At 43.9% G+C, this 72089-nt stretch overlaps 2 protein-coding genes across 4 annotated transcripts; one reads left to right on the top strand and one right to left on the bottom strand.

Moving 5' to 3' along the window:
* Positions 1 to 48060: 48060 nt before the first annotated feature.
* Positions 48061 to 59922, top strand: plin2 (perilipin 2). Of its 3 annotated transcripts, XM_079491097.1 has the most exons (9): positions 48061 to 48190; positions 48420 to 48467; positions 48911 to 49106; positions 49502 to 49584; positions 50275 to 50325; positions 50392 to 50614; positions 52158 to 52336; positions 57986 to 58081; positions 58587 to 59922. In XM_079491097.1, exons 2-9 carry the CDS (start codon positions 48438 to 48440, stop codon positions 59184 to 59186), a joined length of 1458 nt encoding a protein of 485 aa, XP_079347223.1. In that variant the 5' UTR covers positions 48061 to 48190; positions 48420 to 48437; the 3' UTR covers positions 59187 to 59922. The 3 variants fall into 3 exon arrangements, with proteins under 3 accessions (XP_079347223.1, XP_079347221.1, XP_079347222.1); XM_079491095.1 differs by having other exon boundaries at positions 50275 to 50614; positions 58587 to 59921; XM_079491096.1 differs by having other exon boundaries at positions 48084 to 48194; positions 50275 to 50614.
* A 104-nt stretch (positions 59923 to 60026) lies between these two features.
* Positions 60027 to 71528, bottom strand: LOC306914316 (sodium- and chloride-dependent neutral and basic amino acid transporter B(0+)-like). The gene is made up of 15 exons (XM_079491313.1): positions 71454 to 71528; positions 70421 to 70568; positions 69367 to 69498; positions 68887 to 69033; positions 68062 to 68176; positions 67133 to 67265; positions 66348 to 66488; positions 65712 to 65847; positions 65350 to 65442; positions 65108 to 65233; positions 64346 to 64464; positions 63674 to 63773; positions 62285 to 62394; positions 61563 to 61730; positions 60027 to 60785 (listed from the first exon to the last, which is right to left on the bottom strand). Exons 1-15 carry the CDS (start codon positions 71517 to 71519, stop codon positions 60666 to 60668), a joined length of 1854 nt encoding a protein of 617 aa, XP_079347439.1. The 5' UTR covers positions 71520 to 71528; the 3' UTR covers positions 60027 to 60665.
* Between the last annotated feature and the right edge of the window lie 561 nt (positions 71529 to 72089).

Genomic DNA, 72089 nt, shown 5'->3' with positions numbered 1-72089 from the left:
TTATGTTGCTGCTAACAACTTTCCAAAGCATACTGGAGTTTATATGTTGGAATTTGTACCCTATTTTGTTTAATTCAAACGACTTTTGCTTCTCTGGTGCTTCTGTGCATGACATGATCTGTCAGCAAGTTCCCTGCAAGTGGATTGCCAGCATTTAAAGTATACAGTGACTCATAGTGGGCTAAACAAACCTTTAAAAACAGCTTTAATGATCTGAAACTTCTGTCAGATTAAAGCGAGAGCTATGGATGGAGCAAGGTCATGACCTCGAGTGAATTGACTTCAATGGCAGCTAGGGTTACGTTACGTGTAACGTTTGGGATAACATCAGAGGGGTACCAGGTGGCTCAGCCAGTTGGTGCACACAGGCCGCTCCTTAAAGCCACATGGACACGAGGTTGAATCCCATGTCTCTAGTCTACACTATCCTACTGTATCTCAAGACAAAAACTGGGCCGTGGCTCAGCGGTCCAGGCACCTTGGCTGGTAATCCAGTCTGGCAGTGTGCCGCGGGTTCGACTCCCGATCCTGACGGCCTTTACTGCATGTCATCCCCCCATTTCTCTCCCCATTTCCTGTCAGCCTACTGTCTGTCCCTCCATAATAAAATAAAGGCGAAAGCCACAAAAAAAAAACATTAAATAAAAATAAATAAAAAAAAGACAAGAATACATATATACCTGAAGACAGATGTACATTGTGAAGGCCACTATTTTTGAGGGGCAGTAGCTAACAATTAGTGTAGATGTTTGTCTTACACAAACATTAAATTCCCATCGACAATGAATGGAGGATTTACGTCATATGTGGACGAGCAAATCGGCTATTTTCGTCCTATACACAAAGATTAAATTCCCATTGACAATGAATGGAGAATTTAAGTCATATGTTTCTGAGCAAATCGGTATTTTTGTCTTACACAAACATTAAATTCCGATTGACAATGAATGGAGGATTTACGTCATATGTGGACGAGCAAATCGGTTATTTCTGTCCTACATTAAGTTCTTTACCTCATGATGTACGAGCACCCCTCACTTCTCACGGGTGTGATTCATGGTGGCGCTATAACCGGCAGATGTGGCATTTCTTCCCCGGGCCTAGTAGTGGAAATGCGTGTGCATAATTTCACGGAAATCGCACGGCGTGTTAATGATTTGAGGCATTTTTTTTGTAGGAAATGGACAAATGTGAGGTGAGGTGAGCCCTGGTGCCATGTCAATGTGATGCCTCTAACAGGTGGACAGCGCTCCATTAATCTTTAAGAGTAAGGTGGGCAGGAAGCAGGGGATTATGGGTCAACAAAAGGACAGAGAGGACAAAGGCACTGTGTCAAACAGGTGGGACGTTCTGTGAGTGTGAGGTGCAGCTGTCCACAGGATGGGGAATGTCATGTCCCACACCTACAGTGTACCTGAAGCACTGATGGAACTAGTTATTTACAGCAGAATGTCATGTCCCACACCTACAGTGTACCTGAAGCACTGATGGAACTACTTCTTTACAGCAGTGCTTCCCAAACTTTTTCATGTCAAGTACCCCAAAATTGACACTAATTAGCTCTGCGGACCCCCATTTGAAAATACATGCCAGTGACCCCCATAAGAGAAGATTTTTACGGCTCTAGCAGTGATTCTCAACCTGTTCAATTTCAAGGACCCTCAGTTTGACATGCATTAGTCTACGGACCCCCCATTTAATGGCATTTCTATCTCTGGGACCCCCAATTTATATTGTAAAATCAATGTTATTTTAACTCTGAGAGTGTACAAATGGAACCAAATGGACCCATTTGGTTCCATTTGTACACTCTGAGTTACAGACCCATAATGGTCCATTTGATTCCAAAATATAATTTAGCTGGGGACCCCCTTGAACTCCCTCAGGGACCCCTGGGGGTCCCCGGACCCCACTTTGGGAACCCCTGCTCTACAGTGGCTGGTTCTAAGGATGCTATGCTATAATCAATTAGTCCATCCGTCCAACGCTTTTGTTCCAAACAAGATTGAACACTCCTGTCCTGGCAGGAGTTTTGTGAAATTAGCTGTGCACATAACCCTACTGATGTTAGCCATCCCATAACCTTTCCTAATAGAACCTTAGAACAAACCTTCCAACATACAGTATCTCAAAATCGAATAGGTGGCCCGCTATTAAACTTGTGACGCCCCAGATATTTCCTTACCATTTTGGTATTAACAGCAGGTCACCATACAATGTGGGGCTCCGGTCTGACGCACGGAAGTGCGCAGCCATCCATCATGCTTCAATAAGTGTTTTTAAAACAACCTAACTGAGAATATATATGATTACGTTCATGTGATGGTAACACACATGTGTTTGACTTTGTATTATTATTATAATAATTATTATTAATAATAATAATGCATGCTGCATGATGATGATGCATCTGACCTTTGCGACCTGTTACTGTAAGCATTATCATTAAGTGTCGAGGTTCATTGTAGGATCGCTGAAGGCATTTCAACCGAGCGGAACGACTTCAACGACACCTACAAAATAGATCCCATATAGTAGTGCCATTTTTCATAGACGAACATTCAAACTATGGCAGTGGAACCAAAATAGAAAGAACCACCCAAGCACACTTGTCCACTGGCGGCATGGGCAAGGAGGGGCCAAGCATCACATATCACCATATCACCGCTTTTTAAAGTTGATGCAAGGAAAAGGACAGGAAAAGGTGTGAGAGAGAGAGAGGGGGAGACGGGAGAGGCCAATTGGCCATGATGGAAATCCCCCACCCAACTTCGACATCTTTCTCTCTCTGCACAGCGCTCTCACACAGAGACACTGTAGCGTGCTCCCACGCTGGGTGGGTTTCTGCGGGCCAGGCCAGGGCAGGGACAGGGGAAAAGGAAAGCAGGGATTGTGCTGTACCCGCCTAGGGATGCGGAAGGATTGGAACCCAGCCCTGGACTTACCCAAAAAACACATTCCTGAGAAGTGAGGAAACCCAAATATATGCCGACCTGTACTTTGATGCACAGTAACACTATATCCTTATATTCATCCAAACATGTGAAGTCCATATTAACCCCCTATACTTGGTAAAAAACGACCTTAGTGGGCTCTGTACGTTGTTACTCTTAAGTCTTAGTAAGTAATCTTTATTCTTATAGTACCTCTCCGAATGCCCTCGAAAGTGTGCATCACAATAAGAACAAAACATAACAAAAATACAGTAAAATAATACAATAAAAGCTACAGAGTGCACGAACAGATTAAAATCACACTCGTGTGAAGTGGCCAATCACAATTGGCGTCTTCAATTCACAGCACCTCACGTATTATCCTCAATGTACAATGTAATGCTCATGGGCATAGGAGGGGCTAGAGCATATAGCGAGCGCCCCTCAAAAAAACAGACCGATAGAGAAAAAAATCACACCCATGTGAACTGAGTGGTGTAAGGTCTTATATAGACTGATCAGCTGTGGTCTGACGTAATGTCTGACGTAATGAAATCACACCCGTGTGAACTGGGTGACCATAGCAACTATGCTCATTTTTTGGTACGAACAGACAGACAGACAAACTAACAAAGCCAGTCGTAGGAGTGGTTTACACCACTCAAAAACTGGCACAGTATAAATCACAGATGAGCTCAAAAAGGCCGTGCAAACAGCAGCGCTGTGACAAGCAGGGTGCGACCGATGTTAATGAGACACAAGTGGCTGCTCTTCCCAGCTCCACTTGCGTCATCCAGATAACAGGGGCATGCAAGTTCAGTGAGGGTCCCGGTGCCAAAATGGCCTGCATTGGGGCTCCCATACGCTAACCCTCAGCCAGTAAGCGACAAACGCACAAATAGAAAGTTGCTGAGAAAAGAGGGGGCAGATATGAGCTGCCAGCCAGCGTCATTGACACTGACGAAGGCCTGCGCGCCGAAACGCGTTTGTCTGTCTGGTATGACTGCTGCTGCGGAGCACTTTGATCATTAAACAAAGACTCTTACTCGACTGGATGTGCGGATTTTATTCATTTTCTGCCATTTTCTCTCCATTCTTGGGCATATCATAATAGCATTTGGTGAAAATGGGTCAACATTGAACATTCGCAGAAATCAACCAATCCACAAGCCACAACACAACGCATTGTGAGCTTTTACAGTGATGTACGTAAATATGCTTTCAATGAAAGGTGGTCTTTTAGATGGGTCCCAGGAACATTTTATGAGTCCTACTTCAACGACGTTAAGAGTACAGTACTGAGTACAGGATTGCATCCCAGGACTCCTGGAGGGTGACATGATTGCGTCCTTCCTCACTTTAGTGAGTCTAGTAAAGGATGCAGGCTAATTTGCATCATCACTGCTTGTAGAGTTGTTAGTAGAGTTGGTGTAGCGGGGAAAAGGGGGGGGGGGGGGGACCAAGTATAGAGAAACCTGGGGTACGGCACACTTGTCAACAAAGCTTATACTGGGCCAGCCCCTACAACAGTTTATGTACGGTATTGTTATAGGATAGTTATATGATCACAGGCTGAGCCCGCGAACAAGAGAGCCTGTGTAAGAGGTGCGAAGGCCTGGGACTAGAACTACATATGGATTGTGTGCTGTGGAAAGAAAAAACAACACATGCTCCTGTGTTTCAGCGCACAAAAACATGAGACTCAACTAGCCGCAAGCGACGCAAAGGGTATGTATAATCTCTAGTCACCATTCCTTCCATTGACAGCCCTCCAGGTTCCCATAGCTCCTTTGATTGACTCAGCGGCAGATATTTGAACCATGAATGTGAAGGTGTTTCAAGTTTAAATTGGAGCCAGCTGAGCACGTTATGCTACTATAAACTATTACGAGTCTGGGAGCACAATTAGACAATTGGAAACACCTTCCGATCAATCAATCTACTTAACCTTAACTAATAATTTTAGTAGTGGGTACAAAAAGTGAGGGCAGAAAAGTGAAGGCAGAAAAGTGAAGATGCAAATTGTGATTGGCTGGACGGTGTGTGTCATCCTGCACTGTGATTGGCTGGAAAAATCAATCACCTTAATGATGCTAATAGTTGCTACAATAGAGCACCGAAGTCGGACGTCAATATCGGTAGAGGGTGCCGAGTCCACGGGTTCATGTACTTTTTCTTTGCATTGTAATCCCCAAAGGGGGATTTTAGATCGCCTCGTATAAGAACTGTTTGAGAAATAAGCAAATCATCCCGGCCGTTTCACACATATGGATATGAATGAAGAATCAACTGACTGAGAGAAAACGCTAATGTTTACTGAATTAGTTACATTTTCACTCCATCAAATATGAGGGACCTCCCCGACAATATCGCCGAGGCAGTTTGTTTATGTTTGGACCACAATGCTTTGACGATTTTAAGATGAGCCCATGTTATTCTCCATAGAGAAAAACTTGAGCGAGGATGAGCTCTATACTACTTTAGGATGTTGAGCAATAGTATACTGTACAAATGCAATGCATGTTACAGTTTTGAACACCCCACACAACCCAACCTCTGCACATACTTTGGGTATAATGTCACATCTCTGAACGGGTTTGGATTATCCAACCGACTAAAACACTTCAAGAGATTGCGTCTAGAGATGCTCCAGCGATCGGCCATATCGGCCGATATTCACTCTGATCGGTAATCGGCATTTACCCTACCTGTGATCGGCAATTTACCTGGAGAAACTGATCTTTTACACCATTTAAGTGGTATAAATGTCAATCAGATATATAGTATAACATCATTTAGCATTTTTGTGACAGACCTAAACATGCTCCCCTTCCTCCCCACACACAGGATCAGTTTATGTGGGTTTTGACATATGATCATTTTGGAAATATTGATCAGTATCGGTATCGGACCTATCGGTATCGGCCGATCAAGAGAAAAACAATCGGTGATCGGTATCGGTCCCAAAAAACCTGATCGGAGCATCCCTAATTGTGTCCTCAGAATGCGATTGAGATGGAGGACGACAGCATATAAGGGAGGGGTCGTTGTAAGGTCTGCCATAAGGGGTGTGCCACGTGAGCCAGTGTAAATGGCAGAGGGAGAGAGATGTCATCCAGTGTTGTTTTTGGCAGCAACTTTCTATTTTAGTTTAGTCATAGTCTTTGGAATGAAACTTCATTTAGTTTTAGTCACATGTTTTGGGTCACCTGGAATGTTTTAGTGTTAGTCTAGTTTTAGTCGACTAAATGTCATAAGATTTTTAGTCGACAAAATCTACAGTTGATTTAGTCAACTAAAATATATTTTGGCGGGCCTTGATGCCGTCGTAATGGCTGATTTTACACTTGCTGAAAATAGCCGATCTACAAGCTCACAACGCGTCGCAGCGCGACGCGTTGTGAGCTTGTAGATGTGCTTGTAGATGTGCTATTTTCAGCATGCACCCAAGTGTAAAATTAGTTACACTGGATCCACTAGTCCCTTCCTAACATTTTAGTGTAGTTTAGTTTAGTCATCATAGCTTAGTTTTCATTTAGTTTTCGTCAGTGGAAAAAGGTAGTCGATGAATATTTCTCGCCATAGTTTTAGTCGTCAAAATCAACACTGGTTCAGATGGATTGGACAACGCACTGAGGAGAACGTGGATGGGGACAGGACAGACAAAACAACCACCCTGAACCAAAACTGACGTGAGGACTACTCTAACTTCTAGGAAAACTATACTGTACCCATACTGTACTATTTATTCTTTCTCAAGTCTTTCTCTCCCTCCCCAGGAAATCATCCTGCCCTGGCGTGGCTTTACTCCAGCTGTGAAAGAAGTCCACACCTTCACTCCGCACGACATCGCCGGAGAAGGGGCAAAATCATGACCACGCTCACTTCAAAAGGCACACAATGTGCATGTGTGCACGCACGCACGCACGCACGCACGCACGCACGCACGCACGCACGCACGCACGCACGCACAGACGATGACCTGCAAGGAGCAGGAAGCCTGTGGGAGCTGAAGAATGATGGATCCAGGAAAAGGGAGAGGCTACAGATGGCCCTATGGGGCTCAGTGGGATGTTAGCCAGTTAGCTGGTTAGCATGCAAGCGGAGGAGATGACAATGAAGGAGGTGTCATCCATTGTGCATAAGTGTATAAATACAGAGCAACAATGAGTCGTGTGCGTGCGTGCGTGCGTGCGTGCGTGCGTGCGTGCGTGCGTGCGTGCGTGCGTGCGTGTGTGCGTGCGTGCAATGTTGGGAAGGGAATAAAATGATCAGAAAATATGAAAAGTTGTTGTCATGTTACTGTAGTACGACTAGCTGACCGGAGAGTGCATTGTCATTTTATAGTAATTGCCAAAATAATTATCTTTAAATTTAAAGAATAAAATACAAATAAAGTTGCATCTTTAAAAAAGTGCAAAAAAACACATACATGCAAAAAGCAAATGCATAGAGATCATGACAAATTAGAGTCTAATTTGTCATGATCTCTATGCATTTGCTTTTTCAAAAAGCAAATTAGACAGTATGTGTATAAACACACACACACACACACACACACACACACACACATTCACACACAAACACAGACGAAAGTAAGGACACACTTTGTCGGAGCAGTCCAAAGGATGGTGGCGTGTCAGTGCATGAATCTCCCTGGGTTGCATTACAGACACGCATGGTTGCACAGGTGAGAGAGGGTAGTTTTGGCACACATTTCTGAACATGAACCCACATCCTCCACTGTACCTTAAGGCAAGGTATCTGCCCGTCGCACCTGCATGCAACAGCTCCAGCTGAATCCTAAAAGGCTGGTGTACGCGGTACAGTACGTGACCCCAAAATCCATCCAGACCTGGGCGTGTGATGATGGTTATTAGATCAGGTGCGGTTCCACATAGTTTGACACACTATGTCAGAACTGTGTGGGTGCATCCCGGAGAAGACAACAAGATAATGATGAACACTCTCGGGTTATTATGGACTACTTCCAACACTTTGCCACGTTGAAACAGATGAAAGCAACGTCAAAGCTGTAACACAAGAGATCTTGAGAGGCGTTCGGGAATGTTATGTACTGTAGTAACCCGAGCAAACGTGAGCGCGATGTCTTATTCTGCAGGAGATGTGACCAGTTTTTTTGTGTTTGTTTTTTTGACATTTCTTGCAATTTGAGCCTGGGACATACCTTGGCAATACTTTATTAAATTCACTTTAATGTCAAAGATAAAATGATTAAGGCTTAAACTCGCATTGTATAGTTTGTTATTACTGTATATGCATTAGTTATTGGGAGAGAGTATGTTTTGCACTCACGTCTGTCTGTCCGTTAACCCGGTCGATGCCAAATTTTGCACACACACTCCCTGGATGCCAACGATAAACCTCTGCCCCAAAATGTCCAGAACGGCCTGTTATAGCGCCACCAGGAGGCCGACTTTTGAAAAACAATTTTTTTTACATTACTCCTCCAGATTCTGTCCAAAAATCCCGCAAATCGTTACACACTATCTCTATAGTCATGTGTTCACGACGGATCTGTCCGATATTTCAGATTCCATCCTAATTGGCTAACGTTGGCTTTCAAAGTTTGCAGGATTGGCCCTTTTGAAACAAAAAGCCTCAAATCATGAACGCGGCGTGCAATTTACGTGAAATCTTTCACAGACTTTCCTACTAGGCTGAGGAATATATCCCACCCTTTTCATATTGGCCTGTTATAGCGCAGGTGGATTTTTGCAAAACACATTTTTGGAACAAAATGCCTCAAATCATCCAATTGCCATCAAAGGCGTAAGAACAAATGGCACCCCTTTTCACATTGGCCTATTATAGCGCCACCAGGAGGCCACAACCTGACCTGGCCTGGTGGAGACCTGTGCCCTGAGGGGCACTTTTTCTAGTTAGTTATGAATTAGCGAGTGTACAGTTGGAGGCCATCGATATTGTCCTTTTCTTTTTGCTGAGGTTTGCGTGATCTGCGCAAAAGGACAGTTAACCCATTTTGGGCGGGAACCCCTTTTGGTGTTTTAAACATTACTTTATAATTTAGCTATTGAAAAATAGCAGATCTACAAGCTCATAGCGCGCCACCGAGTGGCGCGCTACGAGCTTGTAGGTCTGCTATTTTTGAAAAATCGTGAAAATATTTATTATTATGAGGATTTAGAAGGGTTTTTAAAAATGTTGAGGTCAGGCCTAAATGGGTCAAATGATAAGGGACAATATCGGTGGCACCCAACTGTATCGTTCGTTCATTGCCACGGCACGCACAGAATTCCTCTTCTGTGGATTGTCGGCCTCCTTATTTAAGCATGTGGTTACTAGTTACTCTGCGTGACGATGCAACACATTGTGAGCTTGTAGATCGGCTAATTTTCAAAAGATTTGTATACATTTGAAAACTCGAAATGGGACATTCTGCATAGTGAGTATACCATTTACTTTTGTTACTTTAAGTACATTTCGATGCCAATACTTTTACTCAAGTAGCTGTACATTTTGAATTCGGGACTTTCACTTGTAACGAAGTATAGTTCTACGTTGCAGTATTGATATAGTATTGATGCTTTTACTTAAGTAAAACAATCTAGTACTTTTTTCCCCACCTCTGCCCGCCCCTCCCCCTTCAGGGCTGTACTATTTGGCATGGTCTCTTGCTCGCTGTGATCATGTAATGATTTGCCCGTAACGATTACTTTTCCGTGCAATGACTGAGGGGTTTGTGCCTGTCCCGTGGGGAGCTGCAGCCAGGCGCATTCCTGCTGCGCCCTCGTGCCAATCACTGTCAGTTTACGCACATCTCTCACACTAAAACGGCGTTCTTTCAACGACAACCTCCTCTCTCTCTCTAGCTGAGTGCACACACACACACACACACACACACACACACACACACACACACACACACACACACACACACACACACACACACACACACACACACACACACACACACACACACACACACACACACACACACACACACACACACACACACACACACACACACACACACACACACACACACACACACACACACACGGTCAGTAAACATGTCCCTCTTTCTCTCCATCAATCAAACAAGTCTCGGAAGCTTATCTCTCATTCCTTCCCCATGATTCCTCCATTCTTCCCTCTTTCTTCATAAAGACAAATATCAGGCTGCCTTCTCTATCGTAGATGAGGCTCTAATGGCCTGGAATGTTAGCCAGTTATCAGATAGGAGGCAACCAGGGAGGAGGCCATGTTAAGTGGCAGTGTTTTCTTTTCTTTTTTTGTACCAGGGGACAGCTTGGTTTTGGGGGATCTCCGTAGTGCTGCCAGAATTGGCCAAAAATGATATTCGAATATTCCTTTTAAAACACCACATGTATTCGAATGTATATGATTTGAATATGAATATGATATGAATATTGCAGAATAATATGCTGTAAAACTCTCTCTTTCATTATCTATATGGCCCGGTTCTGTATGGGCCGCGGTTGGTGCTGAGAAATGCACTCTTGAGTCTTGCGAGATCAAATGAATGATTCATAATGATCTTAATACCCTAATTTTTGTATAATGTTTTAGTTTATGTGTCTCGCCAGAACTCACAGCAATTCTTTTTTTTTTTTAAATTCGAATCTTAATTTATTTTTTTACATTCGAATATTCATTCGAACATGGAATATTCGTTGGCAGCACTACTCCCGAGTCCTGAGATCCCGTTTGGGGTCAAGTAAATTACAGGTTGCAGCGAATTATTTTGCTGCAGTGCTTTGATTTCTGAAAATGATTCCAGACCCGAACAACTTCGTCTTTACCCTGAATGACATGAATCTGAGATATAATTTGTAGAAAAGTCCCCCAAAATAGTGTGAAGCAAGTAACGTGCATTCCTATTGCTTCTTTGGCACTATCAAGGCTCTTGAGTTTTCCAAGCATGGGAACCAGAGCTACACATACTGTATAGCTCCATGCTGAGGCGTACTACAGGGCTCCTCTGCTTTGAGTGACGAGCCAGGTGCACCACCATGGACCATTAGAACCAGTCTCCAACAGGCAGGTGCACCACCATGGACCATTAGAACCAGTCTCCAACAGGCAGGTGCACCACCATGGACCATTAGAACCAGTCTCCAACAGGCAGGTGCACCACCATGGACCATTAGAACCAGTCTCCAACAGGCAGGTGCACCACCATGGACCATTAGAACCAGTCTCCAACAGGCAGGTGCACCACCATGGACCATTAGAACCAGTCTCCAACAGGCAGGTGCACCACCATGGACCATTAGAACCAGTCTCCAACAGGCAGGTGCACCACCATGGACCATTAGAACCAGTCTCCAACAGCCAGGTGCACCACCATGGACCATTAGAACCAGTCTCCAACAGGCAGGTGCACCACCATGGACCATTAGAACCAGTCTCCAACAGGCAGGTGCACCACCATGGACCATTAGAACCAGTCTCCAACAGGCAGGTGCACCACCATGGACCATAAGAACCAGTCTCCAACAGGCAGGTGCACCACCATGGACCATTAGAACCAGTCTCCAACAGGCAGGTGCACCACCATGGACCATAAGAACCAGTCTCCAACAGGCAGGTGCACCACCATGGACCATTAGAACCAGTCTCCAACAGGCAGGTGCACCACCATGGACCATTAGAACCAGTCTCCAACAGGCAGGTGCACCACCATGGACCATTAGAACCAGTCTCCAACAGGCAGGTGCACCACCATGGACCATTAGAACCAGTCTCCAACAGGCAGGTGCACCACCATGGACCATTAGAACCAGTCTCCAACAGGCAGGTGCACCACCATGGACCATTAGAACCAGTCTCCAACAGGCAGGTGCACCACCATGGACCATTAGAACCAGTCTCCAACAGGCAGGTGCACCACCATGGACCATTAGAACCAGTCTCCAACAGGCAGGTGCACCACCATGGACCATTAGAACCAGTCTCCGACAGGCAGGTGCACCACCATGGACCATTAGAACCAGTCTCCGACAGGCAGGTGCACCACCATGGACCATTAGAACCAGTCTCCGACAGGCAGGTGCACCACCATGGACCATTAGAACCAGTCTCCAACAGGCAGGTGCACCACCATGGACCATTAGAACCAGTCTCCAACAGCCAGGTGCACCACCATGGACCATTAGAACCAGTCTCCAACAGGCAGGTGCACCACCATGGACCATTAGAACCAGTCTCCAACAGGCAGGTGCACCACCATGGACCATTAGAACCAGTCTCCAACAGGCAGGTGCACCACCATGGACCATTAGAACCAGTCTCCAACAGGCAGGTGCACCACCATGGACCATTAGAACCAGTCTCCAACAGCCAGATGCACCACCATGGACCATTAGAACCAGTCTCCAACAGGCAGGTGCACCACCATGGACCATTAGAACCAGTCTCCAACAGGCAGGTGCACCACCATGGACCATTAGAACCAGTCTCCAACAGGCAGGTGCACCACCATGGACCATTAGAACCAGTCTCCAACAGGCAGGTGCACCACCATGGACCATTAGAACCAGTCTCCAACAGCCAGGTGCACCACCATGGACCATTAGAACCAGTCTCCAACAGGCAGGTGCACCACCATGGACCATTAGAACCAGTCTCCAACAGCCAGGTGCACCACCATGGACCATTAGAACCAGTCTCCAACAGGCAGGTGCACCACCATGGACCATTAGAACCAGTCTCCAACAGGCAGGTGCACCACCATGGACCATTAGAACCAGTCTCCAACAGGCAGGTGCACCACCATGGACCATTAGAACCAGTCTCCAACAGGCAGGTGCACCACCATGGACCATTAGAACCAGTCTCCAACAGCCAGGTGCACCACCATGGACCATTAGAACCAGTCTCCAACAGGCAGGTGCACCACCATGGACCATTAGAACCAGTCTCCAACAGGCAGGTGCACCACCATGGACCATTAGAACCAGTCTCCAACAGGCAGGTGACTCAAAATGTTGAGCAGCATGTTCAGGCTCACTATTACTAAATGTCTTGATGCCGTCGTAATGGTTGATTTTACACTTGCTGAAAATAGCTGATCTACAAGCTCACAACGCGTCGCGCTGCGACGCGTTGTGAGCTTGTAGAACGCCTATTCTCAGCATGCAACCAAGCATAAAATGACTTGCCTTTGAGTTCTACTGGATCTCTTGTCCACTCTCCTTCCTAACATTTTAGTTTTTATTTGTTGACAAAATTGTCAATATATTTAGTATTAGTTTTAGTCACCATCGTAGCTTGGTTTTCATTTAGTTTCGTCAGAGAAAAAAAGGCAGTCGACAAACATTTTTCGTCATAGTTTCGGTCGACGAAATCAAACACTGGTAATATGTTTTGACATGTGTCACTTCTCAGACCACTCAGTGGATTCAGGGGCCGTTGAAGCACCCTGTCAGGCACTGCAATATGTAAAGCTGATAAGGGTGCATGGAATACTGCCGTTGGTCTCACCTGTGACTGCACTACGCTGCATGCATGGGGCTTGTCTCTGCCAGTTTTCTCTCATCATTGAGCTCAAATGATTCTAGGTCAGAGGTTCCCAAAACTTTTTCCATGTCATTGTGTCTGACCCCTCCCATGTACTATAGCCTGAGTATCGGCTAATGCCATCAGGTAGGAGGTACGAGGTCCATGCGTGGAAATATAATAGGTACAAGCATTCCTTTGTCCCTCTGTCAATCACACTCCTTAACAGAGTCCTTGCAGAGGGCAGACAGGGTACTGGTAGGGGTCGAAGGTTTTGAGGTGATGTTCTTCCCCTCTTTTGCACTAGGTATGGTGGTGTGTGGTATTTTAATGTTGTACGGGTCACTGTGTGCCTTTGTTGTCTTGTTGTGTATTGTATTGTATTGTATTGTATCTGTATGCTGCAAATTTCTCCCTCGGGAGACAAAATAAAGAAACCTTGAACCTTGACACTAATTAGGCCCATTTGAAAAGATATTCCAGGGACCCCAATAAGAGAAGAGTTTTATGACTCTAACAGAGATTCTCAACCCGTTTCATTTCAAGGACCCCCAGTTTGACATGCATTAGTCTACAGACCCCCATTTAATGGCATTTCTATCTCTGGAACCCCCAATTCATTTCGTTTCAATGTTAATTTAACTCAACAAATTGAACCTTGGTTCCATTTGTACACTCTCAGAGTTACAGACCCATAAGGGTACATTTGGTTCCAAACTATCATTTAGCTGGTGACCCCCTGGAACTCTCTCAAGTACCCCTGGGGGTCCCCGGACCCCACTTTGGGAACCACTGTGGTCACCGTTTCCCAAACAGTGGGGTCGGACTCGGGACCCATTTGTGGGTCGCGGACCATTTTGTGTGGGTCCAGACTACTAGTAAATATTCCCATTTGTTATTATAATTACATCAATTAATTGTCCCAACAAATATTTCATTAATAATAAGACAAAATAATTCCCATGAATAAATGAAACACGTTTTAAGAAATACAGGGATAATAAGCAGGTCCACAAGCTCATAACGTGGCGCAAAGTGTGAGCTTGTAGATCTGCTATTTTCACTAATTTTGAGTCCAGGGCAAACGTAAACTAATGTATCTTTTGGGTCACAAGCTAAAAAGTTTATGAACCACTGAGTCTAGGTTCCTGGAGCAGAGATCTCCAAAAAAATCTGAGGTTTGATCCGAAGCTAACTCCGATATCTTGCCAAACATCTAGGACAATTTTGCACGGGCCACCTGGTCTACCGACAATCCCAGCTATTCCAGCTATGGCCGCCAGTCACGTTGAGGTGGGAGACGAAACCACGAGGGAGGGAACAAAAGGCCTTGTTGTGGAGGGAATTATGTCCCAGTGAGGTGAAGGAGAAGGCGAGGAGGGGATGAAGGGTGGGTGACAAGCTAAAATGTCAAATGTAAAGTTCCAGGTCATGGTTGCCAAATATTTTTCAGGTTACGTATACCTGTCAACAGTGAGACAGAAGGAGAGGTGAGGAGTGATGATAGGAACTGGGCCCCGATGATGGCTATTCTATTAAACTAAAGCAAGCAAGTGTGTACAGTGGGTGTATACACTGTACAGTGCGTGCATGTGCACGTGCGTGCTGCTATGCATTTCTCACATCGAAAACAGACTGAGGTGCCAGTGAGGATGATGTCACCGCGGCGAGGTATGCCAGGACAGAATTCCACGGTGGCACTTCAAAAATGACACCAAACAGCGACAAAGGCTTTCGGCGGCAGCAGTGACCGTAATCATTTTCAAAAGGTCAAAACCGCAGAAGCTCTTAAACAACATGCACGCTGTGAGACGAGTCACAGTAAAAAAGGGACATCTTTTGCAAATGTCCAAGTTCACTTTCGTATCAGCGCCGTGTCTCGTCGACTGGAACGCTTAATCTATGCTCCGTCGTACCGGGCTGTGTCACGTGCCAGAAATGGCAGATCTACAAGCTCGCAATGCATTCGTGGATGCGACATGAGAGCTTGTAGATTGGCTAGTTTGGGCGCACGGTACCGACATAGGATGAAATATAAATCGGGCTTAACGCACTTCAGGAAAGACATCCTCACTCTGGCTGAACAGGAGAAACAAAAACAACGGACAGTGTCTTGGATATGTTGTTAAAGACCTAGTGAAATGAAAAATACGTTTTTCACACTTTTAGACCATATCCGTGGTCATCATCATATGGGCATATAACAATGGATGCCTGCAGAACAATGGGACATTTTCAATTTTTGTGTATTTTTATATCAAAAGTCCATAAAAATCCAATTTGAAATACTTCCTTTGAACGAAAACGTCATGCGTGATGACGTGTCGAGTCCTGCATGAATACGAATGAATCTTGATTTCATTCACCCGTTTGATTCCCATTGCTGCGCGTCCATCCATACACCGCTGCTTCTGATTACTCTTGTTTTTAATATTCAAGATGACATCCAGACAGTGTATTACTCATTAAACTTAATCATCACGCTACAAATATGTCTCTAACACATGGCTTCAGTGTGACAGATGTCCCGAGATCATCACTGCTTATCCCATTTTGGGCGGGAACCCCTTTTGGCGTTAGCATTATGTTATGCTTTAGCTATTGAAAAATAGCAGATCTACAAGCTCATAGCGCGCCACCGAGTGGCGCGCTACGAGCTTCTAGGTCTGCTATTTTTGAAAAATCGAAGAACGACTAACATAGAAACATAGCTTTTTCAGAAAACTGTCAGGATGTAGAAGACATTTTTAGAATCTGATCTCAGGTCAAAATGGCTGATAGTGGGCTTCATAAAGCTGCATGTCTGCTTCCCACAGCTTGCTACCTGGGCCGTTCACACGCATGGTCAAAGTAATGCGCACTCACGCACACGCACACGCACACGCACACACACACACACACACACACACACAGGAGCATACTGTATGTGTGTACTGTACATGCACATTATGTACATATGAAGCCACACAAATTTCCCAGGCAGCGGCTTCCTCTGAGGAGAGGCCTCAGTCTCTTTACAGGGCCAGTTCGCCGGCCGCTACATCTGTACTCTGTCAGTGCTCACCCCCGTGTGTGTGTGTGTGTGTGTGTGTGTGTGTGTGTGTGTGTGTGTGTGTGTGTGTGTGTGTGTGTGTGTGTGTGTGTGTGTGTGTGTGTGTGTGTGTGTGTGTGTGTGTAGGTAATCCCTGTGAGCTGCCTGGGAATGAGAAAGCAGAGGAGACCTCTGCTCCCATGGTCACTCACACACACAGTCACACACGCACAGCGGTCACAAGATGCAGACACATGCTAACACACACACCTCAGTCAAAGTCCCGTTCAATGGTATTTAGCCATTTTCGGAATGGCAAAATTGGTGCATTTATATACCACGTTTATCCAAAATGCTTCACGATGTGCTCACACAAACACTGATGGTGGAGGAAACCATGCAAGATACCAACATGCTCATCAGGAGGCAGCAGAAGTGTCTTGCTCAAGAACACTTTGACAGTAGTAACACAGGGGGAGATCGAACTGGGGATTAAACCTTCCAAATACCACGCGACCGCTCTACCTCCCGAGCCACGGCCGCCATTATGTTATGCTTCAATTGTGGAGTTGAAATTCCAATGCCGACAATCAAAGAGAGATGAACTACTGTAGATAGGTATCCTAATAAGGAACAAAAACGGGCATAAAGTTGTGCCCAAGCTTTCATACTACATATCCCAACAAACATCTAATGAATTACCACAGGTTTGGTTTAGTACTTTAGTTGATAAACCCGAGGTTAGCTGTGTACAGTGGGCCTAAATAGGGCTTTAAGCAACTAGTCAACAATTCAACTAGTCGACTAGTAAATCCACTAGTCGACCTTGTTGGTACTAGTTGACTAGTTGATAAGAAAAAGTTTTTGTAGGCCTCAAGATCAGCTAGTTTATAGTTATAGTCACCAATGTACATAGTTTTTAAATGTACAACTATTATTTAAAACAAAAAGATTTATTTTTATTTTTTACATAATAGGTAGGCCTAGTTAAACAACTAGTCGACTAGTAATCTAGGCAACTAGTCAACTAGTAAAAATCACTAGAAGTGAAGCCCTGGGGCCTAAACAGTCCTCGATGAGGCCTAGAATGGCAGCCCATTCACCGACTCTGCCAGCACATACACTGGATGGAAACGTTTCCACCTTAAACATATTAACCTCCTCCCAGGGTGCAATGCAAGCCAAGGCACATGCCTAGGGCTGGTCTTGCAGCCCCGTGCCAAGTGTAGAATGTACACCACACACCTGAGTGGGAGCATCTGTCTGTTTATGCCAACTTTCTACTTTCCACTGTATGTTCTTTAAGAAAATCTACATGTATAATGGGATCCACTTGACAATGACATTGCATTCATCCATGTGTGTAATGTGTTGTGTATGTCGGCTACACACATTCAACGGTGTACACTGGAAATACCCTTTCAAATAAGCACGCATAATGTAGGCACGCAAATAACAGACGGTTGTATAGCAATAGTCTGTATAGTGCTTGGCTGAGGCAGTGCGGGACAGGACTGTTTACCCAGAGCACATGTGGGCCAAGGGCAGTGGAGGATTCGTGCAGTCGTCAGAGGAACCACAGGATGTATCATTAGCGACGCAAACATTGACCGCGGCCAGGCGTGGAGACCCTGTCGGGGGAGCAGCACCGCAGACACGCTCCCTGCTAAAGCTCCATCACTTTCTGCCTGTACATCTGTCTCTCTCTCTCTCTCTCTCTCTCTCTCTCACACGCTTGCCAGCCTCCTCTCTGAGACTCTGACAGATACCTTCCGAGACCTTAAAGGGCCACTTCACCCCTTTTGCAACCAGATGTTATCTTAATGATGCTTGGGAGACAAGAAACACTTTCCTGGGATTTTTATGTGGGTAATGTGTGTTTTTAGATATTGTATTTATTATGGGAATTGTAGTCCAGGAAGGAAGTGAGACCAGTGTCCAAGATATCACTGGCACTTTGAAATACTAAAATATCTAAAAACACATATTACCCACATTAAAAACCCCAGGAAAGTGTTTGTCTCCCAAACATCAGATCTGGTTGCAAAAGGGGTGAAATGGCCCTTTAAAGACGTAGTGAAATTGGAGCAAATCCGTGGTGTCATCATATGGGCATACCCAACAATAGATGCCAAAACAATGGGGAAATTTGTGTATTTTTATTTCAAAAATCCATAAAAAGCCAATTTTAATTACTTCCTTTGAATGAAAACGTGCTGCATGATGACAAAACGCGGCCCGAAAGAATCATGATTTCATTCACCTGTTTGATTCCCATTGCTGCACGTTCTTCCAAACACAGCTGATTTTGATTACAGAACTACTCTGTTTTTTGAGTGATGCAACCACTCCATTACGGAGCCATGCTTTTTTTTAAATCTCATTCAAGATGACATCCAGACAGTGTATTACTCATTTTAAACACAATTAGTGCCAGGATTCCTTCAAAATAGAAGCTTGGGGTGCCTGGAAGATATGGCCGCTTTTACTCTGTAAGCTTGCCACCATTGGTGTGTGAATGTGGGAAGTGAGGACGCTGGCGTCGACTGTTCGCCGCTTCACCTCCCAATGTATGAATGAATGAACCATTTTAAAGCGCTTTGAGCACTTGAAAAAGGGCTATAAAAATGCAATTCTCTATTAGTATATCCATCTGATCAAAACCACGGAGAGCGCCCTAGATTAGGAGATACGAGGCATTCTTTCTGCAGCGGTAAACTAGGAAGTGACCGGGACCGCGGATGAACGAAGAGTATGGTGGCCTTGGAGGCAAACAAAAAAAAACAAAAAAAAATGAATATTCTTCTCTCGTTTGATATCATTGAAAATGTGCTAGAAACCCGTCGGTTGGATTGCTTATGACGTGCCCACACGTCGTACGGTCTGAGGTTAGTTAAATGTAAATCAGCATGCTAAAATATGCATCTGAAAACATTATAGGTTAGAAATAAGCCACGTAGTAGCAAACATGCTTTGCTGGCCGACTGTCTCTCACTTAGCGGAGCTATACGTCCCATAGCCTGAAGGGATGCGATGCTCGCATCCCTTCAGGCTATGGGACGTATAGCTCCGCTGACGGTTCAGAAACACAGCCTTCCGTTTCAGCCTTCCCCTGTTCTTTCCTCCAGAAATGCTGGACCTCCACGTTGCTGCTATAACGCATGCACATTTCCGTTTGATCATTCACGGTGGTAACCTCACTCACAATGACATCTGCTCAGCCTCTATTTTCTGTGCATGTCCCATACAACTCTCATCTCCTCTCACTCCATCAATTTCCTTCTCCCTTTGGCACATCCTATGTGTGTGTGCGTGTGTGTGTGTGTGTGCATGCGTTGTTTTGCTGCCTTTGTCAGGACCAATGAGGATAGCTGTTGTTGGTCCCCAAGGACGTCTCACCCACAAGGATAGTAAAACCAAAGACATAGGCCTTGTTTTGGTCATCAAGTAGTAGGTAAGTTAGGGTGGCGGCCAACTCAGGCTTCATTTATATTGACCATGCGTGCACTGCAAACGTTACACAAAGCTCACATTTCATTCTGCTAACTGTACAGTGACCTTTTCTGAACTTCTCTTCTAATGGAACGGCTGTCTAAAATATGAACTAGTATGTAAATATCAGAAGTTGCCCTACTTCTAAGTAAAACTTACTTAATCTTAAAAAGATTGCTTAATGGCCCAGATGTCTGGTGTAGACGTCCGGACTGCTAATCCAGCCTACAGTAACAGCATGTTGCCGGTTCGAATCCCGATCCCAACGACCTTTGGCTGCGTGTCACTCTCCATCTCTCTCCCCCCATTTCCTGTTAGCTTACTGTACAGTACACTATCAAATAAAGGCAGAAAAAGCACAAAAGATATTTAAAATTAAAAGATTACTTAATGCATTGCAACACGATGCGTTGTGAGCTGGTAGATCGTCTAGGGTCGCTATTCGGCAGTAGAGATTAAGTGGTTATGTCCAAATCCAAATAGCCCTCTTCCTTTATGTCCATGGCCTACTAAATCGCTCTAATGTGGTGTGAGTGATCACTTCCTTCCGTTTGTGTCTCTCTGCTTCTACTGTATATGACGCAGTTTTCTGTGCTTATGGATAAGTAGACTATGTCATACCCCCGGGGAGCAATAAAGAGTTCCCATTGTATTCAAGTTTATTCTACTCCAAACTACCATTGTACCACATGTGGTGCAGGGCTGGACTTTCCTGCTCATAAGTTTACTTTGACTCGTGCTTCTTTTTCTAGAGGCAGACCGATATCTCTGCCAGACTGATATATTGGCAAAAAGGAGATCATTTGACAAAATGGGTATCGGCAATTATGTAGCCAATGTAACCTGTTTTGTAATGCTGTTATAGGTGAAATCTTTCAAAAGTTTTCAAAGATAGATCTTCAAGCTCGCAACGTGACATTTTGTGAGCTTGTTGTGATATAACGAATAAAGTTCAGAATTTGTGTTTCTTTTCTACTATTTTTTATCAAAAATGATTTGTTAGTTAATATTGTTTTGATGCCCAGGCGGTGGCGTAACCGTCTGGGCACCCGACTGGTAATCCAGTCGCAGTGTGCCGCGGGTTCGACTCCCGAGCCCGACACGGCCTTTACTGCATGTCTTCCCCCATCTCTCTCCCGTTTCCTGTCAGCCTACTGTCTGTCCCTTCAAAAACCAATAAAAGGCGTAAGCCGCGAAAAAAATATCTTTAAAAAATATATATATATATTGTTTTGATTATAAATTAGATGTTCTCAAAGAGAAACGATCTAATCTACGATTTTTAAATGTAATATTTAAAACTTTTGGACAAAGTATTGGTCAAAGCAATGGTAATCGGTGTTCTAGGATTCTCCCGAAATCAGACCCAAAAATCTGGCATCGGCCACATTGCTCCTCCGAATGCCTTGTCATTGTCACCTCACGTTTCCCAACACACCTTCATCTCTCTTAGTCCTGTAACTTCACTCAACTCTAGTCCTGTAACTTGACTCAACAATTACCAAAAAAGGATTGCGAATAACTATCTTCGTGAGAGGCATTTCGTCAGATGCCCCACTTCCCTCCCTTCCCTCCCTTGTTTCAAGCTCTGTATCCTTCCCCCCCCCAAAGCCTCTTCCTGATGACCTTCCTCCTGCCCCCGTGTCTCCCTTCTTTCATCCCTCGCTGCCTCTCTCTTAAGTGCCTGTCTGACTTGGCTCCTACTACAGTACCTCCCTCCCGACGAACCTCACTGATAACGTTTCACAAAGACACTCACATTCTACCTGCTCTCCCCTCTAATTAGGCTTCAGGAGTCGGCCTAGTTGCTGCCGTGGTCCCTCTCGTTAGTTATACTACTCCCCATGGTTGCTGTAATCCTGCCCTGGCTGGGACGGACCCGAAAGGTCAGCTAAAAAGCATACGTGGGCAACTGGCGGCCTGGGGGGGGGCCACATGCGGCCCCCTGCACCTTCACTTCATGTGGGCCGCAGGTTAATAATCAGAATACTGATGATATTATTGATTTCAGCTGTTACAATTCCAAGCATGCAAACATGACCCACTTTAATTACCTCAGTCTAAATGAGTATAGCTTAATGACTAGTATTAAAATGTTATTTTTTTCATGTCCAATGTATTTGTATTTAGTTCATAAAATTGAAAATAAATAAAGATTTTACTTTTCAGGATTCCATTCAGAAATAGCAAAAACTTATTCAAGATTAAATTAATAGCAAAAAAATAGCTGATTTACAAGCTCAAAACGTGTCGCACTGCGGCGCATTTTGAGCTTGTAGATCGGCTATTTTTGCTACGACAGTAATATGCAATGTGGCCCTCTGGGAGTGAGTGTGGAACTATATAGTGGCCCTCTCTCTCAAAGTTGCCCATCCCTGAGCTAAAGCAGACAGAACTCCGTTTTACACGACTACACTGTCAGAGCCAGAGCCAGATCTATGGCTTTGAGGTGGAGCTGTGTGCACAAAAAAAACAATAAATGTGGAAGCCAGATGATGCACCAAGAGGCCACCGCCGCATATAAAAAAGAATTAAAAACAATACGGAATGGAGTCCAGGAACACACAACGGGATAAAACAACAACACTCAATCATGCTGATGGGGGGTGGTGGGGACGCGCGGGGGCTCTCTCGCAACACAAACGACGGCCCCAAGATGTTTTCATCAGAGGAACTGGATGCCAGGAGGCTCGGCTTTCAAGCTCGGCCGGCCCAGGGACCAACAAATAAACCTCATGATGAAGGGGAGCAAGTACATTGAAAGGGAGGAACTAAGAGGGCCAGCCACCTGCAACATCACAATGGGGAGAGAGCCCTCAGTGACGGGGGGTGTGAGAGAGCCACAGTCAGTGACTGTCTGTCCAGGGGGCAGGAAGCAAGCAAGGGTGGCGGCACCCCCCTCTGTTGTTGCAGTGCCCTCTGCTGGTTTTACCTTGCAGTGTTGATTTTGACACCAGATTTTGATTTTAGTTTTAATAGTCACAGTCTCTTGAATAGTTTTAATTTAGTTTTAAGTCACATTTTAGTCACCTGGAATGTTTTAGTGTTAGCCTAGTTTTAGTCGACTAAATCTAGTTTGTATTTTGGCGGGCCTTGATGCCGTCGTAATGACTGATTTTACACTTGCTGAAAACAGCAGATCTACAAGCTCGTTGTGAGCTTGTAGATGTGCTATTTTCAGTAAGCAACCAAGTGTAAAATGACTTATACTGGATCATTAGCATTTTAGTCTAGTTTGTATTTGTTGACGAAATTGTCAGTATATATTTAGTCTCAGTGAAAAAAATAGTCGACGAACATTCTTTTGTCATAGTATTAGTTTTTTTTAAATAATTTTTATCCCATATTTTGTAACCCATTTTTCACCCCTGTGTCAATTATCTAATGTGATCCTGGGCTCTACACACCCTCCGCCAACCTAGTCCCCATATATGGGGTCATAGTATTAGTTGACGAAATCAACACTGGTAACATATCAATGTCATGTGTGTTGGCAACTTGGCAACCCTAAATGCCAGAGTAACTCAGATCAAGTAGGGGGGAGGGGGGGTCGTTCTAAACAGTGTGGCACTATGAAACACACCCGTTTGTATTTCAATCACACATAAAAGCTCATTATGGGCTTGCTCTGAACAACATGCCCCTTTGCTTACAGTTTGGCGCAGTGCCGGCGCATGATTCCACTGAGCAGCGCAGCAGTGCCATTTACTGGCATGGAGTCATTTTGGGCACTCTGTCACGCCATGTTATTAGCACTCAGCATCAAACTGTGGCAAGGCAAACAACGCTATCGGGTTCCACGGCATTTGGGAGGAGGAGGACGGTGAGGCTTGGTCCGTCCAGCCCCATTTCTGCATCCTTCCGATTTTCACGTGGCTCAGCTGGATTCATCGGTTCCTGATGTGAGCTGAAAATGTGAGGTAATGACAAAAGCATTTGAGTCTGTCAGCTTCCATTTGTCTGCCGCCCTGTACTAGGGAAAAAGTGTCAGTCATCACTGGGTTTGCAGACAATGTGGAAATGCCCATCGAACTCAAGAATGTTCCATCTATAACACCAAGCACCACTTGCAGAATATTAAGATAGCAGAAAGGCAATTGACCCCGCCATGATACTATCCCGGGCAGGGGCATTTGCAGCTCTGCCATCTTGGGATTTGCAAATGGTGGCTATGCCCACATTTACGTATTAATTGATTCAAGCTAATAATTTATCAGGTGATAGCGAGAGTGAAATTATCACCACAGAGTATCCTGGGTAAATCGTTACGATTATCTGCCGTGTATTCGGATATGGGCGTCAGGTTAGAGTCAAACACGGGCGTCGGGGTTCGATCCTCGGCCGGGTCATACCAAAGAACTCCAAAAAAATGGGACCCAGTGCCTCCCTGCTTGGCACTCAGCATCTAGGGTTGGATTGGTGACGACATACTAGCGTCATGTCCAGGGGGTGTACTTGTACATCAAGCTGCCTCACGCTACAGAAACAGGAGAGGAGGCTCCTGCCCTATGGGCCTCATGGCTCGGCAAGCCTTACTTAGAGGATGACCGATAGCATTACTTTATGAAAACACATAGAAAGATCAAATATGGAGAGACGATTTATTCCCAACAGCAACAATATATCGCTTGATCGATCAATATACTATGCACATGACACAGACAAATGCAGCATTGTAATATATCACACACACACACACACACACACACACACACACACACACACACACACACACACACACACACACACACACACACACACACACACACACACACACACACACACACACACACACACACACACACACACACACACACACACACACACACACACACACACACACACACACACACACACACACACACACACACACACACACACACACACACGATCAGCGCCAGATGGGAACAATGAGACGAGTATGAGAGTTGTAGCAGTGTAACTGAAAACACTCGCTCTTGTTAACGCACTCCAAGAACTGGCTCCATCCATCCATCACTGGCCAGATGTTCTCTGAAGACCCTTCTCTTTCGCCCCCTCTCGACTCGAGTGGGACCGACTTTCCCTCTCAAAGTTAATTCACTTCCCATTCCACTTGTGTCCACAACAAAGACGCCCGTGGAAGCTAATTGGGTCGTCTGAGGTCTTTCCGATCAAACAAGCGGAGTGGGGGTGTGTGTGGGGGGGTCTGAGTATCCGAACGTGGGGGAAGTCGCTGGCGAAAAAACGCTCATTTGGGGACTATTTGCGTACCGCGACCCTACTTGACCCCTCGCCCACTCACCCCTTCTCCATCCATCCTGATTATACCTCAGTGTACTCAAAGCTCATACAATTCTAGTAACCTAATTTAACATCAAATCACAGTTGGGGAAATAAACAGCGAGGGCTGTACTGTGCACTGTCACAAGTGAGACCGTCATCACTCAAAACTGTCCATAATCAAAGCTGATGGACAAAACAAAGCACATATTTTGATCTAAATGCCTTTTGAGGGTGCAGCCTCCTCTGCTGGAGAGCTGCGCACAGCCTCTCTAAAACATCAACTGGTTCAAAAGGAGCACCAAGGACCAGGCATCCCGTCCCACTCACACAGAAAGTGAACAGTCCCCCGGAGCAAGAGCAAACAGATGTTAAGCAGTGGCTCTAAAACCTTTTCATGTCAAGGACCCCCAAAATGATACTAATTAGCCCGCGGACCCCCATTTGAAAATATATGCCAAGGACCCCCATAAGAGAAGTTTTTTACAGCTCTAGCAGTGATTTTCAACCATTTTCATTTCAAGTGCCAGTTTGACATGCATTAGTCTACGGAGTACGGACACCCATTTAATGGCATTTCTATCTCTGGGACCCCAATGTGTATTGCAAAATCATTGTTAATTTAACTCAGAGAGTACTACAAATGGAACCAAATGGACAAACGGGTCCATTTGGTTCCATTTGTACACTCTCTGGTAATACAGACCCATAAGGGTCCATTTGGTTCCCAACTAGCTGGGGACGCCCTGGAACTCCCTCAAGGACCCCGGACCCCACTTTGAGAACCACTCTTATAAAGAACAACGATGGATAACAATGGACAGAAGTCAGAGAAATGCTCTTGCGTCGCAAAGATCCAAGGAGCCTGCAGATTTTGTTCCCCGGCTATCTGAAGCATAGCTCCTCTAGCTGGGTCAATTTTGTCTGTGTGTGCGTGCGTGTGAGTGCCTGCATGCTTGTGTGCGTGCGTGCTGTGCGCGCGTGCATGCATTTTGTGTTTGTGTCCAAGAAAGACAGACGGTAAATGTCCAGTGCCGACTCAAGGGGCCCATTTGTTGCACAGCCGGGGGGGAAAGTGGTTCTCTGTCCTCTGTGTCAATCATGTGCTGCTGGTCACTTATTTGAGCTAAGCCAAGAAAGAGAGATCTGATTCAATCATTCAATTTTACAGAGAGGAGGAAGCAATCGAACCATTAGAAATTGTAGAAAGGGGCGCCCGCTGGCCAAGTGGTCCAGGCACATGCCACATAATAGGCTTTGGCCTGACAACGCGTTGCGTGTTCGAGTCCCGTTCATGACGACCTTTGCTGAATGTCTCTCTCCCTCTCTTTCCTGTCCATCTTCACTTGATACTATCAATAAAAGGCAGAAAGGCCAAAAACAAATCTTTAAAAAATGTTTTTTTTTTTAAAGTAGAAAACCAGAAGCCTTGTGTGTGCGTGCGTGTGTGCGACTGCGTGTGAACGCGCGTGCGAGAGAGAGAGCATGCCAGTGGGCTAGAAAGAGAGAGTGAAAAACTGAGCATGTGCATGTGTAACTGACTGTGTGCTCTGTACACATGCCTGTCTTTTGAAAAGAAAAGTAGGAGAAAAAAAAATCTTGGAAATGAAACGGGATAATCAAGATAAGTACAGTCATTTACGAGGCACTTTCATCAGACACAACTTTCAGTTAACATATTGGCCTGTGCGGGAATTAAAGCCACACACCGCTGTGGGTGCCAGCGGCATGTTCCAAACATCTGAACCATGGGACTGACTCACTGACCATATGACTGCTCTCTCTAATACTCTTCAGAAGAATTGTGACTGTTTTACAGTGTTTCACAGGAGGGGGGTGATGACCTGGGGTAATTTTTACCTCACATAGAAAATCAAGGTTTGGGGTAAAAGTCATATATCAACGGGAAAGTGGTCGTCACGGGTTCACACTGCTATGGGATAAAGTCCTATACAGAATGCTTCCTCTTTACTTGTGTCTTCTGTTACTGTGCGCATCTCCCTCTCAGTAACACACACACACACACACACACACACACACACACACACACACACACACACACACACACACACACACACACACACACACACACACACACACACACACACACACGGAAGGTTTCCGCTAAAACCCGTCTCAGGTATTAATATTTGCACCGTCCGGTGCTTAATCTTTCGTATTCCTTCCTCGCACGGCTGAACCGTGGGTGTAAACAAACTACAAGTGGCAGCCAGAGCTACAAAACCTAGGGAGCATGTCTCTGCGACTGACAAACACGGTCTGATTAGAGCGTTGATGACAAGTTCACCTTGAAGTTCCATTAGCACCTGTCCTGGTCATTTAAAAACTCTGGCAGTGTCCCTGTCTCACTGTTACAGCCCAGTACTTGCGAATACCAAATGCTTTGCGTGTGCATGCGTGTGCGTGCGTGCGTCGTGCGTGTGGACTGGTTGTTCGAGGGGGTTTTGACAACTTGGGAAGGTAACAGGAATTACAGGATAGGTCGACATCTGCGCACCTCAATGTAAAATTGGCTATTTTGTCGCAAAATAAAACATTTGAAAAATGGCCTTATAAGTTAAAGAAAGTACACATGATCATTATACATTCGACAATTAAGGACTAATTTCTACAATTGCTACAAAACCTCTACATCAAGTCATTTTGGGGCATAAACAAGAAGTTGAAGGATAGGCCCTACATTTAAGTCTCATAATGACCAGTGCATGTTCACAACTTACTTCATTGTTTTTGTTTTTTTTACACATTTTGGAAAAGATAACCAATTTATAACCAATAAATACCCGGCCATGACCTCTGAAAGGGTGACCCACAGCCACAACACAACAAGTCTTTTATTTCCCAGTATCACGATTAAGTTGGGGAATATGAGAGTATCCAATGCAAGCCAGACAGAAACAGAAAACTCCAGAAATAGCCTAACCCCGTTTCTGTGACACACACACACTGTTAATTAACTAAATCAACAGCCTCTCTAAGCCACTTCAGGTTCATTTCCCCCCCCCCCCCCTCCCCCCCCCCCCCCTGCACAATCCTCCGCCTCTTGTCCATCATCATCCTGCCTGCATGGGACCTGCTCCAACTCTGTTGCTCTATTGACCACATAATCCTCACAGACTCAGTCTGTGCAATAATCTTCTTGAACTGCATGCGATACATCTGATAGGCTACTGTTGATTACACTTTCCAATATTTATTGATAGAGTCAGAGTCAGACCAAGTGCAAAATGTAGTGTCAGACTTTTTCTTTTTAATCCCTCACGCTTACTGCGGTTGGTGTAGACACCTGCATTGTACACACTACTGTATCAATAAAGGGTTATCTTATCCATCGTATACTGTACGTGTGTGTTGGGCTGGCCTACAATAAAGAGCAAACAATCGTCAATCATTGTGTCATGTCAAAACAAGGTGTCACTCACTGTACAGACAAAGGATAATAACCTAATTTGAGAGCAACAGGTGGTAGGAATCTTTCCACCTAAACCGGCGCTGAACAGAATTAAACAGAATAGAACAGTGGTTGGGTATTGTATAAGTCTCGCAACCTGAATGAATGACAGCACTTCTGCTGTGTCCTTGGGTTATAGGTGTAGTAGAGTGGAGAGTGTGTGAGTGTGAGATATAATAGCCACAGGCTGCTGACAATAAGGGATAATTGCGACGTTTACTGTATATAGAAGAAAACGCGCCTACCTTCACACAGACAGCGAGAAGAAGAGCAAGTCCAGCCGCGGTCCAGAAGAAGAACAAAGGTCGTGTCATCTCCGGTAGTTGTCACCACACCGTCCTCCCGATGCTACGGAACGGAACAAATCTTCCAGTCCCAGTCAGTCACACACACACGGGGGGACGACAAGAAGTCAAGAAGCAAAGCAGGTTCTGCTATTCTGGCTGTGCCGCCGCGCGTCTCAACCCCTTATTGCAAGAAACGAGGGAGGGAGGGGGTGGGGGGGTGTATAACTATAAAAGAATGCCTCCTGAGACGACATGACATGACACTTCACGGTCGCTTCCAGATATTTTGTTGCCCCCGCCGCAAACACGTTGCTAAATTTATGTTTGGCATACCAGGCAGCCGCCGCGCGTCAGTCCGGGGGGAAATAGGGCTCACCCACCTTACATTCTTAAAGGAACACTCCGCAGCACGGCGCAGTGGGCGCACAGTGCTTTAGCAGTCAGAGTCAGATATATGCGACTCACTGGAAGTTGTAGCCTATTTCCCTCTCGACATATATAAATATCTGTATTCATTCTTTGTTGTGCAGATAAGACATTTACCGTGTTTAATTATTTACTATGAAAACCTGCATCTCCCGTGACGGGTTCATTCATATAATGGTCACGCCTCGTGGCATCACACCTCCATATATGGTCACGCCTCGTGACATCACGCCTCCATATATGGTCACGCCTCGTGACATCACGCCTCCATATATGGTCACGCCTCGTGACATCACGCCTCCATATATGGTCACGCCTCATGACATCACACCTCGTGACACTTGACGTCACGCCACCATATATGGCCATCTCCATATATGAAGATCACAACACTGACCCATCTAACCCTGGATAGCCATACATGGAGAAGACTGGATCATCACCTAGATCTGCATATATGGAGCCGGCCAGCAACTCTACATCTGACCTCAAACCTCAAACCCTTAGATCTCTATATTATATGAGATCAATTCAATTAGAATATATATTATATTATATGAGATCAATATATGGAGCTTACCTGTTCTGACATTCCATATGTTGATCCATCCCCACCCGTCCTTTCCTGTTCTGACATTCCATATGTTGATCTGACCTCATCAAACCCTATACACTCAAGACACGCTCCATATATGGCCAGTACAGAATTCATTCCATATGTTGATCTGACCCCCCATGCCAAAGCGCCAGCACTCGCCCAGCAGTCTGCCGTCACCCAGGCGGATGCGTGCTTCTAGCCCTCAGGGCGTCTTACTGGTTAAAAATCATGAAAATGTGGTGCAAATTTGGAATATATATTCTTTCAGAGCGTGCATTTTTAACTCAAATCTTTGCTTCCAGAGTCCCTGGAACAACATATTTTGAGATGGGGGGTCGGAGGCCAAATACATATGATTCTAGGGGTCCTTGACATGAAATAGGTTGAGCACCACTCATATAGAAACATAGGGTTTTTCAGAAAACTGTCAGGATTTAGAAGACATGTTGTAGAATCGAGCTCAGGTCTAAATGGGTTAAAGGGTCAAGTGCCTGGCCTTGAGTATAGCTAATAGAGGGGTTTTCTGAGTGCAAGCAGCTTCTTTTCTTCTTCTTTTTGATAAAGGGTTTAGGAACCTGCTCTCAAATGAGTAGCATATATAGGGCAGGCTACCATTCAATGTAATCTGTCGGTGGTTAAACGGACAGGCTATATTTCATCATTAAGACATTACATTACATACATTCTAATAAAGCTTGCAAATTATGTTCTTTTTTGAACCCATGACTTAAGAGACGTTCTCCTTGAAGCTTACTTACTTGGGTATTCCCCCGCATGCCTGTTGCTTTGAAGCTGTCCAGGCCACCATAATAACAACGTTCCTCGAAAATGTCATCCTGCTCAGCCAGGCTCAAAGAGGGTTGAGCGAGGTGCCCTTTTAGAGCCACACAATAGGACAGGTATGCATGGTATGAGCTACCTGAATTGCCACCTGACACGCAGGCTTGAATTCAGCTTAATCTCCATTAGCACGCTAAGCACAGGAATGTAAATGTTATTTTCCCCCTTGAGAGGGGGGAAAAAATATCTTCACCTGAAGAATGGGGAGTTGAGGAATGGGGGGGGGGCTGGAATTGTTTCCCTTTCACCTCAAGGGTTAAATTATGAGGCTTATAGCTCTTTTAAAAAACAGCCTATATATCTGTTCATGCCACTCGTCATAAAAAGGTCCAGTGTCTTTGTAAGGGCAAAGAATCTTGGTGCCTTTCAGTGAACTTTGAACCCACACCCCAGCACCTATGAGCATAGGCACGTACCCCACAAAGGCAGCGAAAACAGCAGATAATGCTCCAAGACATAAATAGCTCACATTCACAGTGGCTGGTAGTGCATGGCTAAGCCGCGTCTTCACGTTACAAATTGTGTTTTTCTTATCGATAGACAGCTTACACAGAGTGGCCCACCCATTCAGAGGAATTGCTAAATAATTAACTATAAGTAACTAAGTACATTTACTTTGTACTTATAGGCTTATTCTTTTTAAGCTTATGACTTTGACTTACACTTCAAAGACAAATACTGTACTTTTGACTCCACTACATTTGTATATAAGGAAGGGACCCCCGACACACAAAATGAAACAACACAAAATATTATCAACAATCTATTCAGCCACAAAATATATTTAAAAATCTACTTTGTAATTTGAACTTTTGAATACGTAATTAGTAACGCATCTAGGGCCTAGTTTTGAGCAACTTTCACAGGTCGTTGAGTAATATTTGACCATGGGGGTATCTATACTTTGACTCAAGGGTTTGAGTACCTTGCCCACCACTGCCCGAGAGCAGATGTATTTTTAGGGACTCTCAGCGTGCTTAAATAGCATCTGTCAGGTGTTTTCTCAACAGAGCTCACGGGGACATTTCTGTAGAGGAAAACAAAAGTGGTTGAACTTGAGGCCATAGCAAATTACTGTCTTATTGATTGAGATTAACTTAATTTGTTCGAGTGTGATGAATGATAGGCTGGATTCTTTAATATCATTGTTGTACGGAGGCAATTCTGTTGTTGCCATCTCACTCTACGGGCTCATTTGTGTGTGTGTGTGTGTGTGTGTGTGTGGGGAGGGGGGTTTGTGGGTGTTTGGGTGAGCGTATGCGCGCGCATACAGATACACTTCGATGCGTGTCTATTTCAGATAAGTTTATGGGACTAGGTACTGTTTCTTATGTAAGCACCCCTCTACAGTATATGAGTGCACGAGCCTGGTTTATATTTTCAAAAATAATAGATTTTTAAGCGAAACATGCCTCTTCTTTTCGGCGAAGCATACATTAGGCTTTTACCCTCCCTTTAGTTCACACCAAACACAGTTGTTTGATCAGTGATATTTGACCTGTGACTCAAGGCACTGCTCGCCATGTGTTCAAAGAGAGGGTAGGAATTTGACGGGTACCAGTTAGAGAAAATGCCCTTGATGGTGCGTTTCACCAGCCAGCTTGTTTTCACATTTACATTTACTTTGCAAGTGTTTGAAGAAGAGACTTGTACAGATGCTTATTTACCCTTTGTAAAAAAAAAAAAACATTGAGGTAATTTCCTGGAAAAGCTAGCAACATCGGAGGCTGAAAACATCATGATTCTGGTAAAGCAAACACTGCATTGTGTTGTCAAGTCCAGTAGTTTACTATGAATTATGTAGTTCCGATCTGTCTCTGATGACACAGACTGCCTCCCCTTGCCACCTGTTAAGTGGCAAATTCATACATTGGGAGGTGAAGTGGCGAACAGTCGACGCCGGCGTCCTCACTTCCCATATTCACACACCAATGGTGTCAAGCTTCCATGCGAGGCACCGACCGACTCATTGGAGGGCAATGTGGAGTTCAGTGTCTTGCCCAAGGACAATGAACTTCGACATGTAGACAGGAGGAGCCGGGATTCAAACCGCCGACCCACGGATCATTGGACAACCTGCTCTACCTCCTGAGCCACAGCCGCCCCCCATTTGATCACACATAATCAAAATGGATGTTTGCATTGTGTTCATTTCTCAAGGTATTGTGTACACTATACACAAGTTGTGTGTGTGTGTGTGTGTGTGCACACGTGTGTGTGTGTGCGTGCGTGCGTGCGTGCGTGCGTGCGTGCGTGCGTGCGTGCGCGCGTATGTGTGACAGTTCATCACAGAGGCAAGTTCGGGGAAAAAAGGAAGCTCTGGGCTGCCTGCTGCTAGGCCATGGTGTCTGGAGAATGCCAAGCTTGCAGGGGTCTATGGTAACCTGTCTGTCTGTCAGGGGTCTATGGTAACCTGTCTGTCTGTCAGGGGCACAGATCTGTTTCAGCTGCGTGGCTGCATTCCGTCAGGCATGTCCTCCTGTCTGTCGCATGCTGTCCTGCAGCCAATTGCACCGTGCTACGCGTCCACCGGTCATGTCCACCGGTCATGTCCTCCTGTCTGTCGCATGCTGTCCTGCAGCCAATTGCACCGTGCTACGCGTCCACCGGTCAAAAGAGTAAAATGCTCTAACCTCTCTATTGCCAAAAGGTCAGTTGGACTCTACACAACATTTCTGAGCACTTGCATCTTCATCTCTTACGGCAATGGTTCTCAAAGTGGGGTCCTTGAGGGAGGGAGTTTCAGGGGGTCCCCAGCTAAATGATTGATAGGACGACGGTGACGGTGACAGGCTCAGGGGTAGAGTGGCTGGATGGTAACCGCAAGGTTGCCAGTTCGAACCCGGGCTCCCCCAGAGTTAGTGTCGAAGTGTCCTTAAGCAAGACACTGAACCCCTAATTGCTCCTGATGTGCTGCATGGTTGGTTCCTTGCATGGTTTCCGCTACCATCGGTGTATGTGTGTGTGAATGGGTGAATGTAATGCACAGTCTATGTAAAGCGCCTTGGATAAAGGTAGCCTGGTTAATAAACCAGACCGAATCAGCCGTTGGCAAAAAAAAGTTGCCTACCAGCGGATTACGGTCTGGCGAGGCTCAGTAGCACGCCTCTTTCCTACAGCAGAGAACAGGTCGGACCAATCGGGACACGGTATGCAATATAGGCGGGCTTTGGTACAGTGACGTTCAATGCTTGAGACTTTTGACTGACAGTAGCTCTGACCAATTGCGTCAAAGAGAAAATGTTCCCCGGGAAATGAAATCCAAGTGGAGCCAGCCCAGACTGATATACCGCGACAGTGTTGTGTGATATTAGTCTGGCTTATTAGCCAGGCTAGGATAAAGGCACTATATAAATGTACCATTTAGGAACCAAATGAACCCTTATGGTTCTGTAACTCAGTGAGTGCATTTCTACACACTCAGAGTTAAATCAATACAATATAAATTGGGGTCCCAGAGATAGAAATGCCATTAACTGGGGGCCCGTAGACTAATGCATGTCAAACTGGGGGTCCTAAAATGGTTGAGAATCACTGCTAGAGCCATACAATTATTCTCTTATGGGGGTCGCTGGCATATCATTTTCAAGTGGGGCGGTCCGCAGGCTGATAAATGTCAATTTGGGGGTCCTTGACATGAAAAAGGTTTGAGAACCACTGTCTTACAGTATGGGTACTGTATGTATAGGGAAACGGAAGGTAGCCGATTCGACCCCCGACTCAACCCCAGTGTACAGGTCAAAGTGTACAAGAGCAAGACACTAACAGCTCTCCCTGTGCATGCATCAAAGCGGGGGGGGGGGGGGGGACGACATAGCTGAGTGGTTAGGGAGCTCGCCTGGGGAGCCAGAGCCTGTCCCAGGTATGATTCCAGGCCAGCAATGTGTCGATGTGTGTCCCTGAGGCTGAGCAAGACTCTCCTTAACTCTCCCCGAGTGCCATAGAATGGCTGCTCACTGCGCCTAGTTGCCATAGGATGGATGGGTAAATGCAGAGGACGAATTTCATCGATACCAGTATCGGTATCGGTACATTGCCCGACTATATGACTATATGACGATATGACCCTTATTTGGTCATATCGGGTCATATCGGTATCGGCGATGACGGCGAATATGCCAGTCTAACCACCGATCCGACACAGGGGTAAGGGGTTGACACTATGCCAGGTAAAGAAAATGTTTGGGCATGTGGAGTTTGCAGATTTTTGTCACATGATGTTCCGCACTAGTCCAATCCAATGCAGCTGAACAGGCAAAGCTTAGCATAGCATATGTGTCAAGTCTAACTTGACAAGTTATACGAATGTCAACCCTTGACTTACGGACGGTGGACTTATAAATATTATTCTCTGGTATCGGCTAACACAGAAATTGTGGTATCGGGATCGGATCAGGACATCCCTAATACAGTATATACTGCACATAATACATATATAGTGACAATTAAAAAACACCTTAGTGGGGACTATTTTATACTAAAGCCCTCTGAGCAGCCATCAGCTAGGTGAAGCCGTAAAGACAATTTCCCCTCCCCTAGGTATCAGAAAATACTCTTTCTATTCCAGTGACAAAACTTTCTCATCAAATTACATCTATGACAAGAATACAATTTACAATTTAGGCATTTAACAGACGCTCTTAATCCAGAGAGACTTACAGTAAGCAAGAACAAAAACATGGGAATACATCATATACATAACAATGGTTTGTGGCAAAGAAGTGTTTGAGCATTAACTCAGAACTCGGATTGCATTTACATCGCTAAATACTGTTTGTGTTCAATATTCAAAATTCAGGCAGTAGCAATCAATTACTTTTGGTACAGTGTTCCAATACAAACCAGAAGCAAATTAATCATACCCAACTCCCTGTCATGTTCTCATTCATTAAAGCCATTAAAAATGCAAGCATTGTTTGTAATTCTGTCCTGTCTGTTTGTTTCTATTTTCATTAAACTTGTTGGTGAATGATTACTAGGCTGCCCTGAAGAGATGGAAGGTCAAGGTCACAAAAACGAGGGGCACAGGAAACGTTCATGTGGGCAGGGTTTTCAACCCCAGATAAGGCTCTTAATTTGACCTGAGATACCTGACAAAAAGGATTTTCATAAATACTATATCAAAACAAAATTCTGAGGCAGGAAAGTGATCATGAAGAGGGCTTGAAAAGGAGACACACCGTCCAGGGATTGGGGGGAATAACATTTTAGAAATTCCCTGGCTGAAAAACAGTATTAGTCCGAGGACTGAACGTCCCCCGGGATCGGTCACATGTGCAAGGATCGGTAAACAGGCTCCCAAGACAGTGGTTCTCAAACGTTTTCACGTCAAGGACCCCCAAATTGAACTAGAGCAGAAAAGAACAGTAGCGTCGTTCCAGCTCTATTTCTCTCTACTCTTCATTCTCCACCTCCCATCTTCTCCACTGGGAGAGAACCAGAAATATAAATCACAGCTCTCAATGCTCTATATATCATCTCCTCATGTTATCCAGATTCTCAGACTCCACTTCCTCTCAAGTAGATCATATTCTAACTGGTCGATGAAACTACCGCATACACTGTTATTCGTTAAGAGGTTTCGTGATGGCATGCCGTTGTGTTTGCATGCGTGGTTGAGAGGGTTTCGTCAGTACAACGTCGCAACTGACTTATTCTCTGTGTATTCCATTCAAGTGCTAAGATATTAATGGCTGAAACATGCAATATGAAGCTTCCCAGGCCCAGACCTCACAGTGAATGCTGCTCCAGCCAATGTGGTTGCATCTTGTACTGGGCTACAGACCACAAGCCACCCACAGAGACCACCTGGGCAGAGGTTTATCTCGGTGTGTGTCTTCCATCCAATGCACATGCTTGCTTGTGTGTGTGTGTGTGTGTGTGTGTGTGTGTGTGTGTGTGTGTGTGTGTGTGTGTGTGTGTGTGTGTGTGTGTGTGTGTGTGTGTGTGTGTTGGGGGGGTGGTGGCGGGGGGGTATGAATGCATACTGTGCATGTGTGTGTCTGCATTGATGTGTCTGTGTGCACACACAAATGCTGCAATGCATGCAGGTAGATGCCTATGTGTTTGTCTGAAAGAGAGACAGACAGACAGACAGACAGACAGAGAGCAAGAGAGAACGTATGAAGATTAGATGACAACGATTTGTGAATTGGTGAAAAACCTGTCATTTTTCGGCGAGCGACATGATTCTGATCCCTTCATAACCTCTCTGCTGTCCAAGCCCCATGCAGCCTGCAGTCTCCCGGACCGGTTCTCTCTGCAATTCTGCAACTGCCCCGTGCAGGGCTCTCAGGTACTGTCATTGAGGCCAGCGGACTGTCCATCTGCCAAAGAGAAAAGCCCAGAGAGAAAGCAGAACTGAAGCAAAGGCCCGTTTCCCACGTTGTTCTTGGCTCCCATCTGCCCCTGAAGACTTAAAACCTGCATTTATATTTCGTTGTACAATAGTGTAGTGCACCGAAAATAGCCAATGCATAAGCTCACAACACATTACAGATGTGACATGTTGTGAGCTTGTAGATCTGCTACTTTCAGCGCACGACATCGACACCGTTGTACGGCGAGTGCACGAATTGGACATTAAGCGAAAACACATCGAAAACAAAGATTGTCTATGTATGTGCCAAAATGGCTAACCCAAGCATACACGCACACTTACACACGGACAGAGGTGCACTCTCACTGGGACACACAAAAAAACTGTTTTTCTAATTCTTTCTAAGTGCCTATTTAAGCAGCTGTTTTCTGTAAACACTGGCTCGGATGGCCGAGCCTGGACATTCGGTTTTAGATCACTCTCAATTATATCATAATTACTTGGGACTCGGGTATGGTTGTCAGCAACAGCACCCCTGAAAATATAGCTGCGAATAGCAGCTCGCTTGCCAGCACAAACAGCCGGCTTGCTAATCCCAGCACGACTCTGTGAAAATGGCTTGCCACCTCCAGAGGGGTCTGCCGTTGTGATGGAATAAAGTCCAAACATGGTGGGATCATGTACAACGGAGCTCTAACCACACAGCGAGAGCCATCAATGGTCTGAGCTATTGTTAAGATGGCACAGTTTCACACCCCAAAATATCTGCCCACTGATCGGCCTTGGGAATCATATCTGTGATTCGCCCGTCAGAGGTCAATGTTCAGTGCAAAGCTGTTGCACTCTTTATGTTGGTTGATGTCAGTGTCAACAGGAACAGAACTAACTAGAAAGGGTCGCTCGGTGGAGCTCATATCTATTTTTATTATTATTATTATTTTGTTTCGTCAAATAGGCCCCTTCCACAAACTTTGGAAGGAAATTATTATTTCCGCTACAGAGAGCGGAAATAATCAATCACCAAGGCAGATGACTACTTGTGAGAAAGTCTTCTTTCAACCTTGCGTCCCTATTTTCTGCATATTATTATAGGCCAATCTTTTTTGGCCTAAAAACAATTATTTGGGGGGTCCCTGGTCCCGTCTTAATTTTGGTGGTGGTTGTTCCCTGTACTACAATACCTGACCATATGAGACAGAAAAAAAACATAAAAATGTAACACTGTATACGTTTCATCTCACAATCCCAATGATGATAGCTGTGGTATTATTTGCACCTGCAAAGCAATGGCAGATTTGGCATGCATGTGCCAGTATTTGTGTCTTAAAGAATAGCCAATGAGAATGGAACAAACTTTTGTTCTCCTTCTTTGTAATAAAGATTTACCCAAATTGACCCGTATGGCTAACCTGACTCCGCCCAGTGTACTCTCTGCTGCCCCATCTGGCGGAGTCAGGTTACCGTATGGCACCATTACAATGAATGAATGAATGAATGAATGAATGAATGATTTTATTTATTTAAGTTTCATGCCACCTTGTGGCCCATCCCTCAGTTACAATAAACAGTTATACACTTAGTTCTTTACTTATACTACTGATCGCATACTACTGATCGCATACAACATAAATACAAAGTTCAAGTTCAAGTTTATTTGAAAACATCATTGCATAACAGTATGAATTATGATGTTTCTTACAAGAGGGACAAGAGACACAAGAGGACCGCTCTATTAAAAAACAACAAAAGAACTAATACAAATACAACACTAAAAAGTTTCTATTAGGCTACTTCTGATAAAGCTTGTACACTCTTGGGAGGAACGACATCTGGTGCCTTTTTGTGTGACTCACAGGTTGTGTGAGTGTCCTCCCATTCCGTAGTGAGTAGCGACTTGTATGTGTAGACAGGCCCTGGATCATTGGACTGGTCCCTTCTCTCAGTAGTCTATTGAATTCCCTTAGAGTGGCCTCCTCTCTCCTCGCCTCCAGAGTGGGGAAGGAGTTAGTTGGTATCCCAATGATGCGGCAGCACCTTCTCTGCAGACATTCCAGTTCCTGTATCAAGTGTTTTGGGAGGCCGGCCCAGACAGGTGAAGCATATTCCAGCACTGGTCTGATAAAGGTCACATATACCTGGGTCAACACATCTGGGGGGAGCTGTGCTCGTTTGGCCACACTCCGATAATGAACCCTTGGCTGAGCCTTCTTCAGCATGAACTGAACTTGTGCATCCCATTTCAACAAATCAAAACAAAACAAAACATAAAACAAAACACTGTAACTCGCATACATAGCTCTTACTGGCTGTACATGGCCTTTTTCCTCAGGTCCCAGGCTTTCTCTAGATAATTTGCCAATTTAAATTAAAAAAGTATTTTTCAAATAAAGTTGTGCATCATTCATATCCATCATATTAACATAGTTTATATTTTTAAACAACGCTTCTCTAACCGCACCATAAAAAGGACAGTACAACACAAAATGATACTCATTCTCTATTTCATTGAGATCACACATTTGGCATTACATGCCTCACTCCTACATTCTCTTCCAGTACAACCACCAGCACAAAGATGATCAGATAAGTGTATGAGTGTTCAAGAAAGTGCATAAAAACTTATTTTTTTTTCTTTCTTTTTTTACAAATAACTAACCATCGACAGCTGTTGATTCATGCCGTTTTAATCTTCCCTGTGAGAATTGTGGACAATCAACCAGTGTTGTTTTTGTCGACTAAAACTAAGACGAAGAATGTTCGTCGACTACCTTTTTCCACTGATGAAAACTAAATGGAAACTAAATGAAAACTAAGCTATGATGACTAAAACTGAGACTAAATGTATTGACAATTTCGTCAACAGATAAAAACTAGACTATACTACTTGGCCAAAAGCGACACTGCAATCAACTTGGATGCCATGTCTACTGAGCCTGAGGATTACACAGAACAGGTGCATATAGTCCAGCTACACAATAAGCCCTAGCCTTTGCCTAGTATATTGTTGTGACTCTTAACCACTTTTAACCTGGTATACTGTACCTATCAGTGGTGGAAAGTAACTAAGTACTTTTACTTAAGTACTGTACTTGAGTACAATTTTGAGGTATTTGTATTTGTACTATTTCCAATTTCCAATACATTTACTTCTACTCCACTACATCTCATGAGCCAAAATTTTTACTTTTACTTCACTACAATTATTTGAAAACTTTAGTTACTTTGGAGATTCTAATTTTGATTAGAACACATACATTAACCACTTCAACCCTATACATTTTGGCCATTTGAAAATAGCCGGTCTACAAGCTCACAATGTGTCGTGTTGCGACGCATTGTGAGCTTGTAGATCTGCTATTTTCAATAGACTGTGTAGACATTTTGAACTTGTGAAGTGGGACATTCTGCAATATGAGTACTTTTACATTTAGTACTTTAAGTACATTTTGATGCCGTTCAATTCCGTACTTTTACTTGTAACGGAGTAGTTCTAAATTGCAGTATTGGTACTTTTACTTAAGTAAAACAAGTACTTTTTCCACCACTGGTACCTATATCATATATGGAGTTGTATTTTGGTGTCATCTTTAAATTGCAATCCTATGTCTGGTAATGTTATATTTCAAGAACCCCAAATCCTGTCCACTTAAAAAGGTCATTGGCTTTGTGGTAAGGTCCGACTGAACCACAAACCCACAGTGGTTTGTGGTGTCTTCAGACATGTTGAGTGGTTTCACATTATCCTGACTATAGTTATATACTTAAAGTTCCAGTAGAGTTCAGTTCAGTCGTTTGACAGTTGTATTGACTCTGTTGAACCTAAAATGACTGCATGTTTCTCTGTTCTTTTCTGAAGTCATGGCTCTTGTTCTCTAAAGCAGTGGTTCCCAAAGTGGGGTCCAGGGACCCCCAGGGGTCCTTGAGGGAGTTCCAGGTGGGTCCCCCAGCTAAATGATAGTTTGGAACCAAATGGACCCTTATGGGTCTGTAACTCTGAGAGTGTAAAATGGTTCCATTTGTACACTCTCAGAGTAAAATTTGCTTTGATTTTACAATGTAAATTGGGGTCCCAGAGATATAAATCCCTGTCACGTATCCCAACGCATGTCAAACAAAGTCCTTGAAATGAAAATGGTTGAAAATCACCATCAGAAACATAAAACTCGTCTCTATATGGGGGTCCCTGGCATATCTTTTCAAATGGGGGTCCGTGCAGGGCAGATAAGTGTTCATTTGGGGGTCCTTTGCGTTACAAAGTTGGGGAACCACTGCTCTAAAAAGGGCCAGTATAACTCCCTCTACTCAGCTCCGTCTCTCTTTCTGTTTCCTGCCTGTCTTTCTTCACGCAGCGCCTCTGACTGTGTGTGATCCCGAGGTGTGACACTTTCCCAGAAGCCCACAGGTATCCGTTACCCCAGCAGGGAACCTTGGCACACTGCCCGCAACCCTGCCCATCTATCTCTCAGGACACAATAGAAGCAACCCCCCCCCCCCCCCCCTCAGCCCAATTCTATACCCCCCCACTGCCACCTGCGCGCCAGCCTTGCTCTCAGGAGAGCGGGGACAGATCGTGACAGATCTCTCTTTTCATCTATATAGCTTGGCCTCTTACTCTTTAGTGACCAGTACTGTCACTGCCACCTCAAATCCAGAACCCCATTTACTGTCTGTTATACTCATATACTGCTCATACACACCCCTGTTTTAATGTGAATGTTGAGTCTACTGTGCATGCATGCGCTTTGCACTTCATGAGAGGTCCCATACATAAATCCCATGTGCCTTGTGTGACTGATCTCCCTAAGCATAACACTGTAACTGTATCCCAGACCAGAACAGGAGCAGTTCACATTCTTTGTTGGATGTCACATAGTTTCAAACTCAAGGAGATTCTACACTGTGGACATCGTTTCATTGGATGTGGACTTTTGTTTTAATGCAGGTTTTTAATTGTCGTTTCACAAATTTGGTACAATAAAAGGACCTTATTAAAACATAGTTGTCGGCCTAATTAAAGCAGCTATACTGTCAATCTTGGTTAAAATTACTTTGTAAAAGTATACATGCATTTACTATAATATGTAAGTATTATATTTCAACTGCACATAAACACAACTTTGGTTTTACATTATTGATTTTACATTTTGTACATTGTTGATTTTACATTATTGGACACAATCAATAATGTAAAAGGCAGGCATGATAGAGAGTATCAGGGGCACATCATCATTAATGTAATTACAGTAAGTAATTAAGGCCCTGAAGCCATATAGTCCAGGTCAGAAAAAACATTAAATCTGTTGTTACCTGAATATTGAACAGACACATATTTTGTCTTTGTTAAATTAACTGATTAAAACAAATTTCAAATGTGAATATAACAGTATAGAAGACGTTTATATGACTTTAATTCTGGAAACCAGAGAGATGGTTCTTTGGATTTAAATACAAGGGCTCCACCTTGTGGTCAGAATCAGCAGGACATCAGAACAGAAGTTGCTACAGTAGGCAGGCTACTAAGCACAAACTCACTATGACTTGAGGGGCGCTCTTATTACATCACATTCCGTACTCAGCCAATCAAATCATCGCTATGGGGTACACACATTGCTCAGCCAATCAAATCATCGCTATGGGGTACACACATTGCTCAGCCAATCAAATAATCTATGGGGTACACACAAACACACAATGAAATATGACACAGACCTAATTCCCCTAACATCTGTTCATGTACTTGCCGTTAGTGTCAAGGTGTAGTAGTAGCATTTATTCCACCAATGACAAATCACCTTGCATTTGGTTTGAAGAAAATGACAGTTTTTGCATTAACTGAATACACAGTAAAGTGATTTCCAGGGCCGGATTAACACCTCTGAGGGCCCCTGGGCACTGAAGCTCGAAGGGCCCCCCCTTCACGCGCGCGCAACATTTTTGCGGTTTTGGAGCCGTTTTGGGGCAGTTTTATGCCGTTATATTAGCCTATTTCCGGTCGCCTACCCCCCCCAGACACCATTTATTTCAGGGAAATTTTATGTGGAGCTAAAAAAAAAGAAAAGAAAAAAAAAAAAACACTTTTTTTTTTTTTTTTTTTTTGAGGGGCCCCTGGTGGCCAAGGGCCCCTGGGCACGTGCCCAAAGTGCCCTATGGTAGATCCGGCCCTGGTGATTTCTCTGTGGCCCAGACAGAGGACTGAATCTCTCCACTACGATTCTTGCATCATAAAGACTAGACAGAGGACTGAATCTCTCCACTACGGTTCTTGCATCATAAAGACGACAGAGGAACGAATCTCTCCACTACGATCCAAGAAGAATAGAGCTACAGATAGAGAGACCACACCCAGTGGTGGTAAGTAACTCAGTACATTTACTGTACTGAAGTTATCATTATTATTATCATTATTAAACATTAACATAAGATTATTATCATAATTAATTCATTATCATAATTATTAACTATTATTATCATAAGATCAAAGTTCTATATTCCACTCTTGGCTTGGGTTTAAATGGGCTGATCATTGTAACTTCCATCCTACTGTTCTCCATCTGAAAGTTCTCACTCTGTTAGACTAAGTCCTAAAAATTGCTTTATTTTTCTTCTGTTTCCTTGTATTTGGTTTCTTTTTGAGTGGTGCAAACCACCCCAACAACTGGCTTTGTACCTGTGTACACATGTTCGTACCAAAAAAACTTAGCATGGTTACTATGGTCACTGACATACGTCAGACCACAGCTGATCAGGCTATATAAGACCTTGCACCACTCAGTTCACACAGGTGTGATTTTTTTTAAAGGCTAGGTAAAATAAGCTTCGGCTTCAGCCTAGACCTTTTCGGTGCCACCTCTTTGTATGACATAAATGCAAATGATGAAGTTTACCATGTAACTGTACAGCACCGAAATAAACTATTTGTTCATTCATTCATTCAAGTACAATTGCGATTTTTGAGGCTTTTAGTGTATGTTCACAAACATTGTCCTAGACAAACGAAGAATTTTACATCATAATTTGTCTGAGCAAATAGACATAGTGTCTATTTTACGTTATGTCGTCATGATGATGTACGATGATAAGAGCGCCCCTCTTATCTTCACACGGGTGTGATCTTCTTTGTTGTCTCCACCAGGCCGAAGGCATGGGGAGAGAGTATGTTTTGCACTCCGTCCGTGTGTGTGTGTCCGTCTGTCTGTGTACAGCTAATCTCCAGCACCGTTAACCCGGTCGATGCCAAATTTTGCACACACACTCCCTGGATGCCAACGATGAACCTCTGCCCCAAATTTCAAGAACGGCCTCTTATAGCGCCACCAGGAGGCCGACTTTTGAAAAACACATTTTTTGATATTACTCCTCCAGATTCTGTCCAAAAATCCCGCAAATCGTTACACACTATCTCTATAGTCATGTGTTCGAGACGGATCTGTCCGATATTTCATATTCCACCCTAATTGGCTAACATTGGCCTTCAAAGTTTGCAGGATGGACCCGTTTTGAACAAAAAGCCTCAAATCATGAACGCAGTGTGCAATTTACGTGAAATCTTTCACGCACTTTCCTACTAGGCTGAGGAATATATCTCACCCTTTTCACATTGGCCTGTTATAGCGCCACCAACAGGTGGATTTTTACAAAACACATTTTTGGAACAAAATGCCTCAAATCATCCAATTGCCATCAAATGCATAAGAACAAATGGCCCCTTTTTCACATTGGCCTATTATAGCGCCACCAGGAGGCCAACCTGACCTGCCCTGGTGGAGACCTGTGCCCCAAGGGGCACTTTTTCTAGTTTTGACTTTACTGGAGTGGAGTACTTCCAATTTTCAATCATTTATTTATACTCCACTATACATCTCAAAGGCAAATGTGTACTTTTACTCCATAAAAAATATTTTTAAACTTTAGTGACTAATTATTTTGTAGATTATTACAAAACCACTTCAGACTTCATTTGAAAGTAGCCGATCTAGATTAGAAGCTCGCAACGTGTCACGTGAGTTTATAGATCGGCTATTAATAGCCAATGTATCTAGGGTTAAAGTGGTCAAATACATTCATGTTTCAACAGAATGAACATCGTACCCCATATTGAAGATAATGTCAGAGGAGAGGAGTCACAGGGACGCTGAACCAAGATAACACTGATGACCACTGGGCACTGCAACAAGACAAACAAGTTGAGCAAATATAATATTCATAATGGGCACAATACTACGTTTTATTTCATCAGTGGTGGAAAAAGTGATTGAAAATGTACTTGAGTAAAAGTACAAAAGTATCAGCATCAAAATGTACTTAAAGTACTAAAAGTAAAATTACTCATATTGCAGAATGTCCCATTTCACAAGTTCAAAATGTGTACAAAATCTAATGAAAATATCTACAAGCTCACAATGTGTCGCGTTGTGACGCATTGTGAGCTTGTAGATTGGCTATTTTCACATTGCCAAAATGTATAGCGTTTGAAGTGGTTAATGTATGTTTTCTAATCAAACATTTTTTTTTAAATTAAAGTAACTAGTAACTAAAATTTTCAAATAATTGTAGTGAAGTAAAAGTACAAATATTGGCTCTGAGATGTAGTGGAGTAGAAGTAAAAGTACTGGATATTTTAAATACTCAAGTAAAGTACAAATACCTCAAAATTGTACTTAAGTACAGTACTTAAATAAAAGTACTTCCCTAGGGAATTTGAAATGTCCCATAAGTGCCCACTGCTGAGAAACCGATTGTTTGTTTTTGTGGCTTTCGCCTTTATTTTATATTTTATAGAGGGACAGACAGTAGGCTGACAGGAAATGGGGGGGAGAGATGGGGCAGTGACATGCAGTAAAGGCCGTTGGGTTCAGGAGTCGAGCCCACGGCACACTGCCAGACTCGGGCTGCTGGCCAAGGAGTCTGGACCACTGACCCACGGCCCAGTCCACCCTCGTACATTTTTCAATTCCCTAGTGGTATAGTGATTCTTTTAATTCCCTTTTTTCCTAATTCACTGATGTTATAAACTCTGCAAGTGAATAAATAGCCTCATTAACAGACAGTACATGGACTGCATTGTTTAATGAATATGAAACCACAGCAGTGTTGTTTTTGGCAGCAACATTTGATTTTAGTTTTAGTCATAGTCTTTTGAATAGTTTTCATTTAGTTTTAGTCACATTTTAGTCACCCGGAATGTTTTAGTGTCAGTCTAGTTTTAGTCGACTAAATGTCATGAGATTTTAGTCGACTAAATCCACGGTTGATTTAGTCGACTAAAATGTATTTTGTCAGGCCTTGATGCCATCGTAATGACTGTTTTTACACTTGCTGAAAATAGCCGATCTACAAGCTCACAACGCGTCACAGCGCGACATGTCACTGTTGTGAGCTTGTAGATCGGCTATTGCAACTAATTGTAAAATGACTTATACTGGATCTCTTGTCCACTAGTCCCTTCCTAACATTTTAGTCTAGTTTGAATTTGTTGACAAAATTGTCAATATATTTAGTCTTAGTTTTAGTCATCATAGCTTAGTTTTCATTTAGTTTCCATTTAGTTTCCGTCAGTGAAAAAAGGTAGTCGATGAACATTTTTTGTCAGTTTTAGTCGCCGAAAACAACACTGCTGCATTGTGTAATGAATACGTTGTCATGATGAAACCACAGCATGTGGTCAGGGCCGGATGTACCATATGGGCACTTTGGGCACGTGCCCAGTGATTGAAATTGTACAAAAAAAAGAAAGAAATTCCCTGCTAATCCGAATGAAATAAATGGTGTCTAAAAAGATTAGTGTTTTATTGTTGGTGAGAAGGGCAGCTGAAAGTGCAATTGTGTGTAAAGCAGCAACAATGCGCTTGATTGGCTGTCACTCTGGGGGGGGGGGGGGGGGGGGGGGGGGGTGTAGGCAACCGGAAATAGGCCAATATAACGGCATAAAACTGCCCCAAAACGGCTCCAAAACAGCAAAAATGTTGCGCGCGCGTGAAGGGGGGCCCTTCGAGCTTCAGTGCCCAGGGGCCCTCAGAGGTGTTAATCCGGCCCTGCATGTGGTGTTACATTATAGTGTGAATGAATGGATGATCATCCGGTTGAACTTTGTTTGCATATCACATGATCAAGGTCTGATTAAGCCATGCAGGCAATTAAATTAAATGAATGAACAGATCATAGGTCATAGACGTGTTGCACCCATACGCACTGGCAGAGGACAGAGGTGAAAAGTTATCATGTTGTAAGACGACGCATAATCTGGGTGTGTCACACTGTCATAACAAGATTTTTGGATGTAATATATCGAATATCCAGTGTGATGTGTGATCTGTCGAGGGCCCGCAGTGTGTGTGTGTGTGTGTTTGGGGGGATGTCCTGAAAACTGTATGGAAATCATTAGAAGTGCAGCTCAGGGCTAATATTGCTATACCATATTAACATGATGTGTGGGATATGTTATAGGGCAGGGGTAGCCCCTCTCGGAAACCATACGTTAATGTTTTCTGACATTTAGATGACTTTACACGCAGGGTCCTTCTCCAGTTCGTAAGCCCACAATAGGAGGCAGCTGTACATAACCTCCGAAAGTGAAGACAACTCACCCAGAAAGTGGCCGAAAGTGAAGACATCTCACCCCCGAAAGTGAAGACATCTCACCCCTGGTGAGTTGTCCGGACGTTCGGGGTGAGTTGTCCTGACAACTCACCAAAAGTGGCAAAAGGGGTGAGTTGTCTTGTTACCCTTTCACTATCCCCATCCTCAAAAGTGTGTCACGCTGTGCTGTACAGTACTGTAGGCCTACTGGGGGAATTCCACAGAATTCAACTTACCTTTGACTCAGAAACTTGCTGTCGATTACGTCAGAAGAGCTCCTGCGTCTCGCGATAGGACGACGTTTATAAATACTGACCTGCACTGTCCCAATATCATTCTAAACGGAGCAGCTCTCAGTACGGTTCGTTGATTTCACGCGAGAATCATTCTGACATCGTATTGAAAGAACTCTTTCTTCATCATAAACTCCTCATACATTAAAAGCATCGGTAAGTAAGTAGCCTACACGATTTTATGAGACTTTAATATTTATGTAATTTCTCATTATGGATGACTTTGTATCAGACAGCATGTCATGTCCGTTAATTCTGTCTGATGTGACATACCGGCTATAAATTAACGGATAGGCTAAGGCTACTCATACTGCATTTAAATCTAATCATCTTGTTTTAGGACACTTTGTGTTAAGTTGACATTGATTTTCTGTTCTTGTTTCAGGTTTCGCAAATAGAGATTATGGCAGCAGTTGCAGTTATCCCAAATCAGGTAGGCTCTCTCTCTCTCTCTGTGTGTGTGTGTGTGTGTGTGTGTGTGTGTGTCTTGTGTAATCTGAACTGTTTATTCTGATTTTAGAAGTTTGATAAACATGTAGCTATTGCGCTATTGTGTAGTCTTCTCGACATTCTTTCCTCTGGATTTCTACATAGCCTAGTTTGCCCTTTGCTATATTGGCTAGAGAGACAGAACAAAGCTGTGTGCAGTCTGGGTTTCCTGAGGCTACTTTCTGTCAGTCTCAGCCAAAATGATCCAGTAGCCTAAAGTTCTGAGAGGTATGACTGTGATACCTCAATAGGATCATTGTTCTGGGACTAATTTTGAATAAATTGTCTGCTTAATTATCACTAATTAATAACACAATTATACCAAGAAAAACATTAACATTCACAATATTATTATTAAATTATAATTAATAATGTCTCTGTCTGCAGAATGTGGTTCAGAGGGTGACGAGCCTTCCTCTGGTGAGCTCCACCTATGGCATGATGTCCGACGCGTACACCAGCACCAAGGGCACACACCCCTACATCAAGTGTGTGTGCGAGGCCGCGGAGCACGGGGTCCAGACCATCACCTCTGTGGCTCTGACCAGCGCCCAGCCCATCATCAACACGCTGGAACCTCAAAGTAAGATTCTTCTGTCCCGAACCGTCGACATTTTAGAGAAGTGGTCATTGACTTGCAAAATGTTTGTGTACACGATAATATTTATAGTCCCCAGTTCCTGTTCAGTTGAGATAATAGCCGCTGTGTCTGGATGAGTCACTCGTTGGGAATTTGGCTCTTGCACATCTTGACCTGTCACCTAGTTATTGACTCGACTCCCTCCCTTAAATAAAACTATAGCAACCACATGACACAATTAAAACTGTACGTCTATTCACTTAAATCAACATTTAACTTAATTATTGATTTTGTTTTCCAGAACAAAGTTTTACATACAGCTTTCTTAGTAGAGTATTTGTATGTTTTATTAATATTACTATGTTTTATTAATATTACCGTTTTTGTACTGCCAACAGTTTCCATTGCCAATGTCCTTGCTTGTTATGGTCTGGATAAGATTGAGAAAACTCTTCCAATTCTGCAGAAACAGTCTGACCAGGTACAGTAGCCAATGAGTCAGTTATCAACTGTTGCAATAGAGATAGATTGGGTAGGCGCTTGGCCAAGCTACTGTATGCAACCTCACATTTCACAATGCCTATGCTGACGGTATCTGGACACACAAACAAACACGACTCTTTGATGTTGTTTCGTCGACTAAAACTAAGACGAATTTTTTTTGTCGACTACCTTTTTCCACTGACGAAAACTAAATGAAAACTAAGTTATGATGACTAAAACTAAGACTAAATATACTGACAATCTCGTCAACAAATAAAAACTAGACTAAGATGTTAGGAAGGGACTAGTGGACAAGAGATCCAGTATAAGTCATTTTACAATTAGTTGCATGCTGAAAATAGCCGATCTACAAGCTCACAACGTGTTGCAGCGCGACGCGTTGTGGGCTTGTAGATCAGCAAGTGTAAAAACAGTCATCGCGACGGCATCACGCCAAAATACATTTTAGTCGACTAAATCAGCTGTAGATTTAGTCGACTAAAATCTTATGATATTTAGTCGACTAAAACTAGACTAACACTAAAACATTCCAGGTGACTAAAATATGAACTAAAACTAAATGGAGTTTTATTCCAAAGACTATGACTAAAACTAAAATAGAAATTTGCTGCCAAAAACAACACTGCTTCATCGTTAAAGTTTGTCCCGTCCCGTCTCTGCATGACAGATCGTGGCCGATGCCGTGCACGCCGTGAGCGGCGCCAAAGACGCCGTGGCGGTCAAGGTGACGGGCGCCAAGGACACGGTCTCCGACACGCTGAACCACATGGTGGTCAGGACGCAGGGAGCGGTGACGGGCGCCAAGGACACGGTCTCCGGCACGCTGAACCACATGGTGGTCAGGACGCAGGGAGCGGTGACGGGCGGCGTGGAGATCACCATCTCCATGGTCAACACGGTGCTGGACAGCCGCGTGGCCCACATGGTCAGCAGCGGCGTGGACACGGCCCTCAGCAAGTCCGAGGGCCTGGTGGAGCAGTATCTGCCCCTGACGGAGGAAGAGCTGGGTGAGTTGAGTGACACAAAGTCCAAAACCAGCAGTGGTTCGTTCCCAAACTTTTTCAGGTCGAGACCCCAAAAGAGAGTTTGCCCCGCCGCGGGACCCAAACTAGTGAAAATAGCCGATCTACAAGCACACAACGTGTCGCTTCGCGTTGTGTGCGCTTCGCGTTGTGTGCGCTTCGCGTTGTGTGCGCGCCGCGTTGCAAGCTTGTGGATCAGCAATTTTCACAACTTCCATCCAAATCCTACATGTTTGAATGTTTGTTTCCAATGTTTGCTTCGTTTCTTTTCTAATTTAGGGAATTTCTTTAATTTTTTCTATTATTTCTCCATGAAATTACTGAAAAAATTAAATACAAAATAAAGGGACTGCATAAAATTGTGTCCGTGACCCAGAAATGGGTCCAGACCGACTGAACACTGGTACTGGGCTCTTCATTGGGACAGCTACACTAATTAGCTAATTAATCCACTAAGTAAAGACTTATTGCTTTGTCTTTTTGATGTGTTTGTATTTTATCTCATTTTTGAGTGGTGCAACCACTCCAAGGAACAGCAATGTCCTTCCGTCCTCACCTATGTGACTATGAGTACCAGTAGGGGCAAAAGTGGCGCTGTTGTGCCAGAAACAGAGAGAGAGAGGTAGTGTTGCACTGTTGCCTGCTAATTACACAGAGAGAGAGAGGCGTACCACTCAGTTCACAGTATGGGTGTGATTTTATCTTGTATTTTATCCAATTAGATTAATGTGAATATATTCATTATTATAGCCTACTTGAATAAGTAATCTTGTCACATGCACTACTACTTCAATCTGTCTTTATGAAAGGTTTATGAGATGAGCCTAGCCAGTTCTTAAAAACAAATGTGTACTAAGGGTTATTGGGGTCATTAAGAGGGAGCCACAAGTATGTTGTCGGAATGTTGGAATTGGCCCAGTTTTCAGGGGCCAATTTTTAAGCTTTTTCTTTTTTTTACAGCTTATCGGACTGCATTAGCAGAAGTCCCTTTAACCCTTTAAGGCCCTTGTAGAGTTCTTCATCACCAAGTGAGAACTGAACATTAGCTGTTCAGGGCTGAATGAGCTTTTAAATCCTCTATACACTATGTTCCTTGTTCAGCTAAGTTTTAGGGTGTAATCAGTGAATAACTGCTCCATTTACTCTTATTTGTAGTGTAGTGAGCTTGTTGGCAAACAGATTTGGTGTAGAGCGAAAAATTACAGACCCCTGGGGGGAGGCAAGTACAGACCCGGGGGAAATGTACCCTGGTTAACGAGGGTTAGAGTTAAATCTTGTCAAAGGCAGAAGATATAAATAAGCCAAGCGAAGAGAGATACTTTAATTTGCTGTCGGTTTGCTCTTAAAATCCAAAACCTTTTTCTGAACACATAAGATCCAAGTAGTTGTGACATTGTAAAGAATGAAAGCTTTTTCAGACATCAAAAACTAAAAATAAAGTGCTGAACGTTTAATAAACAATGACCACGGCATTCATTTCTTTATGCAATGACTTTTTTTTTAAATGTTTCCTTCCCTTGTTCAACAGCGCTGGAGGTTAAAACGGTGAGAGGATTTGATAGGAAGGAGCCGAGCTACTATGTCCGCCTGGGTTCACTGTCCACCAAACTGCGCAAGCGGGCGTACACTAGAGCACTGGCCAAAGTGCTAGACGCCAAGCAGCGCAGCCAGGAGTCCATCGCTCAGCTTAACAACACCGTGGACCTGGTGGGTCTTGTTTTATATTTATACCCCTCAGGGTATAAACCCTGAGGGTCCCTGGACCCAACTTTGAGAATTTATACCAACTAAAACTGAAAAAGCTAATAATACATACAGTCATAACCATAAAGCAGAGACCATTATGCCTGTGATCCTAGATGCAGTTAACCAATGAATGTTGTAGAATTTATTATTGTTGGTCATAAAATTATTAACCCCTTTTGGTGTTTTAAGCATTCTTATACTTTAGCCATTGAAAAATAGCAGATCTACAAGCTCATAGAGCGGCACTGATCGCCGCGCTTTTTTCTCTTATTTTTTTTTTTTTTAATTCGTGAAAATGTGGCACAAATCTTTGAATATTCAAAGCGAACGTTATTAACTGAAAGCCTTGCTTCTGTGGGGTCCCTGGAACAACATATTTTCAGATGGGAGTCAGCGGCCAATTACATATATTTGTGGGGGTCCTTGACATGTATTCTGCCCTTACTATACGTTTGGTGTACAGTCTGTATGGCTTGGCAGACAGCTAACAAAGTTCCCAATAAAGCTCCAAAAAGCAGTGACTTGGTTTAGGTTCTTTACTGGTGATAACTTAAATTTGTAAAACTGCAATACAGAAAAACAGAAAACACAGACATTTGTGTCAAATACAGTACAATCATAAACAAAAACATTAGTCCTTTTTATGCATCACTTTTAGAAATGATCAAACCAACTTACAAGCATTTTGTTTTAAGAGCTAAGATATGCTTTAAGAGCCATAAAGTTTAACAATTAACACAAACTTACAGACTTATCCTGTCCAAGGCCTGAGAGAAAGGGTTAACTCAACATGCAGTGAGTGAGCTCTTGACAGTGTGCTGGCTTGAACTGAACTGACTCTGACCAAACTAATCACCTCATTAACTACCCTGGTGAGGCTGACCAGGTGAGGAGAATTACTAATTAGGCAAAGGAACATTGGTCTCCATTACACATAAGGCTTAAAGGTAAACTACATAGAAAGTAAACAGCACACTCCCCGCATGGTATAATTGGTTATACCACTATACAGTCTCTTTTTGAAGAAGAAGAACAACTTCTGACATGGGTCTAGAGTACACTTTGGGAGTACCTTGTCGGATGACCTTCACGCTGACTTTCCTCACTTTTTGTCGTGACCGGGATCAGCCTTGACGAAGAGTCCTGTAGGCCACTCACCCCCCGTCACCCGAGAGTCCCCCAACAGCATGACATCTCCAACTTGCAGATTGGGCTTTTCGGCCTGCCATTTCCTCCTAGGCTGTAGAGTCTCCAGGTATTCCTGCTTCCAGAAGCTATCAGAGAGGACCTTGACTCTACTAGGGCTAGAGCAGTTGAACTTCTCATTAATATGAATGGTGGTACAGCAATTGCTTAGTGGTGGGTTGAAGACTTCCTCATTCTCCCCGCACTGATCTTCCTCAGTGGATAAGCGCTCCGTTATGAATCTTTCTTCCCTAGCTTCTTGTTTGACCGTAGCTTCTCCATCGTTGTCCATTGTTAGCTGGGATGTTTTGCAACATGGTGTGAATATTTTCAATAGCCTGCTTCAGACCTTTGTTGCTCTGCTTCATACTGCTGCTGCTGCTCTTCATCCTGTCGCTGCTGAAGCACTTCGTCCTGGCGACGCTGCTGCTGAAGCACTTCGTCCTGGCGACGCTGCTGCTGAAGCACTTCGTCCTGGAGACGCTGCTGCTGAAGCACTTCGTCCTGGCGACGCTGCTGCTGAAGCACTTCGTCTTGCTGCTGCTGAAGCACCTCGTCCTGGCGACGCTGCTGCTGAAGCACTTCGTCCTGCTGCTGCTTAAGCACTTCGTCCTGCTGCTGCTGAAGCACTTCGTCCTGCTGCTGCTGAAGCACTTCGTCCTGGCGACGCTGCTGCTGAAGCACTTCGTCCTGGAGACGCTGAAGCACTTCGTCCTGCTGCTGCTGAAGCACTTCATCCTGGAGACGCTGCTGCTGAAGCACTTCGTCCTGCTGCTGCTGAAGCACTTCGTCCTGGAGACGCTGCTGCTGAAGCACTTCGTCCTGGAGACGCTGCTGCTGAAGCACTTCGTCCTGGCGACGCTGCTGCAGAAGCACTTCGTCCTGGAGACGCTGAAGCACTTCGTCCTGGAGACGCTGCTGCTGAAGCACTTCGTCCTGGAGACGCTGAAGCACTTCGTCCTGGAGACGCTGAAGCACTTTCTTCCTGGCGACGCTGAAGCACTTCGTCCTGGAGACGCTGAAGCACTTCGTCCTGGCGACGCTGCTGCTGAAGCACTTCGTCCTGGCGACGCTGCTGCTGAAGCACTTCGTCCTGGAGACGCTGCTGCTGAAGCACTTCGTCCTGGAGACGCTGAAGCACTTCGTCCTGGAGACGCTGCTGCTGAAGCACTTCGTCCTGGAGACGCTGAAGCACTTCGTCCTGGAGACGCTGAAGCACTTTCTTCCTGGCGACGCTGAAGCACTTCGTCCTGGAGACGCTGAAGCACTTCGTCCTGGCGACGCTGCTGCTGAAGCACTTCGTCCTGGCGACGCTGCTGCTGAAGCACTTCGTCCTGGAGACGCTGCTGCTGAAGCACTTCGTCCTGGAGACGCTGCTGCTGAAGCACTTCGTCCTGGAGACGCTGAAGCACTTAGTCCTGGAGACGCTGCTGCTGAAGCACTTCGTCCTGGAGACGCTGAAGCACTTCGTCCTGGAGACGCTGAAGCACTTCGTCCTGGCGACGCTGCTGCTGAAGCACTTCGTCCTGGAGACGCTGAAGCACTTCGTCCTGGAGACGCTGAAGCACTTCGTCCTGGAGACGCTGAAGCACGTCGTCCTGGAGACGCTGAAGCACTTCGTCCTGGAGACGCTGCTGCTGAAGCACTTCGTCCTGGCGACGCTGCTGCTGAAGCACTTCGTCCTGGCGACGCTGCTGCTGAAGCACTTCGTCCTGGAGACGCTGCTGCTGAAGCACTTGTAACCTTCCCAACCCTGCCTAAGGTGTAAGATCTTATTTTTTTTTTTTAAATGTTGTTCCCATCTTCTTCCCTTGACATGCAGCTACATGTGGGGGTGGTTTGGGTGATTAGTGAGTCATTATGGGTGGAGTTAAGTACCTATTGTTCCTCCCATTGACACACCCACTTCTAGCTCTAGGTGTCAGAATGTAGTGAACATTCAAAGGAGCTTTTCTCAGCTTTGGGGAAAATAGTACAATCACTTTAAAATGCTCATATCTCCTTCAAATATTTTCCAATGTAATTGAATGATACATCATATGAAAGCTTACATTCTGTACTTTAATAATCTGTAAAAAACTGAAAAATTACTCTTGTCAAGATGAGGGCCTATTTGCCAGACTCGGTCACAAATGTAATAGAGGGTATGCGCGTGACATCATCATCAAACCAGGAAGTTATGCAGGAATGCCTACTGAGTGGCTAAAAATGACTTTCTGGTCTTGACAGCCCATTCATCCAAACAGAAAAGTCATATCTAATTGCATTAAATGACATTAAACCATGTTAAACTCACTTTGCCACTCGATTTGCCATTCACTTTATGCATGCGCACAGTGGCGATTTTATCGACGGTGCAACAGGTGCATTGCACCGGGGCCCAGCGCCCCCAAGGGGCCCATGAAGGGGAAGAAAAAGAGAGAAAAAAAAGAGTCAGGACGACGGTGAAAGCCTGGTTTCAGGGGCTATCGGTCGCAGGAAGAGTAACACCAAGGATTTGTCAGTGATGTCACTGACTGCTGGTTTATAAACAGCTTCAAGTCCATACTACTTCCTGTTGCATAACAGTGACATCACTGTCCACTCCTTCTTGGTATTTTTACCACCTTGTTTCAACGTGTGTGTTTGTGTTCATGCGCTGCCTGTCAGCAGCACAACATAGCTCAGCTGTAGACTATTCTGTCACGTTCCGTCGCGCTAATGAAACACTAGATGGGATTATTATGTCATGTCAGCACTATCAGAAGATGTAACCCAGGTAAAGTAATCTGTCACTCTGCAAGTTTAACTAAAGTTTTTTCCATCTGTCCAAAGTCATTTCTGATAGCCTGCAGCCCTGCAGTCCTACAGATACACAAATACAGAATGATTGAAAGTGAAACATGCAAATTGATTGAATATTTTACTATCAGATCGCTTAGGTACAGTTCAAAGACGCATTTGGTACAGTGAAGCGGCCCTGTCATCAGGCAAGTCAGACAAATGCCTGGGGCATCAGGAGGGGAGGGGGGCAGCACAATGAGCGAGGCAGCAAGCCCCCCTTTTTCTTTTATTCACGCGTTCCTCCTGCAACACTACTTGTGCGGTGCTCTGCTCAGACACAGCTGTAGTTGCCCCTCCTTCTTTCTCCCGTCCCCCGTAGTAGCAGAGTCACGTGTACTGTCAACATTAGTTTGTTTTGAAACAAAAGCGCATCCCCGCTGGTTACAAGAGTAGGAAATAAAATGAAGGAAACAGACGTTGCGAGGCTCCAGCGACCAGCATTACTTGCAAAGTTGCAGGTATGTTGTTGTGTTAATTATTTTACTAACATTAGGACAAGTGGGGAAGTGGAAACGTGGAGAGGAGATTGTGTGTTTTGTACAAACAGCATGGTGTTGATTTGTGTCAGCTGAAGCTTCATCAGAGTGTTTGTGTTGGAGCGCCTCAGTGTGGCCGTAGAGGTAATGTGCAACCACTTCCAGAGAGAGATGGAGACACTAATCTCAGCTGTAGAAACATGTCGTTTGCATGCATGCATCGCTGCCTTGCATGCTGTGTAGTGTGTGCTACTATGCCAAGTGACTGACAAGTGTTGAGTTGTCACTCACTTTGAGCGTTATCTTTCTGTTAAAATCTTTTTTTTACTCTGTCCCAAAAATTGGGGAGGCACTGGGGGGACACTGGGGAGGCACTGGGGAGGCACTGTGGGGACACTGGGGAGGCACTGTGGGGACACTGGGGAGGCACTATGGAGGCACTGGGGAGGCACTGGGGAGACACTGGGGAGGCACTGTGGGGACACTGGGGAGGCACTATGGAGGCACTGGGGAGGCACTGGGGAGACACTGGGGAGGCACTGTGGGGACACTGGGGAGGCACTATGGAGGCACTGGGGGGACACTGGGGAGGCACTATGGAGGCACTGAGGAGGCACTGGGGGGACACTGGGGAGGCACTGGGGGGACACTGGGGAGGCACTGGGGGGGCACTAGGGAGGCACTGGGGGGACACTGGGGAGGCACTGGGGTAACACTGGGGAGGCACTGGGGGGGCACTGGGGAGACACTGGGGAGGCACTGGGGAGTCACTAGGGAGGCCCTGGGCAGACATTGGGGAGGTACTGGGGAGGCACTGGGGGAGCACTGGGCAGACAAAGTTGGGAGTTGTTTATCATTTCACATCGCATCGCACCCCCCCCCCCCCCCCCCCCCCGCAGCACATTTTAGTATTATTATATTTTAGGGGGCCCACAAAAAATATTTGCACCGGGGCCCACTGCCAGGTAGTTTCGCCACTGCATGCGCATACCCTCTATAGCAATACTGTAGATAAATAAAAACCAATACAATGTCATAAGCGAATGAAATGGCTTTGAATTGCAATCGGATACATTACTTTATAAATTCTCTTTAGTAATGCCTACATCATTTTATTTCACACCAGATTGAATATGCCAAGAAGAACATGAATGGGGCCTACTCTTTGGTAGACTGGACCTCCGGCGGTGTGAAACAGGAGAAGGCCAGCAATGGGACAGAGGTAAGGAGAAGGCTCTCAACCCTGGACAAACCAACAGAAGCACATCCAGAATGCAGAAAGAGGGTTCCATAATAGCCTGAGAGGCTAATAAGGACTCCATTTTTGTCACCGCTAAACCCCTTATCCCTAAATTTATTTGCGTTTTTTTTACTATTTTGAAAAACATTTTTGAATAGTTCAACTATCTAATCTACATTGACACGTTGTGAGCTTGTAGACTGGCCATTTTAACTATTCAAAAATGTTTTGCAAAATAGTAAAAAGAAAAGGTAAAGAAGTTTAGGGATAAGGATAAATCTCATCAAATGGTGTTTGGTGGCTCAAATGCCGAATAATGATATGAACAAAAAAAATGATATGAAATCAATAATGATGTGAAAAAAATTATATGAAATCAATAATATGAAAAAAATAATGATATGAAAAAGGTTGAAAACCACTGCTGTAAAGCACAGCGTTCCAACCAACATTCACCACGTTCCCTCCATCTTCTTCAACTCAACAGGTCATCGAGTCTCGCACGCTGGTCCTGGCGCATTCCCTCACCCAGCAGCTCCAGACCACCTGCCTGGTGCTGGTGTCGGGCCTGCAAGGACTTCCTCACCACATCCAGCAGGAGGCGCTGTCCATCAGCTCCTCTGCCGCCCAGGTGTACGCCAGCTTCCGCAAAGCCATGGCCTTCGGAGACCTGCCCGACAGCATGCTGGCCAACAGCAAGGTCCAGCTGGTCAAAATGAAGGAGTCCCTGGACAACGTCATGGACTACTTGATCAACAACACGCCGCTCAACTGGCTGGTGGGGCCGTTCTACCCGCGGATGGATCTTCCTGCCGCCGCCGCCAACACTCCTCCCGCCGTGTCCTCCCCCTCCTCTTCCAACTCACAGTATCCCATGGAGGTGGAGATGGATTCACTGGCTTCACTGGATTCACTGGCTGCCGCCGCCAACACTCCTCCCGCCACGTCCTCCCCCTCCTCTTCCAACTCACAGTTGGAAGAGGAGGGAAACGCTCCCGTTTCTCCCTGCCGTCCTGCCGTGTCCTCCTCTTCCAACGGACAGATTCCCATGGAGGTGGAGATGGACATGCAGCAGAGCAGTTGTTAGATTTTCGGTAGCATTTTTGATATAATTTCACTAACGTTGAGCATTTTATTAAAGCCGTTTCAAGGGTTTTGGCTTCGTAGAGTATAGTCAACGCTGCCTCTCTAGTGAGCACGTTAACCACTTTTAACCTGGTGTCCTCCTTGTTTTGGGGATGTCTTTATACTGTAGGTTTCTACCATTTCAATGTGTTGTATAGAAACGTTGTAGACTTGTATAGAATGGCTATTTTAGAAATAGGGCGTCAAGTGGTTAAGAAGATGACAATCTCTCACCATTTCTAACCATAGAGTATATATATAATAGAGACTGAACTGGCGCGAAGCTCCGCCCCCCCAGCTATTCATGTCAGTGGAAGTTGCTCAGTGGCGTTTTGAAGCACCCGGAAGACTGCCGGAAGTCCCTCCCAGGACCTCAACTTTGAGGTCCTGAGTGACGTAGGGCAACCGAGCGCTCAACGTTAAAGCCCAGCTGCACGGGGTTTCCCGGTCATGAATCCACGGGTCCGCCTGTAGTCCCTCCTCCTACCACTAGGACCCAGAGCTTCAACGTTGGAAAGTCTGCCTGCCCCCTTGTTTCTAACATGTTACATTTCAGCTTCCTGGACAAAAATGATCAAAATGATGACATTTAATAAAATGTGTATTCTTTGGAACATAAATCTGCAGTTGTGGGGTTATTTTTCCATGTGTAAAACCAATTTATCCAAGAGACTGTGACTGTGGTTTTAGATTAGAACTACAGTATTAGCTGCCATCTTTAGAAAATTGAAAGGTCAAAGCGGTTTTGTTAAAAAGAAGAATCCGAGAGTCTGCACACTGGGTGATGCTGAGTATTCTTTAATAAAACAATGTAAAAATAAATAAAAAAGCTTTATCTAGTTTAAAATGACTTTCTTATTTCAAATTGAATCAATAGTAGTGTGTCCTTAATATAAATGATATAGTATGGTGGATTTCTTTGACTTTGACTTGAGAGATGATGCTCCAGTGGCCCCTGGTGGAGGAAAAATAAATACATTTTGTTTCTGTCTCAAAGAAATGGCTGGTGGGGCCGTTCTACCCGCGGATGGATCTTCCTGCCGCCGCCGCCAACACTCCTCCCGCCACGTCCTCCCCCTCCTCTTCCAACTCACAGTTGGAAGAGGAGGGAAACGCTCCCGTTTCTCCCTGCCGTCCTGCCGCCGCCGACACTCCTCCCGCCGTGTCCTCCTCTTCCAACGGACAGATTCCCATGGAGGTGGAGATGGACATGCAGCAGAGCAGTTGTTAGATTTTCGGTAGTATTCTTTAATAAAACAATGTAAAAATAAATAAAAAAGCTTTATCTAGTTTAAAATGACTTTCTTATTTCAAATTGAATCAATAGTAGTGTGTCCTTAATATAAATGATATAGTATGGTGGATTTCTTTGACTTTGACTTGAGAGATGATGCTCCAGTGGCCCCTGGTGGAGGAAAAATAAATACATTTTGTTTCTGTCTCAAAGAAATTCCACAAGTTGGACTTGCATGGCCTGTTGAGAGTGTGTGTAGCGTTCACCACGGTGAGCATCCAGGTAAGGATGCCAGTCCTCAGTTGGAGAGCACAAACACTTCACACGCTGTGGGAAGTAAACAGAGTTCAGGAGGAGGACCGTTTAGCAGTGGGCGAAAAAGTACTCGTGTCAATACTGCAACGTAGAACTACTCTGGAATTCAAAATGTACCTTTTGGCATCAAACTTAGGAGTACCAAAAGTATAAAGTACGAATACTCACTATGCAGAATGGGTCATCAAGTTTTCAAAAAATGTATACAAATATTTTGAAAATAGCCAACCTATAAGCTCACAATGAGTCGTGATGCATTGTGAGGGGCTATTTTCTTTTTGTGTGCGGCTTTCGCCTTTATTTTATTTTATATAGAGGGACAGACAGTAGAGTAGGCTGACAGGAATGGGGGGACAGAGATGGGGGGGGTGACATGCAGTAAAGGCCATCGGGATCGGGAGTCGAACTCCGGTCAAGGTGCATGGACCGCTGAGCCACGGCCCATGGGTGAGGGGCTATTTTTAAATGGCTGAAGTGGTTACTGTATGTTACAGGCTTTAGTTCCGACACACCAAAGGTCTGACAGTCATTAGGACGACAACCTACCCCAAACCCAAACCAACCCCGAACCGCAAGCACGACGCAACGCATGGGTGATTTCCGCATGTCGGACCTTGGGTGTGTCGGATAAGCGTGCGCACCAAATTGTACTTTAAGTAAATGTACTATGTAGTTATATTGACTTTACACCACTGCAAATTAGATCCCAGAAAAGAAAACGGATCCCCAAGAGATACATCGGTATTGCACACAAACAGCAGCAATATCACACGCGCACAGCAAACTCACCTTCCATAGGCTGCCCTCTGCAGTACTCAGTTTATACACAGCGATGATAGGAATCCAGACGAGGGAGAAGACTGCCGTGCACCAGCCCAGAGCCAGGCCCCAGGCTGGGTACGCCACGTCTCCATAGGACGGAGGAATGAACGGCGCCAGAGATGAAACCAGGAGCACCTAAATCAGTCAGAGCAGAAAGAAAAAGTTAACATTTCTGTTTAAATCTCAGGATGTTACTATAGGAGAATCTAGAAGACCAACATCTTGATCCCTTAATGCAGAGGGTTGGGGATAGGGTTGTCCTGATCTGATCACATGATCGGAAATCGGGGCCGATCGCGTCATTTTAAAATGATCTGAAACGGATCGGGAGCGAAAACACATGATCGGGACATCGCTAGTATCAATATTATATCATGATATTAGACTGGATATTGTCTGTGATTTTGGATATTGTACCATAATGTGATATGGCATAAGTGTTGTATAAAAATATAAATATTGGATCGGGAAAAACCGGTATCGACAGATACTCTAAATCATATGATCGAAATCAGATAAATGTGATCATCGGGACATCCCTAGTTGGGGATCTTTATTTTTTAAAGGACAGTGAAGGTATTTACTTTTTAATTAAGGTTCTGGCAACAAATGTGCACACAAAGACTTTTTTTGTATAATAGAATGTGTAAAGTGATGTATAAACTAAAGGGACAGTGCTTGAGACTCACTATGATGATGCAGGGGGTGATGGCAAACCAGCAAGCTCGCCACCACAACCAGAACCAGAAGCTCTTCTTCCCAATCATCATTTCTATGTCTTCAATCAAACGGTTACCTCCTAGAAAGCATAAAGAGCGCACAACATGACACAAAAAAGACGTATATGCAGTATGCACATAATACTGAAGTGAACACTCACCGGCCAGTTTTTCAGGTAGACTCATCCAAATGCATGTACAGATTGTCAAGATTATCTGCTGCAGTTCAGTTCAGAATGTGGGTAAAAGGTGATTTAAGTGACTTTGAAAAACTTGAAAAACTTGAAAAACTAGACTAAACTGTTAGGAAGGGACTAGTGGACAAGAGATCCAGTATAAGTCATTGTACACTTGGCTGCATGCTGAAAATAGCCGATATACAGGCTCACAACGTTGTGAGCTTCTAGATCTGCTGTGTAAAATCAGCCATTACGACGGCATCAAGGACCGCCAAAATACATGTTAGTCAACTGAATCAACTGTAGATTTAATCGACTGAAATCTTGTGATATTTAGTCGACTAAAACTAGACTAACACTACAACATTCCACGTGACTAAAACTAAATGAAAACTATTCAAAAGACTGTGACTAAAACTAAAATCTAAATTTGCTGCCAAAATCAACACTGCATTGAACCACAGAAGAAAGATCACACCAGGTGCCATGCAGACACCTGTCAGCTAATAACCACCAATATTGTACAAGATTGAAAAAACAATGCCTAATCTGATGCATTCTGTAAACCCAAGAGATGGTTGTGTGTGAAAATCCCAGTAGATCAGCACGGCGCTGCGCTCTGGCATTCTCAGACCAGCCTGTTTGCCATCATCACCAAACCATGCCATGTTCAACGTCACTTAAATCAGATTTTTCTCCCATTTTGATGCTCGGTTTAAACTGCAGCAGAACTCAATGCTGTACATGCATTGAGTTGCTGCCAGATGAGTGGCCGGTGAGTGTAGAATACATATAACCCCAGTTGTAGCGACACTGCATTGGCTGCCTGTAACCTTTAGAATTGATTTTAAGAGCCTATACTGTATACCTATCCCTCTATAAAATAAAATAAAAGGCAAAAGCCACAAAAAACATGTTAAAAAATAATTATTTTAAGATTGTATTGTTGGTCTTTTAAAGCTCTTAACGGCCTGGCACCCAAATACATATCTGACCTCCTGGAACCCCATGTGCCGGTATGATTGTTTGATTTATGTTGTTAAGCACTTTGTAACATTGTTTAAAAAGGTGCTATATAAATAAAGTTTATTATTATTAGACAACATTCAATAATTAAACTGAGTTTAATTTGACCCAGACCTTTTTATTATCCAACATGTCCACACCTGTTCGTATTTACCGTATATGTAGATGAAGCCAATGATCTCCAAGAAACCAGTAATTAGCAGCACCCAGGTAGTAACAAATGCATCTGTGAGAGTCACCCAGTATATTCCTGCCTGTCACACACACACACACACACACACACACACACACACACACACACACACACACACACACACACACACACACACACACACACACACACACACACACACACACACACACACACACACACACACACACACACACACAGTATGGTATTGGGTGAAATGATCAGGTAACATAGAGTGGCACTTAGGAAGCTAACGTACAGTGTTTGATTTCATCGACTAAATCTATGACAATTTTTTTTCGTCAACTACCGTTTTTCACGGACGAAAACTAAATAAAAACTAAGCTACGATGACTAAAACCAAGCGTAAATATACCGACAATTTCGTTGCATGCTGAAAATTGCAGATCCACAAGCTCACAAGTTCACAACCCATTGCAACTTAGAGTATATACTGTAGGTCGCAACTCAACGCGGCAGGTTGTGAGCTTGTGGATCTGCTATTTTCAACATGCAACCAAGTGTTAAATTAGGCATTACCAATTTTTTCAGCATGCAACCAAGTGTAAAATCAGGCATTACGAAAATCTAAATGTGGCTGTGCTGTCAAAATCAACACTGCTAGTGCTAACGTACCCTTGTGACACACGTGAGGCCGAGCAAGAAGAAGACGGAACAGGTTACCACAGCAACCATGGGGCGCCTGGATCTGAAGAACTTGGGGTAGGCATCTTGCAGGCTGGTCTCGATGATCCCTAATGACAGGAAGGACAAGACAATGACATATTAATTTCAAACTGAAACAATCGCAGGTTCTGTCTGATCTAAACTAGTATTTTCTTTGTTGTATTTTAAATTTTTCAAATTAGGTGCTGCAAAAGTACAAAGTACCTAAAATAAACGTTATTATGGAGAATGTCCCATCTCAGAAATATTTAGAAAATATTTAGAAAATAGCAGATCTACAAGCTCACAAGGCGACACATTGTGCTTGTAGATATATATATACTGTAGTGAAGTGGTAGCTGAAGTGGTTAATGTATGTGTTTTGTAATAATAATCAAAAACTAACTAAAAAGTAACTGAAGCTGTCAAATAAATGCAATGGAGTAAAAAGTACAATATTTGGATCTGAGATGTGGAGTGGAGTGAAGTAGAGTAGTGGAGTAGAAGTAAAAGTATTGGAAATTGGAAATACTTGCGTAAAGTACAAATACCTCAAAATTGTACTTAAGCACAGTACTTAAGTAAAAGTACTTAGTAACTTTTCAACACTGCCTTATTGTATGCTGGAACACCATATCTCCTTCCTGAAGGCAGCAGCCTATACTCGCCATACAGAACATTGCCAGTGTTAGTTTGTGCTATATTACTAGAATCTTTCGATCTGAAACTCACCAATCATTACAATCTGGGAGCCAAATCCAAGAATGAACACCATGAGAAAGAACAGAACGGACCACAGGGGAGCGAGGGGAATCTTTGAGAGTGCCTCTGGATAAGCAATGAATGCCAGACCAAATCCTGCACACAAATACAGGTGGAAATTAGATCAGGTCAAAGGACAATGTGTTGACTACTTTGGTAGGATTGTTTTCCCCCTATGAATTACTTTGTGGAATCTAGAGAATCTATCTCACCTGCCTGGGCAACCTCATCAACCGTCTTCCCTGAGATGTGAGCCATGTGGCCCAAAATGGAAAAGATGGCAAAGCCAGCAAACACACTGGTTCCTTGGAAGAAATGCAACAAAGACAATATGCTTTACTTTAAACCCACATGTGTATTGTACTGTACATATAAATATTACATGTATTAATAAATAGCTCTTGTATTAGTTTTTACAATTACTGCCTGTATTTACAGAAATTATTTTCCCCAGACCCCATGGGGCTGGCCTAGAATCCATCGTCAATAATGTTGGAATAAGCAGAGATTTTTTGACTTATTTCACTTTTGTTTTTATGAAAGCTGAATTTAGGAGTGCGTACTGAATACTTACCAAAATCGCTGAAAGCTATAACAAGAGTGTCTTGAAACACATTGTTATGGAACTTGCTGTAGGAGCTCACGGTTGTGATGCCACCGTATGTAATAGTCAGAGAATAGAAGACTTGACCTGCCGCATCTTTCCAGACCTAAAACATGCTCACGTACATTTATAAGAGCAATATCAGAAAGCAGAATTTCCTGCACAACGCAATTTTCTGGTGATGACTTATTTAGTATTATAGTATATCTCTGCTGTCGGGAGGAAACCTCATAACTCCAAAATGTTAATTTTTCAGTAAATTAAAAATATAAATTTTTCAGGAAATTAAGAAAACCTTATATATTTTTTTAAAACAAAGCAATACAGCCTCGTCAAAGTTGGTGTTGTAACTTCATATATTGTCAATTACTTCCATGAGAGGAGAGGTGGTGGAGTTAGTTGCTTTAGCAGACAGTTTGAGGGTCCAATGGAGTTAAGAGGTTTTGTCCAAAGCACTTTTTACTACTTTCCATTGGTTCAATATTTTCGAAACAACACACAGACGTAAAAGGTGTTCAATAGCACTGATTTATGCCAAAAACCTCAAAAATGGAGTTATGAGGTTTCCTCCCGACAGCAACGATGTTATATTTTTAGACGTCATACCTCTGCTTCGCTAAGTTTCGTGAAATTGGACTGGGAACCAATGTAGTACCCGATGCCATCTCCAGCACCCTCTAGTATCACGCCTCTGATCAGCAGAATGAGCAGCACCACATAAGGGAATGTGGCGGTGAAATACGCTACCTGGGGGGGAGAAAAAGCATATACATATACATATACATATACATATACATATACATATACATATACATATACATATACATATACATATACATATACAGTACCAGTATTGATTTCGTCGACGAATACTAAGACGAAAAATGTTCGTCGACTACCTTTTTTCACTGACGAGAACTAAATGGAAACTACATGAAAACTAAGCTATATGATGACTAAAAGTAAGACTAAAATATATTAACAATTTCGTCAACAAATAAAAACTAGACGAAAATGTTTGAAAGGGACTAGTGGACAAGAGATCCAGTATAAGTAAGACACAAGTCAATTTACACTTGGTTGCATGCTGAAAATAGCCGATCTACAAGTTCACAACTGAGCTTGTAGATCGGCTATTTTCAGCAAGTGTAAAATCAGCCATTACGACGGCATTAATTAAGGCCCGCCAAAATACATTTTAGTTGACTAAATCAACTGTAGGTTTAGTCGACTAAAATGTCATAGCCAAATGTTTGCCTATGACATGCCCAGAGAATACTAATACTAGGGTCTAAAAAATTTTATTGCCAGTGAATTGCAGGCATTTCAAACACAGTGGGAATGATGTATAGCACAGGAAGCCATATGGGTAGAGAAAGCAGATACAGTACTTTGCCTGTTGACTTGTAGCCTTTGAAGAGGACCACTGCAACAAGGACCCAGTCCAACAGTAGACAGAGGGCAAGGTGCCACACTATGGGCCCTGTCTCTTCAAGACCACTCGACCGTTGCAGCACCACACGACTGGGACACACACACAAATATTATGACCTGAGATCAGATTCTACAAATGTCTTCTAAATCCTGACAGTTTTCTGAAAAAGCTATGTTTCTATGTCAGTCGTTCTTCGATTTTTCAAAAATAGCAGACCTACAAGCTCATAGCGCGCCACTCGGTGGCACGCTATGAGCTTGTAGATCTGCTATTTTTCAATAGCTAAAGCATAACATAATGCTAACACCAAAAGGGGTTCCCGCCCAAAATATGTTAAAGGAGAATTCCATGCTAGAAGGCTTTCTTACCTTTATTTGTAGTTGTTACGTCCCCACCAAAGAGGTCCAGGTGTTATTTTGTGCAAAAGTGCATTATTGGCTATTTCCCCATAAGCCCTCAATGGGGGTTGGGTTTTTGTGCTAATTCGCTTATTTCCATCGAAATAAGTAGTAAAGTGTGCCGCTTGGGATACTATTTACATTATGAAGAGAGGATATATACAAAAAAATGATTTTTGACCGATGGAAATAAGTGAATTCGCACAACACCCCAATGCCCCATTCAATCAATTCAATTCAATTCAATTCATTGAGGGCATATGGTAGGGGAAATAGCCAATAATGCGCTTTTGCACAAAATAACACCTGGACCTCTTTGGTGGTGGACGTACAAAGACTACAAAGAAAGGTAAGAAAGCCTTCTAGCATGGAATTCTCCTTTAAAGTAACACTCAGGGTTTAATTGTCCTGTGTAGTTACTCAGTATGAATTTGATTTGAAATTGCTTCCATGTACACTACTGTCTACTGTATATTGTATTTCTTACTCCCAGTATTGCTCAGTGGGGCTCTGTGCTGGAGTGGAGGCAACATTTGTGCCCGGACAGGTGCCATTTTCCAGAGTCCCGTTGGTCAATTGCAGACCGGTCATATTGCAGACCTCTGTGGAAGGTAAAGACAGTGCGTCACTGTACTGAATATTCTGCGTTTGTATGATTATAAACTGTTCTTGTGAAGCTATCATTTATGCGGAATATATTGGACAGTGCTCGAAGCATTGTGAAACTGAAAACAAGTGATCTATCTTATTTTGTAGCATAATATAATACAGCATGTGTTAATTGGATACAAATACTTGTTGGCTCTACAGTGGGACTGCTAAGCATCAGCATATAGCCAAACCAATTCTCATTTCTCCCTCACTTGGTTTACACAGAACAGTACAGTCCTGTATCCTAAATTCTAGTCTAGTCTAATTCTACAATTCCTTTCGAGTGTTCCCTTCAGAGGTCGCCACAGCAAACCATATGCCTCCATCTTCACCCTGTCCTCTGGCATCCTCTTCTCTCACATCAACTAACGTCATGTCCTCTTTCACTACATCCATACATCTTCTCTTTGGTCTTCCTCCAGGCCTCCTGGCCTGGCAGTTCCAACCTCAGCATATCCTTCTACCGATATACTCACTAGCCCTCCTCTGTATAGATGTCCAAACCATCTCGATCTGCCTTTTCAACCTGCTTGCATTCGTTTCATTCTAGTAACAAAACTGAATGTTTTTAACAAACGGTCAGAGTTGGTAAATTGGGTATGAAATCTACGAGCTGCTTATATAAGAGTAAAATGCAACCTATAGGCTACTACTGTTATACCGCAGGCAGCATCAGTCCAGCTCGAGCACTTGCTCCATGGAAGAGGAGACTGGAAGGAAGCAAACATGTAGTACAGGCCGTAGGCGATGATCACACTGTAATAAATGGATATTATTGCATTCACCAGCACCATGGTAGCTCCAACACCTGGAGAATAGATGAAAAAAAGCGATGTCACAAAAGAAAACGAGTTCATTACAAATGTGTACATAATGCATGCACAGCAAGGACATTGAGACGAAAAATAATAGTGTTTAAATAATTCTTCATGTTCCCTAAAAAGCATTAATGAATTCACAAAAATAAAGAGCAGATGTACAGTAGGGTAACCATTCCTCCAATGGTTAATAATCCTTTATGAACACATTGTATGGTGAAGGAAAAAAAGAAAGAAATAAGTTACCGGTAACACATTGAGCTCAATGCCCGTTTCTATGATGTCTTTATTTAGTAGTAATTCAGAACTCCATGTACTCCCACCTTGGAGTATTGGCACTGCACGCCATATGTTGACGGGGCCTTGACTGCAGAACTGGCCAAGGGAGCTCTCCAGGAAGAACAGAGGAATGCCAGCCACCAACATCACCACAACATAAGGGATGAGAAAGGCACCTGCATGGGTGGAGGGAGTTGTTATTGTGTTTATTACAGGAAAGAGCAAAAGTTCATTTCTTTTTAATAGAGCACCGAAGTTTCGGTAGAGGGCGCAAATCCACGGGTTCATGTCAGTGGCGTATCCAGGAATTACGTTTTGGGCAGGCAAGATCATGTGTTAATTGTCGTCTCCCCGCGCACAATCGTAGCACTAAAGGTTTTCAAAGAGATATACCTGCCAGACGAGTAGGATACAAAGGCTGAAAGGCAGTCATTTACATTCCAATGGGTGATTGAGGAATGAGTGAATGACGGTTGCAAGCGATACAGAGACACCTCTCAGACAATAACGCTGAGACAGCTTGTTTATTTTTGGACCACAACACTTGGTCCAAAAATACTTCACTTGACGTCACTTGGAGTGACGTCAGGACTTCGGCGCTCTATTTGAGTTGTTTGAGTAGGAGCTTGTACAGTATGTTGTTTTTGACAGCATTTTGATTTTAGTTTTAGTCATAGTCTCTTGAATGGTTTTCATTTAGTTTCCATTTAGTTTTCGTCAGTGAAAAAAGGTAGTCAACAAACGTCTTTTGTCATAGTAGTAGTCGACGAAATCAACACTGTTGTACCAGTGGCTTTCCAGGAATTACATTTTGGACAGGCAAGATGTGTTAATTGCCGTCTCCCCGCGCACAATCGTAGCACTAAAGGTTTTCAAAGAGATATACCTGCCAGACGAGTAGTATACAAAGGCTGAAAGTGAAAGGCATGCATTTACATTCCAATGGGTGATTGAGGTTCACGCTCTACCGCAACGGCCCATCAGCTGTCCACTAATAGTTCTCAGGTCTTGTTTGGCGCCTGCCCTCGCCTTATTGTGGATACGCCTCTGTGTTGTACAGTGAACTTGTAATAACCGTATGTCATATACTGTACTCACCGCCGCCATTCTTATAGACCAGGTAGGGAAACCGCCAGACATTACCAAGGCCAACAGCGTGGCTAATCATGGAGATCAGGTACTCGCTTTTATTGCTCCAGGTTTCACGCCGAGTATTGTCATCCTCCCCATTGTCAAAACGGAAGTCCTGTGGGAAGGGGAAAAAAGTACTCACTTCAAGATCATCAATAAAGTAGGCTATAATAGGACACATGCAGGCACTTATTAGCCCATATGTAGGCCTAGCAATCATGACCCATCATCAGGGTGAGACATCACCCAATCAAGAGGGTTTTAGTGAGTTAAAACTTTTGTACCAGGAACTACATCCAATCAAACTTCAAACACACTGACAAGTATCATTATATCTCATATCATATATACGTAGATATTTAAAATTTACATCAATATTTTTTTTTTTTAGCCAAGCATATTCACTCATTAATTTTGATATAGATTATAGACCTGCTCAGAGCAACAACAATTGGAAGACAGGTAAACTAGCAAAGTTATCCTTTGGGAATCATTTATTGTTCGTCTAATTTAAGAACACACTTTGGAATGATCTGCGCTCTGTCTCTGTGGTGCCAGACTGCCAAAATCCCATTAGTCCGACTGCCTGTTATCCCCCTCCAAAAAATTCCAATTCTTCTGAAGATCCATTGCTCCTGAAAATACTGGAGATTTGCCATGATCATGATGTTGAATCGGCTGAAACAGACGCATTACCAATTACCATGAAGTAAAATGATGTTGCCCTTATAAGTTAAAATAATAATAATAATAATAATAAGCTAAAATAAGTGTTAAAATAGCTCTATATTCTGATAGTACTCATTGCTATAGAGTGTATGTTCAGTAATAGGAGTGTCCATGTCTCTCCACAAACAAGTGAAATTGTATTTTCTGTGAGGAGACGCCTGTTACTGAACTAACATAACAGAATATAGTGCCTAAACCTTTGCCTCCCAGGTAAATGTCTATTTTCTCTTTTGGGTCCTGAAGGCACTCTGGAGTTTGTCTGAATTCCTACCTGCTCAGCAACGGCAGAATTCTTGTCAATAATGTCTGTCGAATTTCTCCAGCTGCATTTCTTCATTTTAGCATGTGTTGTGAGTAACTATAGGCATCCAAGTTGCTCACATACCCTATTGTTTTTAAGGTCTAGTCCAAGGCGACATATGATTATGAACACGAAATTTGGATAAGCTTGTAATGGGTGGGTGTGTTGGCCTGTGCGCCCTAGTCCCTATTGATTCAAATACTTAGTGCACGCACGCACGCACACACACACCTGGCGTGAGGGTGAGGAAGAATGTATGGTGTCAGGTTAGTACAGGGGGGAGGAGTTGAGTGACAGAAGGGAGTTGGTATCAGGGGAGCGATCAGACTATATACTCCACCTCAACTTTGATCGATTGAATATTTTATTCGACAGAAATGCAAAACTGTACAGTATAGTAGGCCAGGGGTTCTCAACCTTTTTGGCCGGGGACCCCCGGAAATGCTTTGGCAATGTCTCGGGACCCCCGCCCCGCCCCCTCCCGACCCCCAATATAAATTGACTGCTACAATAACCTTAACCCATTTTGGGCGGGAACCCCTTTTGGTGTTTTAAGCATTATGTTATAATTTAGCTATTGAAAAATAGCAGATCTACAAGCTCATA

This window comes from Electrona antarctica (genome assembly GCF_951216825.1).
Source record: "Electrona antarctica genome assembly, chromosome: 21".
In the NCBI taxonomy this organism is placed as follows: domain Eukaryota; kingdom Metazoa; phylum Chordata; class Actinopteri; order Myctophiformes; family Myctophidae; genus Electrona; species Electrona antarctica.
This window is presented reverse-complemented; position numbering and strand designations above follow the sequence as displayed.

Coding starts and splice junctions, on each gene's coding strand:
- plin2 (XM_079491096.1), top strand. CDS start 48,438: ATGGCAGCAGTTGCAGTTATCCCAAATCAG. Junction 49,585..50,274: donor TGCAGAAACAGTCTGACCAG/GTACAGTAGCCA, acceptor TCTGCATGACAG/ATCGTGGCCGATGCCGTGCA. Junction 50,615..52,157: donor CCTGACGGAGGAAGAGCTGG/GTGAGTTGAGTG, acceptor CTTGTTCAACAG/CGCTGGAGGTTAAAACGGTG.
- LOC306914316 (XM_079491313.1), bottom strand. CDS start 71,519: ATGAAGAAATGCAGCTGGAGAAATTCGACAGACATTATTGACAAGAAT. Junction 66,489..67,132: donor GCTACAAGTCAACAGGCAAA/GTACTGTATCTG, acceptor TCTCCCCCCCAG/GTAGCGTATTTCACCGCCAC. Junction 65,848..66,347: donor CGAAACTTAGCGAAGCAGAG/GTATGACGTCTA, acceptor AGCATGTTTTAG/GTCTGGAAAGATGCGGCAGG.